Source organism: Megachile rotundata, chromosome 1 (genome assembly GCF_050947335.1).
Source record: "Megachile rotundata isolate GNS110a chromosome 1, iyMegRotu1, whole genome shotgun sequence".
Lineage (NCBI taxonomy): Eukaryota > Metazoa > Arthropoda > Insecta > Hymenoptera > Megachilidae > Megachile > Megachile rotundata.
In genome coordinates this window covers 22885121-22957209 of record NC_134983.1, presented here as the reverse complement: position 1 = coordinate 22957209, position 72089 = coordinate 22885121, and the positions used below count along the sequence as shown (strand labels likewise).

Here is a 72089-nt window from a genome sequence, read left to right as displayed (position 1 = left end):
TTTGACCAGGGAGCATACAGCGTGGACCGACAAGAAATACTGCGTCGGACGGTCCTCCAGCCCTTTTCCTTCGCTCTCCGTTTGTGTGGACGCGTGTGTGTCTGCGGCCCGTGGCTGCTTCCGTCCTTCACCCATGCACGCCGTACAAACAACCCTCTGCACCGTGGCCACTGTTCGTTGATGAATTGTTTGCTCGCGGGATTTGCGCGTGTCTTTGTTTTTCTGATACCTTTCTTCGTTATCGATAGCTTTTTAAGTGAATTTATTTTGGGGAGCTTTCTTTTCGCATCTTGACAAAGTTAATCATTAATAGAGGGAGTTTAACGTAGAGGGAGTTGAACATAGAGGGAGTTTAACATAGAGGGAGTTTAACATAGAGGGAGTTTCGCAAGAGGGCTGTTTGGTCAAAGTAGCCATGTGGAGGATTTTTAAATTGTACAATTTGATTAGTTTGCTTGGTAAATGTTTATAAGCCTCAGCTTGTAATATGTTTATCTTTAATAAGGTGGTAATACTTGGTCTTCGGTAAAATATAAAAGTACAGGTTTCTGTAAGTAAAGTTCCGAGGTGAAGCTTGAAGGGTTCCAGGCGGAGGAATGCGGTGTTTCTTATCGAGGCAGGCTATCATCAGAAACACGCAGGCATGCAAAGCACAGTTTTTTTCCGCGATTTTGGCGCACAGAGCGCTCACACGCGCGCATAATGCACGCTCAGAAGCGGAGGAAAAAAAGCAGATTACGCGGTACGGCCACGGAGGTTATTAATGACACGCGCGCCGGCCGCATAATATTCATTACCACAAATAGTTGATTATGTACGTTGGCTCATATTTTACGGGCAGCCGACAAAGGACGTTGCTACGCGGCGGAGGCCATGACGAATTAATCTACTGATTAAAGCAATCCCCCTGACACCACTGGCTGCTACCACACATTTAATACGTCACCGGGAATCAAATCTCGTCCGCCCTTGCGGACTTTTTGCCAGCATCATCTCGCATCGTTCGTTCGTCGAACCGCGAATTGCGACCCCGCTTCGATCGCGGTCTCTTAAGCTCGTTAGGCTTGTTGAGTATCTTTACATTTTTCTTACCGACCTTCATTTGCTAAATTTTTTAATCCCCACTCGAATTATGCTGGCTATTCCCTGTTGAACATATGTGAAATCAAATTTAAATAATATTACTGTACGTGTTTGTCCTATTTTCATTTATGCAGTGATGTCCAAAATTACTTGATGTTCGAAGTCTGCAAGTAAAACTAAGAGAGATATGTTATACGAGGTGTGACACAAAAGTAACGAGACTAGGTCTGTAACTTGAAAAAACAATGGAATTAGCAGCAATTATTTTTGTGGCATCATCCCACATACCTCCTCTATCCATGTTGCCAATTTCGATTGAAACGGTCATACCATTTGGAAATATTGCGTTATTTAGTGAACACGTGCAACTGCATTCTGCCGGAAAAATGTCTAACGTAAAAACCGAACAGCGAATAAACATCAAGTTTCTTGTAAAATTTGTTGAAATCTGTTGTAACATGTTATGAGACATGTATTTTTACCTATGACTCACAAAGTAAGCGCCAGTCGATGCAATGGAAGTCTTCAGGAACCCCAAAATCCAAAAAAGAACGCATGTCAAAATCAAAATTCGACAATAATGGAATTGTAATGATTGAGTGGTCTCCCAGTGGTCGGACTGTTAACTAACACTATTACATTGAAATACTAAAAAGACTTCGTGAAAAAATTAGGAAAAAAAGGCCACAGTTGTGAAGCGATGGATGGCTGTTGCTCCGGGACAAAGCACCCGCTCACACGGCACTATCTGTCAAGCAGTTTCTGACCAGCAAAATTATTATTGTGATAGGGAATCCTCCTTATTCGCCTGATTTGGCTTCATGCGACTTTTTTTTATTTCCTAAAGTTAAATTTTGCTTAAAGGGAACCCATTTCACCTCAGTTGAAGAGGTTCAGGCAAAAACGGAGAATCGTCCGAAAGGACTTCCAAAAACCTCGTTCTAGAATTGTTACCAGCAATAGCAGCGCCGAATGCATAAGTGTGTGAATGCTGAAGGGGACTACTTTGAAGGTGATAATGTCACGGAGAACTGATTCTGCAGGTACAATGATTTATTGGACTAGTCTCGTTACTTTTGTGTCACACCTCGTATATGAATACCAGAATTTTTTTATATAATATAAAGTTTTGTATATAGACACGTTTAGGTGTTAGCGTATCAAAAATCAGTACAGCACTAAAAAATTTCTATATTCAATTGTTTTAAACGATAAGCTGCGAGAAACTCTATAATCTAATAACAGTTTCATTCTACAAACTTGTTGCAAAAATTCTATAAGAATAATCAACGAGTAAAATGATTATTGCGATTCCCAATTTGTTCATGATTTTTGTCCACCCCGTATAAAGTAAAATAATGCGATACAATTTAAGATATGTATATGAAAATATCCTTGTATTGGATTATTTGAATATGTTTCGCATAGAAATAGAGTTCGATTCGGTAGGTTTACAAATCGGTTTTAAATGAATCGACCGATAGGCGAGACAGAATTTTCGCCAGGTCGATAGCTCGCGAAACGTCTGTTTTATTAAGACGCGCAGCGGGATAACTTATTACGATTCACCTAACAGATTCCGTCAATGTTTATAGCCGACGAGATTTCATCCATCACCATTTTTCACCATATCTGCGATCATCCATCACGAACGCTCCGGAATCCTGGGGTGGGCCTGACGCGCGAGGCTGCCCCTCCAACCTAACAACTTGTTCCTGTTGACACTATCGAAAGCGTAACCACTTATGGATGATCATGCACGATTTATCTCGCGATTGATCGCGATTGTCCGTTGCCCATCGAAAGAAAGCCATTCGAATCGATTGCTGCGTTCGGACAATAGTTTGTTCCATGGCCATGACAACGCGTACTTTTCACTCTTTCGGTTACAGACATTTGATACGATACTTCTTTTCTGCTGTTGTTATAGTATTTGATTATTTAGACAGACTTGAATTTTAATTTATATTCATATGTTGGAAAATAGACTCCATAGAGAATATGTTCATAGTGTTGCTGTTTGTAAAAATAATTTAGATGTTCAGCTTAGATGGAACGTATAAGGACCATATTATATGTTGAAATGAAACATATAAGGTTAAGTAACAAGTATACACTGCTACTGTATGGATACCCTACATAAACGATCTCATTTATGTAAGTATGTTAATCGTTCTCCATAAAGCATATTCCAAAAACATAAGAACAGTGAATATTCCTCAAAAACGTCATATTGCTCGCGACATTCACATGTGAACCAATATTAATTACCGTTGTTATCAGAAACATGCACATATACTAGAATTTACGTGGAACAGTGGATACGTAAAATTACACGGACGAAAAAAAACCAGCAGTGTGTTCGATAATCACCCCATCGATATCTCCCTAAACCTTCATAACCCAAATAGCCCCACGTTTCGAGAATAAAACACGAAATTTCGTGATACGAAATTATAGAAGTCTGCCTACGACGAAGACGATAACGGTCTAACATGGCTGACACCCGATCCGCTATCCGGCTCGAATCTACCCAAAAAATTGGCCGAGGCGATTAAGGAGAAAATCGTTAACGACTACCTGTACGACGGTTTTCAACGATCTACCGAGGGGGGTTGGAAAAGGGGTGTAAGTTGGAAGCGTTGTCCTTAAAACTCCACCACCGCCGCGAAACAGGACTTAGCACGCGATCGCGTACTTAGCGTGTCACGAATTGATATCGAGGCTGGTTCTTGGGTCACGTGACTGGGAACATCAAAGGTGCACCTTCATGTATCGCCTCTTGAAGCCGATTGGTCGCGTTGGGTACCACGTGGCACGCCTTCTGGTCACGCGAGCCGACTTTGTTTCAACTTTCGAAAAGAGGGTAAAAGTTTCACGCTGCTACGTGCTTTCTTTCAAAGGTCACTGTATCCTGCTATGGCGGTTCATGTCCCAATATATGACCGAATGCTTCCTCTGCAGTCTTAAATTACCTCCAGGTTTTCTTTCATCTTCAATGTATTACCGTATCAAACACAATATTACATTTCTGTATTTTTTTATCTTAACGAGATAATCGAGATGTACGAAGAGGAATAACCTACAAATATAGGTTCGTACAATGAAGATGATAAAAATATCCAAAATAACGTAGAAGACGATACTATCATATAGACATCGTCATCTATCTATGACGTAGTTAATGCAGAACTTCATAAATTCATTAATGTTCAACATCAACGTTAACTACCGAAATACAATGATTGCTTTTAACATCCAAAAATTGCAATTGGTGAATATCCAAAACTTGTACCAACTTTTTAATTATTTTAAGTAATTTTCATCGCGCTTAGAATGAACGCGAGCCCGTCAGAACTCGTCATTAGCCAGTAACGTTATCTGACGATCTTGTGTGCGCTTTTTGGTCCTTGACGGACTGAAATTACTCGACTAACAAGTAACTCCACTTGTTTCTACCGACCGAACAACCCCACGATGATATACTCGTAATTATATACCAACCCCGAGTCACACACGCGCGTATTGCACGCATGATGCCGAAAAGGAGATTATTAACTGACTCGTTCGCGATTTTAGATAACGTTGTCCACGGATAGTCATTGCACTAACGAGCAGACACGTTGACAACCGTCTACATCGTCTTCTCATGCTCGAGTTCCTGTGATTTCAAACATACTGTTCTCTGACTATCATACAGGACTCTTTGTGACTCTCGGAATTGAATTTCAATTTTTTCTTGATTTAGAGTAATTATTTTGTGGATAGATAATTATTTTTATATAGATAAGTTGTATGTTCAAGTGGAAAATTCTAATGTGTTATATGTTCACATACGTGGTTGCAATAGGTTCTATGCATCACATATGTATTATCACACATGCACATCATGTGGCTAGCGTTGAATTTTAATTAGTGTTGAATTTCTATTAAACTTTCTCAATTTTAATATCAATATCAATGCCAGATGCAATTGTTATTCATGTAGCTTTAATATTTTACGAACATTCAAAAGACCTAAACTCTTCACGAATACTCACATGTGTACCTTTAGTATACATGAACTATAAATACACAAACAAAAGTGATGTCCTAAGTACTTCTCAAGTGGAAGAGCAATGGTTGCAGCACAAACCGTCAAGAATTTGACGATTATACAAATGGGGTTTGTTAAGCCACGGCATCTGCTCGCGATTTTTTCTCGCAGAACCCAACGTTTAACCAGTCAATTTTTGCTCGGCCCTTCGCCGCGATTCTCATCAGGATCAGGGCAGATGTCTTTATTTTTCTGGCCGAGGGCTATCCCTGTATCGACGTTATAATCATGGATTTCGATGTTAAATGACTGCGAATTTTTAATGCACGCATCTGCCTTCTTCGTTGTATAATCACGCGGTTATAAAGCGATTTAAGCCCTCTTGTGTTCCTGGTATCGAGTCGGGCATCTTTCAACAACGGGACACGTTGAATGCATCTTCCTCGGTGATCGTATCGCGGTTGATGAGAAATTGTTTAAAATAACAATGCTAATTGACTACAATACAACCTTGAGTACAAGGAGAGAAAACTGAACTTCGCTCGGGGTTATCTTGCTTAATCAGACTTGTTCTGTTGAGAATTGTTCAGAATTGTATCTGTTTAAAAATCCTGCACTGTGTCTGCATAAAATACAGTATAAAATATAGAATATAATGTAATATGTTGTTTATAGGAATTTCTTCTGTGAACGTAGGTTAGCGAATATCTAATATAAAAATACTCCACTGTGTCTACATAGAGTACAATATAGAATGTAGGACACAATATTGAATATAATATAGTATATTGTTTACAAGAATTTCTTCTGTGAACGTAAGTTAGCGAATATCTAATATAAAAATATTCTACTGTGTCTACATAAAATACAACATAGAATGTAGGACACAAAATAGAATATAATATAGTATATTGTTTATAGGAATTTCTTCTGTAAACATAAGTTAGCGAATATCTAATATAAAAATACTCTACTGTGTCTACATAGAATACAATATAGAATATAGGACACAATATAGAATATAATATAGTATATTGTTTAAAAGAATTTCTTCTGTAAACGTAACTTAGTGAACATCTTAAATGAATTTCATCAGTAAAATTGTCCGAATAAATAGTTCGAGCTGTTTCACTAGCAATGTTCAATAACAAAATGCATAAGAAGAGAGGTATTATTAAATACTCAATTGAAAATTGCTTTCAACCCTCCAATTACGTCTCATTTCTTAACCAAACAGAGTATAATTGCACAACAGAGTATACATCGCACAACCCCAATCGCAAGAATATAAATCTGAAAAATCATGTTTAAATCTAACAATCGCTTCTCACGATAAAAAGACTCGAAAAAAAGAAAGCGCAGCACAGTCTGGTTGAACGTAGCAGGTCGCAAAGCGGAACTTATCTCTCCGGGCTAATAGAATAGCGAGCTCGAAAAGGCGAGTGCCTTCAGGGAGAACCTGAAGCTTCTTCGCGGTGGTTTCCCGTCCCCGTTTTGCGGCATTCGAATTGCAAATACCAGAATGTTTGCATGTTGTTGTCGTCGCATCGGTACCCGGAGGGGACACGAGAAGCGGCATAGTGAAGGAGGAGGAGGAGGACCACAGAGGGGGATGAGACGGAGGAAGAACTCCTCAAGAGGAAATGGAGAGGAACCGACTTGAGTCTCAGATAAAGACGAATAAAAATAGGCGAGCGAGCGAAGAGATAGAGGGTGCAGGATGGAGACGGCGTTTCCTGCCCGAGGAACATTAGCGCCCTCGATATTCGCCCCCAACCCATCTTCTGGAACGTCTAACCACCCCCACTGGCAAAGGGGCCACGTTCCTCTGCCCAACTGTTCACCTCTCTCTCTGTGTCCCTTTGCATTCCACCCCCTTCTTTCTTCGCCTTATTGGTTACTTGTGTAATCTTATGGCCTATCCTCTCAACTCTTGTTCAAAAATAAATGATTTTTACATCGATTGCAGATAGAAAAGATAGAAAAGAGAACATTTTTTTACGAGAACTTCACTTTGCAACTGCAATCATTTTTCCTACAAATATTCTTCTCTTTTTAAAAACAAATGAAGAAAATTTTCTTTATGAAGATAGTATGGTGACTCTTTGTTGTAGCATTAACCCTTTGCGCTCGAGAGGTGCCTCTCAGGCGCCATTCGATTTAATACAATAATTTGAAATAAGCATTATTTTATTAATTCTATAATAGTGCACATGTGATGTATAAATATTGTAAATAGACAATAGTAGAAATTATTAGTAGAGAAATAATAACCTTACAAGAACTCAAACAATAAAATTATCTTCGAGTGCAAAGGGTTAAAAAATATATTTTGTCAAGTCTATCCAAACTTCAAACTTAATTATTATACATGATAAAATTTATAGATATACGAGTGTCTACGAGACTATTAATAAATGTGGGTTGCTATCAAGGAGTATAGAGATCGCAATTAAGAGTGAGAGCAAATGGTAAAAGTATTTAAATTAATTGCCGCGAAATTTACACCGGCGTTTTTTCTTACCCCCGGTGTTTCGAGCGGTTAATCGTGTTTCGCTGGAAAGTATTTGTCAAATGTGCTCGACCGAGGCGGAATATCTTCCCTTATCTCGGTTGCAGTGAAATCGGGCGTCGTTACCGAGGAATCGATATAGGGAGGACCCAAGTTTTTACCGAATGCCTAGGTATTGCTAAGTAGAAAGGGAAGGTCTTTCGAGCATTGTGGTGAAACGTGTAATGCGCTCGGTGGCCTACATTTTCATTTCTTTCTTCCATTGTGTGACGAACCGATGAAAAAGAGAAATTTCAACCGAATAATATCGTCTGTTCCTTTTGCAAATAATCACGGTTCGGCTATGATAAATCATTTAGATTTATTTTTTCTATTGTATTCTTCTGTGAATTATGTGAAACAGGACTCTATTTGAATTTCGATAGAATATTCAAATAAAGAGTCTCTTTTACAAAATATTTAAATGATTTTATTTTGAAAGGATGAGTGGCAAAGTTTTTGTCAAATGAAAAAAATATTCATTTTAACAAGAGTTCAAATAAAAATGTTTTTAATGTTATAATTCTTTTTATCAATTACATAAAACGAAGTTTGTTATAAACTATCATTGTTCAGTCAGCTTTTTGAATGATCAATAATTTATCTACTCTGAACTTATTCGTCTATGAATTATGTTAAATGAAAATTGTTAAAAAATTGTTAGATACTGTATATTGTTAATAAACTATACTTAAACACCTACTGTATCTATCCATAACAAACTGTACATACATGAATAATAAAAATGTACTAAAACAATAATTAAAAAATTGAAATAATAGTCAAACACTATAAGAACATAACCTCACTTTTAAGGACCTCGAAAAGAGAAATTACAAATTGAACTGAAGTAAATGAATTCATGAAGAATAAAAATAAAATGAACAAACTATACTTATAAATCCACTACATCCACAGATAACAAATTATACATATAAATATTAAAAATGTAGTAGAACAATAAAGAACCAAAATAAAAATAAAATTAGGAAACTAAAATTGTGAGTGAATGTTAAAAAATATAAACGAGAGAATATTTGTTAGATAAACGAGCGAAAGGAAGAAAGAAAAATATAAAGAATGAAGAATATAAGATAATGGAAAGGCGTGTTCGTAGGTCTGTTGTTTGACGAACAGTAGAGAAGAACGATGAAGGGTGTCGACCAAGAAAACCGGATGTCTCGCGAGATCCAGTCACGCGATTTGTTTCGCTGTTGCTCGTAGCCAAGTTATAAAGTTCCCCCTATCTTCCAGAGAAGATACGTCTTTCGTCTTTGCTTTGGGGAGCGTTTATCGCGCGATTCCATATTGAAAACCGTGGATACCGTAGCAACAGTCTCGAGCGAAGTCTCTTTGAACCTCTTCCTAACCGTTTATTGGGATCTTCAGATATGAAACTTCTGATCGTTGCCAACTTTTATGGAATCCAATGTACGACTTTTCAACTTTCGATTCGTTTCGCTTGTATTGGATTTAATAATGAATTTATAGCGGGATTTAGGAAAATAGTTTGTGCAAGTGTATATATTTTTGTGGAGAAGTTTGATTTTTCAGTTGTATGTTTTGATTTTTGGATTTTATGTATATTTATCAGATTTCTCTAAATCATCAATTCTCAAATTCCCAAGTCCCCAAATTCCCAAGTTCCCAAATTCCCAAGTTCCCAAATTCCCAAGTCCCCGAATTCCCAAGTCCCCAAATTCCCAACTCCCCAAATTCCCACATCTCCGAATTCCCAAGTCCCCAAATTCCCACATCTCCAAATTCCCAAGTCCCCAAATTCCCAACTCCCCGAATTCCCAAGTCCCCAAATTCCCAAGTCCCCAAATTCCCAGGTCCCCAAATTCCCAAGTCCCCAAATTCCCAACTCTCCAAATTCCCAAGTCCCCAAATTCCCAGCTCCCCGAATTCCCAAGTCCCCAAATTCCCAAGTCCCCGAATTCCCAACTTCCCGAATTCCCAAGTCCCCAAATTCCCAAGTCCCCAAATTCCCAAGTCCCCAAATTCCCAAGTCCCCAAATTCCCAAGTCCCCAATTTCCCAAGTCCCCAAATTCCCAAGTCCCCAAATTCCCAAGTCCCCAAATTCCCAAGTCCCCAAATTCCCAAGTCCCCAAATTCCCAAGTCCCCAAATTCCCACATCTCCAAATTCTCAAGTCCCCAAATTCCCAAGTCCTCAAATTCCCAAGTCCTCAAATTCCCAACTCCCCAAATTCCCAAGTCCCGAAATTCCCAAGTTCCCAAATTTCCAAGCCCCCAAATTCCCAATTCCCCAAACTCCCAAGTCTCCAAATTCCCAAGTTCCCAAAATTCCTAGACCCCTAAATCCCCAAATCTCCAAATCTCTAGTTTTCCCAAATTCTTGAATTCCTAATTTCTCCATCTCCAAACACTCAAATATCCAATACGCAATTCCCACATTCTCCACTTCCCTTTTTCCAAACCCTCCAATCTGTCAACTGTCATAAATGAAAAAATCTCCTAGAAGCAACAGTGGGACCCGTTCCCCGTGAATTTTCCCTAGGGAAGCAAGCGAACTGGCTAGCTGTGCGATGATCGCGCAGGGGGATGCTGCAAGTTAAACGGCGGATATCTGGCGTCTGTCCCTATTATGGAAGCCATTTCGCTGGGCCCCGGACATGCTGGACGTCGCATTACGGTAATACAGCCTAATAATAGAGTGTTCCCTCGAAGAAGAGGGAAGGAGAGGAACGAAAGCAACGAAAGCGATGTCGTATAAAAGAAGAGAGGAGCCGATTGGACGCCCGAGGCCCATAATTGCGGCCGTACGATGATTATTGGTGGCGAAGGAGCTCGATCACGATCGAGACTGTGGATCTTGGGCCAGTCGATCGTTCCACCATTCCTCCACGGTCCCTTTCCAACGGACTAAACACACCCATTACACTGAAAATGCGACTTTGATGATTGGGTACGCGTTTCTCCTTCGCGTGTTTCCAACTCACGGGGCACCCATGCTGGATCGTCGATCAACGAGTGATCGCTGTCGTTCACCGTTGATGCTTGGATCTTTGCTTGATGGATGCCTGCTGGACGTGGGAGGGTTTCCACAGAAACGTTTCAACTTCTTGCCTCTTTTATACTTTTTTATTTTTCGGACTTTTTGTTTCTGTAATGTACCTTGGGAATGGAGCCTCGTTATGTAAGCTGCAACTTGCTTCGCTGTTATGTGGATGCTTTTATAAACGAAGCTGGTCGCCATTGATCCTTCATTGCTAGAAATTATTTTCTAGATTCTTCAAATTATTAGTCTCACTAAATTGTTTCAAGCGGGGGAGTTCAACATTGGGTCGAATAAGAAGGTTTATTTTTTTTTAAAACGGACATTCGATTATGTATTTAGCCTATGGCGTGCAATCTTATTAAATAACATATTTTTCAGATGTGACAACAACTGAAGATAATGTAAGCTTTCTTCGGAGAAAGACACATAAACTTCACAGTTTTTAATATTCAACATAATATTTAAATTTTTATATACAATTTAATATTCAAGTTTTTATATACAACTTAATATTTAAATTTTTATATACAACTTAATATTCAAGCTTTTATATACAACTTAATATTCAAGCTTTTATATACAACTTAATATTCCAGTTTTTATATACAACTTAATATTGCAGTTTTTATATACAACTAATTATTCCAATTTTTATATACAACTTAATATTCAAGTTTTTATAACCAACTTAATATTTCAATTTTTATATACAACTTAATATTCAAGCTTTTATATACAACTTAATATTCAAGCTTTTATATACAACTTAATATTCAAGCTTTTATATACAACTTAATATTCCAGTTTTTATATACAACTTAATATTGCAGTTTTTATATACAACTAATTATTCCAATTTTTATATACAACTTAATATTCAAGTTTTTATAACCAACTTAATATTTCAATTTTTATATACAACTTAATATTCAAGCTTTTATATACAACTTAATATTCAAGCTTTTATATACAACCTAATATTCAAGCTTTTATATACAACTTAATATTCCAGTTTTTATATACAACTTAATATTGCAGTTTTTATATACAACTAATTATTCCAATTTTTATATACAACTTAATATTCAAGTTTTTATATACAAGTTAATATTCAAGTTTTTATATACAAGTTAATATTGCAGTTTTTATATACAACTTAATATTCAAGCTTTTATAACCAACTTAATATTCAAATTTTTATATACCACTTAATATTCATGTTTTATATTTTTAAATTTTTAAAAATGTTAGATTGTCAAATTTTCAGATATTCAACTTAAAAACTCAAACTCAGAAATTTTTTAATTGAAAAGATTATAAAGGGAAGGTTCGGGAGATATTCTGCAATTTTCTTTTACTTCGTAGCTTCCCGCGTCTTTCCGTTTCTTGGCGTTTAATTTTTGTTTGCTCGTCTAGGCAGTTGCGCGGCTCCCCGCTTTTATTGCGGGTCGCGAGGGTGCGCGCGGTCAACTTGCAATTAATTTCAATTATAAAAATATCATTGCCCTTTATGGGTCTGGCAGGTGCTTCGCGGTCAGGGGTTAGCTTTTTGCCCGCGCTAACGCTCGTGTAACTTTTCTCAAAGCAGCCTCGACTTCTGTTCTCGTTACCGACATTAATACCGCGCGGTCTGCTTGCTCTTAGAAATGGCCGCCACTTTAACAACTGTATTCAACCTTTCTTTTTATTGTTTTTATTACTGGGGATCAATGAAACGCTTACCTGGCTGATATTTAAGTTGAAATACTTTGGAGATTTGTGGATTTTGAAATTAAAAATTAAAATTTGTGTATGCGGTATATACAATTGATTCTTTAATATAGATTAAAGGTTTTAGAATTTGAAGGTCAATATATTAAAAAATTGTTAGATTTGATCTGAAAATGTACAGACTTCTTTTCTAGATTTCTAGAACACCAGGTTTAGTCATTTACAAATTTACAAATTTAAAGTCCGAATACAAAAACTGTCCTCTAAATTTCTTAATAAATCTTTAATTTCTTCTCAACCAAGGAAAGTACAAAAATTTTAAATAAACTTGTTATAAAAACTCTCCTCTAAATTTCTTAATAAATCTTCGATTTCTTCTTATCCTATCTTCCACAAAAAAGTACAAAAATGTAAACTAAACTTGTTACAAAAACTCTCCTCTAAACTTCCTAATAAATCTTCAATATCTTAACCTCACACCAAAAAACAGTAAATTAGAAATAGTTGAAAGGTTGATCGACCTATGGAAGCAAAGATGAGAAAGTCGAAATCGGGATTCTTTCAGTAGAGCTTCGAGGTCGCTTATGATTATAAATCTACATCCGGCGGGGTCACCGTGGAGGTATTATTCAAAATTAGCGGGACCAGCGAAAGTCGGAAATGCCAATTTGGCCGGTGAAGTGAGGAAAGGCCACGCGGCGCTTTCTCGCCTCCATCTCCTAACGGGCACAAAAGAGCGGTTAATTATGATTCTTTTATGATTTGATTTAACCGATCCCCGAAGCCAGAGGAGCCACGAATATCGCGCACAATGTACGCCGGGAATTAACGGACTATTAGCCTCGGAACAATGGAGCCTTTTTCTTGCCCACCGAGAACCCGTCTTTTCGGACGACAATGGGATCGATGTTATTCCAGTTCGTTCGAAACCGATGCGAGATTGTTGCCAACAGAGTTCATTCGATAGGTGAATCTCGGAAATTGCAAAGGGGCTGTTAAGAATTTTTTTTTTGTTTAAGAATTTGAGGGAGGAAACGTATAAGGTTAACAAATGAAGCTTATTGAAAATTTTGGTAAAATTGATCATAGTTGAAGAACAAGTGTGTCACGTGCTAGCAAATGTATGGCAAGAGGTTAACAAATAAGATTTTTCATTCTTAAACAAGATTGAAGTATGTTGCTATTCAAACTAAAATAATTTGCTATTATTTTTAATCTTCAATAACAAAATTAAATTTGCTATGTTACCACTGTGACGAAGATCAAGGATTGGAAAACAAAAAATGAAATATCATATACTTTTCAGACTAATAAAAATTATATCTGTTACTGCAACGAAGATCAACAAATGAAACATCACATACCTTTCAAACTAATAAAAATTATATCTGTTACTGCAACGAAGATCAAGAATTGGAAAACAAAAAATGAAATATCATATACTTTTCAGACTAATAAAAATTATATCTGTTACTGCAACGAAGATCAACAAATGAAACATCACATACCTTTCAAGCTAATAAATATTATATCTGTTACTGCAACGAAGATCAACAAATGAAAAACAATGAAACATCACATACCTTTCAAACTAATAAAAATTATATCTGTTACTGCAACGAAGATCAACGAATGAAACACAAAAATAAAACATCACTTTTCAGACAAATAAAAATGATATCTTCTGTAATAAAAGTGCCTTAACCTCAGAGGATTTGTGCGATAGTAAGGAAAGGGATGGAAATAAATTCGAAACGCATATGAGTCCGTATTTTAAAACAAGTACGAAAAGAAGCGGGTCGCGAGGCCCATTTAAATCTGTTGAATGGCTCGAAGGAGCAGAGCAACCTTCTCTTTCGACGCGGGGATTTGGCAACAAAGGCGGAGGTTTTACTTTTAAATTTAGTACACGGCTGACTCCCACCCCCGTGCATCCCTTCTGCGCACCCCTCGCAAACCGCTCGGTCGGTAAGTAAAATAGGGATTTAAAGGCTGCTCGAGTTTATTGCTAGCTCGGTATCCGGCTGGATACGATAAATCAGCGTTCGGTAAATCACCTTCAATGATCCGAACGTGAATCAGGATCAGTTTCGTGGGTATTTCATGGTGGTAGATTAACGAATTATCGCTGGAACAACTAAATCTGTCCGGATAACGGCTTTCACGGTTCTTTTAGATATAAAAATATTTCCAGATGCGGAGTTGTTGAATCTTTGATTTAAAGGAGGAGTTAGAATTTAAATTCGGTTTGATTTTTCTTATGTTTCTTATTTTAAGTTCTTAGAATAAAATTTTAGATTGTTTATTTAGGAATTATGTCTCGAGTTTATAAACTCGTTATGTTGTTTATTGAAGTATGTAAAATTGACTTCATTTATTTTTCATCAGAGTTAACTATTGGATCTTTCAATAAATTTTTAACATTTAAGTTAGATTAGATCACAGATCTATCACCTCTATACAGATAGAAACTGTTAATTATGAGCATACTTATTTAATGACGATCTGTAACAATATCAGTCAGTCTCCACCTATAACGCTTAATTAGATGTAGGTTAAAATATATTTTATTAATCGCACACAAATTTGTCATACTAACTGAATTAAGAGGTTATAACAGAAGCATGAAAGGTAAAAGTTAATTTTCCTCAGCAAATATTGATTCACGGTCAAGTACATTATCTTAATGAGCCAGAAATTGGTTAAGACCTTTCGAAACACGATCGAACTTCAATTAACCTTAGGAATCAAGAGACACATTTAATTTCCTTGGAACGAGAGTGGTTTTGGGAAAGGTTAGGTGACAGAAACATCTTCGTTGTGTTATTAAACAAAAAGTAAAATTATATAAATAATATTAGATACGTCGTTTGAACGTAAAATCTATAAAATTAAATACTTAATGTTTCACGAATGTAATTTATAATAATTTAATTGGAACTCACGTGTTTAAGATCTGTTCATTTACACGAGTCACATATCAGAAAATCGCGACCTCTACCACTTTCTGATACTATTAAACGAACACCCTTTACACTGTGTAATCACCCAACAAACGTTGTCACCGGTTCCAAAGACGAATGACTAATGATCCGATTGATGTACGATACTGCGACAAGGCTGTGTTGCAAAACGTGTAGATGCAGAAGGGGAACATTTGTAAACATAACAGTAGGAATCTGGTAAGATGACTCTTTGTTTTCACGCTATCTAGCCACCTGCAAGTTCGATCAATCACTTGAAACCAATCCTCGTCAATTTTCAAAATATTCAACTCTCAATGCACCAAGAATTCTTTAGTTCATTAAGAATTTTCGCCTCAGCGACGCAACTGGAAAGTTAATTAGGTCTTCATTTCTGACAAATCTTGCCAAACACGTTCACAATATTGTTACATTTATTTATACTAAACAAATTCTCAATATTCGATCGATTTAAATGAAAACTTAAGCATCATACAAGCGAGACAGTGAAATATTAAAAAATAACCTAACCTATCCAAAGGATATTAGAATACAGCGGCCATTTTCCACGCAGTAACAAATCATATAACGAACGATTTCTACAAAATGAAATACGAACAGTTCGAGCCATTAAAGTAAGAAAAAAGAATCACTCGCAGTTGAAAGTCTCGTTCGTCAGAAATCCAACTTCGCCGAGCGAAAAGTCAGGACGCTTTTTATCCCCGTGAAAGTTCGAGTCGCAGGCGTTTTTGCGGGACGATTAGTCGCGGGAGAAGCAACACGGTCGGAAACGCCAGGATCCGCTGTCACAGCAGGATTTTGTCAGGAAGCTTTTATCCCTTGGCAAGGAGTAAATCGTGCGGTCGCCGCGTACATCTATTTGTCACTTGGACCGCCTCGTGGACGTCGTCTCGTAGAAGACGACGCAAGGTCTTCGTGACCAGATCTCGACCTATACCTTCTCCGCAAGGATACCACCCCCCTCCTCTTTCCCCTACCCCTTGGGGCCACTCCATCTTGCCTCCTGAGCTCCATCCGAGAGGAATAGCTAACCTTTCGTTAAAGAGGTAATTTGTGCAGGGATCGCGCGTGCGAAACTTTTCCACGCTTTTCCTTCTGTCACTCCATTTTATACCACGTTCTGCCGAACACCCATTTCCAACAATTTTACACTGACACATTTTTGTTTAACTCAAGCTTCACAATTTTAATATTTACTCTTATATAAATGCCTGTCATTTTGTAGTGAGATGCCAGACACTTCTTTATTTGTTTACTTTTCCAACTCTTCACCAACCAGTCAAAAAGATTTCAAACTTCATAATTTTAATATTTATTCTTATCGAAATATCTGTCATATTGTGAGATGGTAAGCACTTCGTTATTTGTTTACTTTTCCAACTGTTTAAAGGTAACATACTTTAAAAGTTTTAGTTAACACTAAAACTACTGAACCGGTCAAATAACAGCTCCACAAGTTTCTTATTATAAGGTACACATTTTGTTAAAATACATTCCTTGAAATCAGAATTGATTTTCATCAAAATAAAGAATAGATGTGTATACTAATTTATGTTTCCTTTGCTTATTTATTTTTTAACTTCATTTTCAATTTCAAATTAGTAAGTACATGTTCATATACGTTATATCATATACATTTCATATGTCATATTATACATCATTATAAGTCATATATATTTCAAATTAAGAATATTTCGGAACGTTTAATGTTAACATACATTTTGATTTTTTTTAGAGAGAGACTTTTCTTATTTTTCTTGTAGAGTCCTGTTACGAGCTTCTTGACCACACCAGTAAATATTAGTTAATTTTTTGTAAGTAGTCGTACAATTTCGTCTACCGAATTCACCGTGAATATAAATACAGCGTTCAAAGGCATCGCCTTGTTTCGATTCGTTACGAAGTCTCCGACATTCGCGCGAGCATGTATACTTTTTGAGTGCATTGGATTCGATACAGGCCATTGGCAAACCGCTTAGACCAATTTTAAGTTCTTAGAACTCGTTGCAGAAAAAGTTGAAGCCGTGCGAACCGACGAGAACGATCATAGCGTCGTAGAACTCGACACAAAGTTTCCCCTAATGACACCCAGTAGCCATTCATAGAATCGTCACCGAACCGACGAAACGGAAAGCAAGAACTTCTTGCTTAACCATCGACTCTTTCGAACTCTATGGAAACCATTCATACGTCTTGCGAAATTTTTAAGCACTCGAATTTTTTGAGATAAGATGCTGGCAAATGGTGTTCAATTTTATATTCTGCAAATTGGAATTAATTTTTAGTGTAATATTCAGCGATGACAAGTAAACTGCAATTTACAGATGTACAAAAAGTATATAAGTATTTTTATATATTTCTGTCGCAATGTATTTTTTGTCAAAATTACAAAAATACAAAAAAAATATATGTATTTTGTCAAGTAATTAAAGACTCGAATTTTCTGAAATAATAATAGGCTACAAAATGCTATTCAATTTTATATTCTGCAAATTAGAAGCAATTGTAACGTCTCACAATTTCCAGTACAGTATTTTCAGCAATGTCAACTAAACAGCATTTTACACCCATACAAAAAATATATAAATATTTTTCTTGCTTATAAGGAATTCTAAACAAGAATTACATTACATTAAATTAACGTCTGAAAGTGGGTTAATGTCATCATCAAGATTTTCTGAGGAACGAATAAATGAACCTGTGATGCGAACAAACGAGATCAGAAATGAAACTCACAGGGGACGCGAATAACCGGTGAAAACATATCGATGTTTTCCTAGACGCCGAATCACCGGTCTGCAAGTCACCAGGCTCTGAGGGATGAGACGACTAAAGTTGGGGTTGTACGTGGATAACACCACCCAGGATCGCGTGTATCTGTCTATCGATCTAGAAAGCGTTGCTTCATCTCGAGGGTAGCTGACCATGATAACGGAAAGAAATTAAACGATCTCGATACTCCCTACGTGACTCGTTATAATAAGAATATGATCGCTTTTCGAGGAAAGTTTTATCGTACGCTTTGGATCAGTCAATTTCGAATTATAATTCCCTTCTGTTTAAACGTTTTGTTCGTACAAATAAATTTACATTGACATCTTATTGAACTTTGAGGTTATGTGAGGACATAAGCTGAGGACCATTTCTGATACAGACTGTAAGATATTCGACATGGTTGAAATAGTTTTCATACACAGTTTTTATAAAAGATGTTCTACGTTAAATTTCCAGTCTATAGCAATCTTCGATATAAAGAGTTAATGCTAGTTTAAACCACTAGTCAGTAGAATCGTGCTATTTCATGAAAAATAAAAATGGTAGACATATTTGGATCTTGAGAATAAACTGCAGCAAAGTACCTAGGTCCTAGAATGCTTGTGTATCCTTAAAGTTCACTACGTTCGACATACACACATGAACTCAAGTTCATTGAATAGCTAATTTTCTATCAAATAAAATTGTAATTCCCCATTTCGTTTTACTTTTTCTATGAAATTTGTTTTGCGTTCACTCGTCATCACCTGCCCATAATTAAGTACCGAAGTAGAAAATGAAATTCCGCATGAAAGCGGTTAAAGATTGGAAGCATTAGCAGGATCGAAGTTCTCGAAAATCTTCAAGTATTCATGATAGCCAGTTGAATAGTACGGCGCCGGTCACGATCTCCATCAATCGCGTGGTCGCGAGCGTGCTCGAAACGTGGTTGCACGCGGCGGTATCGCAAAGTGCGGTCAGGCCTTGATATTAGGCGAAATCACTCCCCGGCATAGTCTATCCACGTTGGTGTTCCCAGATTGCAATATAATGACGTCGTAAGTCGACGAATAATTGCGGAAATTTGTATATCCAGCCCGCGGGACTCGCCGTGGCCTCGATAACGCGTTCCTCGAATCCGATGAATCCTTTATGCCCCGCGACCGACCCTGGCGTGTCATTCGTCCATAGAAACGCGTCCTGCGGTTTCAGGAATACACGCTCCACTCCGTCGTTCAGCTACTTAGAATTACAAATTTCCTTTGCTACGTTCTTTCTGACGACAAGTACTGCGATCAAGATTTTACCTTTTATAATTTGTAATTCTCTTATTATTTTACCTACTCCTACAAATTTTGTTATCAAACCTCTTCCTGTGCTTTTGAAGTTCTTCAGGAGTATTATTCATACATTTCATGCGTGTTATTACGTTTCATGCAACAAAGTGTTGTTTCATTTTACGTCTTTTATCAACATGTTCAGGGTGATTAACTGGTAACACTCGTATAAAGCTTCATTTTACTTCTTGTGTATACATATGAAGATGTACATCTACATCTGTATATCAAAATGTGTCATATTAGACTGCTCTACGAATATGAAGCTACACATACAGGAATACAGAGGCATCTTCTTCAAAATTTAAAAAGAGTAAAACATATGAAGATGTACATCTACATCTGTATATCAAAATGTATGTCATATTAGACTGCTCTACGAATATGAAGTTACACATACAGGAATACAGAGGCATCTTCTTCAAAATTTAAAAAGAGTAAAACATATGAAGATGTACATCTACATCTGTATATCAAAATGTATGTCATATTAGACGGCTCTACGAATATGAAGCTACACATACAGAAATACAGAGATATCTTCTTCAAAATTTAAAAAGAGTAGAACACATGAAATCTCAAGTAAATTTAATTTAATCTGACCTAACTTTTATACCAACATGTGAATCCAAAAAGAGCCTACTTACTCTAACTTCATATTTTAATAAAACATTAGAATTGTAACTGTGTACCTCTGTACAGAGATCCGTTTTAACGAGATCCACGTATTTGCAGGCACTCATTCATCCCTTCAGGATTGTTGAGCAGTGGTCAGCGACAGGACTCCCTAGAATCCCTTTTGTCCTGAACCGACCACCTTAACCGTAACGTTCTCGCGCTTGCTGGTCGAAGGAGCAAAGGCCGGAAGTGGTGTTGCGTAATGCGAATACCGTGTCGCATTCCAGGAAGTCGGGAACCCGTGGAAACCCTTCTTTATTCGATTAAATAAATTGGTAGCGATTACGTCGACCAGGCTCTGGCTAATGGAACTCGATAGCCACGGTGATGAGCTCGGGGGGTAATTAACGGCGTCGATCCGCCGCTGTTTTGTATTTATTCTTAACGATTATTCCCGTGTACCTTTTCTTTCTTTCGTCCTCGACATTACCCGCGATTTTCCTCCATTCGGAAACGGTAATTATTACGTGGCGAACGTGTGATTCGACAATTATGAGAATATACTACGACTTCTTTTCATTCTCAAAATATCATAATTTCCTTTCTTCGAGGCAGTAAAATTAGAAAGCACCAAAGCACGAAGACATCTCAGAAGGAACCCGAAGAAAACAGCAAGCTTCTGAAGTAGAAACTTGTTACCTTCACATGGTTTACATTCGAACAGAGAAACTTAAATATAATTAAAGTCGATGTTCAAAAGATCATCGATGTCTCTCAGGATTCGCAGGAATAGCAGTCAGGAAACGATAAGAGCCGGGCACACGACCACGGAAGCGGAATACCAAAAAGGTTTGGAGGATGTGCGGTGTGTCGAGGGTTTACGAGAAACGCGTCCACCGCAACACACGCGGTGGCCGAGAGAGCAAACCAAACCAAAGATTAATGCACTACACTTACTGGGGCAATTTGCGCCAAGTGTCGGCCCTAGACCTGCCCTGTATACCTCCGTGACTGAGGGTAGATTTGTTCCAGAGCAAGGGGCTGGTCCCTCTCTTTCCCTCTTTCGCAGCAGTCACTCCGAGGAGGATCCCAAAGAGAGAAGTCCCAGCCTCGAAACCTAAAAACGATAAGACTATAGGTGGAAAAAGCTCGATTAAGCGGTGGATAGGTCATCAGCTCGGGAGGTTAGCGAGGAAATCTTGTTTATTGTGTTTCGGTAGGATATGAGGTGAAAATTGATGAATAGAAGTTTAAGTACTCTTTACAGATCTTTGAGGTACATTCAGTGTCTCTTTTAGTGAAGTTATAACATTAAATATATTGTTTAAAATAGAAAAGAGAATGTTAAAGGAGATTAGAACTTGTTATTAGATTTTTTGAAGCCTCATAAATGGTTCCACCCCTCATATCTTTTAGAAGACTCTGATAATATTTCAGCGATGTTATAAAGATCTAAAAGAGATGTTACATAATTTTTTCTAGAGGCCCAGGAACTTAGAGTCATTCGAATACAGTCCCTAATCAAAGACCAACTAAGCTAAACCTTCAAATTCCAAACCTACATAAAAATCATGTTCCAAAGTAATTTAAAATTGACCCAAATCGCCGAAAAATATATAGGAACGATTATAAGGGAAATTTATAAGAGAAAGCGTAGCCGATTACATAGAAACGAGTGGCCGCGGGAGAAGCGTCTAGTCGAGGCGCGTATCAGCGACGCGCAGGATATAAGCAAATTAAACATGCATAATTAAAACGAAATAGCGACGTTCCTTCCGTTGAGCTGTGGCGTAGCTGGTAGGACCTAAGGAAGGTCCTCGTAGCAACATCTGGCTGCTATGAAGTATAAAGAGGCATGCGATATCATCCGCAGTGAATGCTTAATTAAAACCTCAGACTCCGACCATCCCCCTAGTCGCTCGCTAATCGCAAGAACTGCCACTCCCGTTCAACCAGCCTTCTCTGCCTTTCTGCTCTGGATCTTCGATTTTCATCTCTTTTCTATGTCTACCATCGATTCGGTGTATGATGAATTTTAGAGAAATGGTCATGCGATGACTTATCGAAGGAAAATTGGAGAAACAGTCATGAGGTGTCTATACAGATTGTGGGTATGTTAGAGGAATTTTAATAATCTTGTACAGAGAGTATTTAATCTTGATTTTCTTGAGAGTAGTTAATCTTGATAATCTTGAGTATTTACTTGGTATGACCCAAAGAAGTACAGTAGCACTTCGATATTTTCCTGCGTCAGGGGCTCTAATTCTTTTACTTACATTTGTAATTATAAACGAAATGAAAATTGTCTCATAGTAAGTATATTTAATAAACTTTTTACGATGAACTTCTTTCGATCTACTACGTTATCTTCATAAATTAATTGTTCATATTTTTAAAAAATAAACTTAATTATGATAGTTGCAATCTTATTAAATGATTGTTACTTGTATCATCTATTATAAGTCCAATACATCCTTCGCAAACAGAAATACTTATAAAACTAAATAAATATTTACAAGTTCCTTTGTAAACAAAATTATCATCGTTAATTAAACGATGCATTGATTGACGAAAACAGAAAAATCTGACCGAGAGCGGAAGAACCTTCACCGTGAAAAAAAGGAACAAGTTTCCAATAGACGTATCCGCCATTAAAAATAAACCATCTTTCGTCGCCATTTTAGCATGACAAGGTCTGCGAGCGGGGTTCGATCTGTCAATCACCGGATCACCGAAACGAGTCTCCGTAGTTCGCTTCCCACAAGGGAGGCTTTCGCCCTTCGTTCACGAAACACGATTCCCCGCCAGACCCTTCTCCGAACTTTTTCTTCTTCGACGTCCAAGCTGAAGGCGAACTCGTTAAAGACTCCGAATAAAATCGTCCCTTTCCCTCACTGTTGCCTACCGTTCGCAGGAAATATTCAAATCGCTTTCCGTGTCCAAACTTTGGGGTTTGTCATCCCTCTTCCTCCTCTCAACCTACCCCTGTTCATGTATTTTAATTGTTATACGGAAGATCCTTTTTATTTATAATTAGATATTTTTAACAATCTTTCTTTAGTTCCCGTTTCGTCAGTTTTTGCATATCTTTATGGTTTCTCATCTTATATTTCTGCAATCTACAAAATTGACGGTTTAAAATATATTTTTATGGAAGAGTGTTATTTATCAGGAAGACGAAACTTTCATTATATTAAGTTGATATTGTATTTGTAAGTTTGTATTTATAACTTGTTGACGCAAAGATCATACCAATATGATCTTCAAAATCAAATCATTGCTACTATCAGAATGATCAGAAATGAAGAATTTGAAAACAGGAAGAACGATTTCAAAAAACGAGAATAACAATGTTGACAGCGTAAAATGGTTCTTAAAGATCTGGGAAAGAGAGTACTCGAAGGTACACGAGTCTCTTTATGCCACTCGATAGCCTATATATTAGGCATCTTCGGAAGGAGCCAGGGGTGGCGATGTCAATATATATGCAAACGCCGACATAACGATCTATCGGTACGTAAATATGTAAGGGGTTGCACGGGGAGGGTGGTCGAGAGGATCGGAGGAGGGCGGTCGAAAAAACGATGAGGGGCTGCGAGGGGTGGAAGACGGAAGAGCCGAGCGCAGAGAAGGATAGCGGAGAGTCGAAGCTTAATATAAAACTTCATTTCGCAATCGGTGGCAGCCGGAGAAACCGGAGAGAACTGACAGACAGAAATTCCAGTATCGTCGAGGTAAAAAGGGACCTCGGTGGAATCCCATTTTTCTAGTATTAAGCTTGGCCGAGATAAGATAAGAGACGACGGCAGCGCTCGTAGATTCGAGCACGCGGTTCTGCAAAAAAAAGGAAATTTCTTTGGCTGGTATGATTTGAGGAAAAAACGAGGGGTATTTTTGAAGATTGGGAACAAAGACACTTGCATGTTCATTCCAAAACAGTTATTGTATCTGTAAGGTATCTGAAGGATTTACATATGGGTTTAGTCGAGTATTCCAAGAAGGACGTCATAAAATCACGAATGAGGGTACAAATTAAAATGGTCGAACTAAGTAATACGTCGGGGTAATATAAGAACCCTTAAATCATAAAATTTCTCGGAAAACCGTAGCGAATTCAAAAACGTTTACTATCGGTGGTATCCCGCCTCCGACCAACATATTCCTTCCAGGAAGAAGTTTTCGTTCGTATATTTCGAGCATCCTTCGTATATTCTTTCGGTAGAAAGAAGGGGTCGAAGCGGAACGGCACGGTGGCGTGCGCGCGATGAAACTTTTAATAAATGGCGGAGTCGATATGAAGTATAGGACTTTGACATATCGTGTGTCTGTAATGTATAGTTAAATCTGGCGGCAGATGTGGCGGCTGCTCTCCTCCCTCTTCGGGCATCTCTTTCTCTGCTCTGCGAACCATCCGCGCCCTCGTTCGCGTTGCGAGTCGGCTGCCGCCCTTCCACTGCCTCTTTCACCCTCTCTGTCCCTTTATTTCTTCCTTTCTTTCGCCGTCGAAAATTTTCGACTCTGACCCGCTGACGCGATTCGACCAAACGACACCGCGACGCCTACTTCGTCTAGGGAATTCTCAAGACATTTCTCGGGAAACCCTGAGAACCACTACGAAGACTAAAGAATGACTGTGTTAAGTTTAGGTTTGTTATTTTATTGAAGTTTATTATTAATAGTTGGTGACAGTGTGGTTTGAGATTAATTCAACTTTAAGGTTCGATAAACTTTGCAACTGAAATATAAAAAAATATGGCACAAATACAAGATACTTGATTCAGACAACTTTCACTCTGAATTAGAAATGTAATTGAACCTTTCTTCTAACACAGTATAGTGATCAATAACAATTTTTTTTACAAATCGAGTGTATGCTGTATCAGCGAGTCAAAGGAGGGAGGAGGGGTTCATCTGCATTCTGGGCTGCAACGAGGGTAGTAGCACGAATTTTTTTGGCCGGCCAAAGCGGTGCCGAACTTTTCGATCAAACCGGCTGTCTAAATGAGAGCTTCTCCACAAAGCGGATCGGGGTAATCTGTCATCAAAACTGCCCCGTGGCAAGTCGTCGTGACACCAGCCGGCACCCCCAGCATATCCGAAAACCGTTGCGAAAACGTCACGTCGATGCATCCATGCTCGAACTGCATCTCGCAATTTTTTCAAATATTTATTTTCCGTGCAAATCACTATTAAATCTATATTGCTCGGTTTATAGATTGTTACAAGTAAATTAATAGACAGATTAAATAAGTTTATGAGCTGAAAAAAATAAATTTTTAAGTACCTCTTGCATAAAGTGTACGAAGAGAAGTTTTTGTACAAGCATGAATCGAAAATGGAGAATGAAAATTTTTTATACGGAACTTCATATACGAGAGTCGATTTAGCGATTTTCACTGCGCATGACTATTCTGTTTACGTTTGTAAACAATATCGTGACTCGTGGCAATATCAAATAAAAGTGACAGTAGTTTGCCTGTGGCTAGCTATCTGTCCGAGCTATCGGTATCTATAAAACTATTGCGATGGCACGATACAGTAATCGTGAATATCTCTCCTAGTTCGCTTTTATTCTCCTGAGGTGTGACAAGGATGACATCTTTGTCGATCTGAAATTTTAACCCTAAAACAGTGACGTGCCAATGCGATTTCGAACTTCGCACCTCTACGCAAAAATTATTGTTATTTAGCATTGATGTGGTATGAAAAATAGATCAATTTTAATAAATAAAACAGAAGTATTCAGATACATATGTTATTTATCCAAATATTTTTTACAATGTCCATCTTTGCAAAATCTCAAATTCTTTCCTGTTAACGCTTTCTACGAACACCAACGTAAGTTTACCAGTTTCTCCGGTGACATTATCGGACAGAATGTTCCTGCAAATTGGAGTGGCCCTTCCGCTCTGACCAATTACACGCGAATGTTCCGCGAGACTTCTTTGGAGTCATGCACGATCCAAACTGCGGACATTATAAACAAGAATACACGAAACTAATCGACACAGAACCACCATCGTGCACAGCATATTCCATCGCGACGGCGAATCGACGCCACTGGGAAAAGGATCGTTGGTGACGGCAGATCGCGATTTACCTTTTAGCCGGCGGTTCGTTCCCCCGGCGAAAAGTGTAACCTCGTGGCCGAGCACGTGAGAAATTCCCCTCCACGTGTCGGTTGGTGGGAAGCGGCGCGCTCGCGCGTCCCGCCCACAGTTGCGCCGGAATCCATGACCGCCCAAGTCGGCCTCGTGTTCTGCCCGCAAACAGGAGAGTCGTCTGGCTGCAGTGTCGCGGCTCGCAGTCGCTCCGTACCCTGCTGGTTGCGTGCCCTCCGAAGCCCTCCGAGCAGATCCTGACGAGCCAGCCCGCCTACGACGCCGGAGGGCCGTGCCTCCTCGTTCGCGATACCGTCCTCCCATTGGTCGACCCGTTCTACTACCACGCCGTCACGTGACTCTCCCGCAAGCTGGTTCCACGGAGAGAGCAGCGCTTCGACTCGGACCCTACGCCGGGAACCCCCTACTCGCCCGGGAAAAGAGACAGCAGTAACAACAGAGACACGCCACGGAGAACACTGGAGAAGCGAAAAAGACCGCGTTGGAATTCGTCAGGGTGCCGACGGTCTAGTGGAAGTCGCCGTGTGCCGCGTACTCTCTCTCTCTCTCTTCCTTTCTCGCGTTCTCCACCTCTTCCCTTGCGCCTCTGGTTCCCCGTTTCCGCCACCGGCAGCTCGATCTTCGCTTCCTTCTTTTCCCCCTCTCTCTGTTCAACTTCTTCGCCGCTCCTCCATCATGCTCCTCCACCTCCACCTCCTTCTCCTCCTCCTCCTCCCAGTCACTCGGCAAGTGTACACCGCGATCGTTGGCTCGCCAGCCTAGCCTGCTCGGGTTCCGGCCGATCGGAACGCTTCTGGTGCCCGCCACTCTCGCGCGCGTCCCATCGATCCACGCACGGATCGCGTGAAAGTGCTTCCGCGTTGTGCTCGATATCTCGTTGTGCTGTACATACGAGTGTGCTGTGCGCTTCTCGTGGTCTGGGATGTCGCTGGGAATAGAGTGAACCAGATCTCGTCGCTGGCGCGCGACGAGTTACGGTGACTGGGATCCGTAGGAAATGTGACGGGGCAACAGTATGACTTGTGGTGTTCATGGTAACTAGAGTGCAATTGTTGGTGTGAACTAAACATCCTCTGAGACTGGAGTGGCGTGGGATCCTTGAGTCGCCCGCGATCGACCGACTTGGAAGAGCGAGCGATCGTCCCGAAGCGATCTCGTCGACAGGGAACGCTCGTTCCATGCGCGGCAAGCAACAAACCTTGTCGCTGCAGCAACGGAACCCCGAAGAATCGGCGCAGCTGGGCAGTTCAGGTAACGTGCAGCAACCAGGAGGACACCTGGAGACGTTGGTCCACGTCGGCAAGGAGGTCGCTGGCGCGAAGACGAGGCCGACGACACCCGTCCTGGCGAACGACGGAGGGGGTGGCTTCTGGCTGGCCACAGTGGCCGCGGGGGCAGGTGCCCCAGCCGGGCTGCCCCCGCACGGGACCCATCATCCAGCCATGGATCCAACATGCGGATCCGCGGAAACTGGCTTCATCAACAGCCAACCTTCCATGGCCGAATTCATGACCGCCTTGCCGCAGATCGCTGGCGACGGTAGTCTTCAACATTCCCCGGGAACCGGAGGATCCATCAGCCCTGGCTCCCATCATCCTGGCTACCACACGATGATGGATCCTCATGGAGTCGCCGATCCGTCCGTCAACGTGCCAGAGTACCCCTGGATGAAGGAGAAGAAGACCACGAGGAAGAGCAACCAGCAAGGTAAGGTTCTGTGATCGAATTTTCATCAACTTTTCCTAAGCACTTTCAGAGGTTTCGATTCGGAGGTTCAGATTTTTATCGTGGATCTTAGGCAATTTTGACTCGATGTTTTTAAAGGTACTTGAACTACTCATACAACAGGAAGATTAATGATGCAGAGTTTCTGATTCAACAGATTATTGTACTCTACATAACACTTCTTTATACTATGTGTCCACAAGATAAGCTCTGGAGATTCAGAGAAGCAAATCTGCTCTTCTCGTTTTTCAATCTATCATAGCTGTAACAAGTTGTTGACTTATGGGGAAAATATGTGTAAAGCAAGAAGCACATTGTCCATATTTTGTTAGTATCCGCTAGGACTCATCTTATTGTGGGCAAACTGTACCTTGTGTCGCAAAAATAAGTTTTACTACATATTCGTAAATTCGAAACAGAGTAAATGTCCTCCAACTAGCTTCTAATTATAATAATCATAACAAAGTTTTATAATTATAAGAATCACGTTGCATATTTCTAGAACCTTACCCTCCGAACATCAAAATTAAGACTGCATATGCGATCATTTTCTCGAATCATAAGTAGTACTTGAAAGCAGATAAGAAACTAGACTAGAAGAAAAATGGTGGAGAGTATGTTGTTTAGTCATTAAGTCATTAAGTTTGTCGTTCATTATGCGAGACTTATCCGTAAACACTTGTAAACCTTATCTAATACAATTCTCAAGATCTCAAAAGTAGAACGTATTCAATGTTAATTAGCGTGATAATTCGAAGGCTAGTTCAACCGTAATCAAAATATAGGTAATGTGCCTTTCTAATCTCCAATTTCTCTTATTTCTGAATAATGAATCCACTTAGAAGCGGTTTACAAAAGTCTCCATCTTCGTGGCCATTTTCTTTAGTGACGCTTTCAGACTCAACGGTGTACTACAGATTTTATAGGCGCGACGATTTCTGCTTTTATTATCCTGTGATGGAACGTGTTAATATTTTACAGCTAATATCATTTATTAAATATTACACGTTTCAATAAAATCTTTTTATACGAGATCACCCCTTTCAGATTAGTATGCCGTATATATAAAAAAGTAAATAACCTACTATGCAGATAGAGGTTTAAATTTGTATTAGACGCAGTTGAAAATTATTTGAAACAATCCAATGACCCAAATTTTAAAAAATAAATTTGCAAATAAAGACTGAACTATTCCAGCTTTTTATCTCGAAAAATAATTTAGTCGAATAATTCAGAACTCGAGTATTAAGAAATAACAGACATCAAATATTATTTGAAATAGAATCTCTATTTTCTAAATAATTGCCAACTCCGTTATTCGAAGACAACTGGAAGGTGTACAACTGCAAAAAAGGCATGCCTTAATCATTAATTACCTCACGGACCATTACACATCGTTCCATCTCCATTCGCAACCCCTTCAACGAAGCTCTCACCGGAAACCGATCGAGCCCCATTCGTAAAGCGACGAGCACACACAGCCATCATTCTTGAGCGAGCAAGTCGCATCACCGTTTACCGCAGACCCCACACGATAATTCTTCGGGGGCTGATTTCGGTCGAAACGCTCGTCGCGGGGGTGCGAGACGAGTATTCGAGTCAATTAACAACTCCGAGGATTCGGGGTGGCGTTAGTTAGGCCAACGGTAGCGTATCGGTTGTCCAGCGACACATTGTGGCTCGCCACAGGGTGTCCGATGCCGTCGGCTAATGACACTTTGCAGCCACTCCTTTTCCTCGAGGAACCGAAGCATCTGGAGCTCGTCACGTGCGAAAACCGCGCGTTTCCCAAACCTACTCGTAAACATTTGCTGGCAAATTATGATGTATCGTTGCTCGAAAGGCGAGGACAATCGATAGACCGATGGCCAACACATGCGGGCCGAAACCCTTTCAGCCACCATGAATTATTGTCTTCCGGGAATGAATCAAGAATCCATTCACTCTAGACGAATCCTGTGTCTTTCGTGACCAGAACTGCTTTCCAGAATTCGTTCTGGGTCCCTGTCTTGTACTGTGGTGGTCTCCGAATGTTTCTAACTTGTCTGTGCACACTTTTGTTCGATGATTAACGCAGCTTTGTGGCGATTACTATGGGTATAGGGTCTTTGGTGAAATATTGCAAAATCGCAATGAGTAGGTTATTTGTTAGACACTGTTATACATGATCATGTGATCAGGTTCAGCAATATACTTTGAGTCTCTAGATATTACACCTGAGTCAATTTAGATTCAATCTTCGTAGCTTGACCTGGGTATACTCATAATCCATGCATTTCACTTGCCACAGTCATCACATGAACATTTCTACGTATGTTCACATAAAACATTTCTACGTATGTTCATGTATAACACTTCTACACATATCATATGATGTTCGTATTAAGCAGAGTGCTTTTTCAAGTTGAGTTAAGTCAACATTGAATCCATAGTTTGAGCCAGATGCAATATCCAAATACTCCAAGAATTTTGTTTAACTAACATATGAACAACTCCACATATGCTCGTGTTAAGTAAAATTCTTGAAATATCTTCAAACATTTCAAACACTTTTACATGTGTCCATATGATGTTCATGTTGACTAGAATGCTTGAAATATCTTCAATCATTTCAAACACTATGATGTTCATGTGAGGTACACGTTGAGTAACATGCTTGAAATATCTTCAAACGTTTTACACGCTTCTACGTATGTTCATATGATGTTCATGTGATGTTGATGTTAAACAAAATTCATGAAGTATGTCATTATTCAACCTGGATCAATGTATGAGTTCTAAATTGACTTTCTAGAGTTCTAATGTTTAAAATAAGTATACAATGAAGGTTTTGAAGATAGCTTATGTAACGAGTATGTGTATGGTTCTTCGTTAACAGTGGGCATCTTCTAGAAATAGTTTAGGATAATATAAAAAATAATTGGCGTCTTCTGATGACCGATGCAACTTCCTGTTAAGACACGCGACTAGTATCGTGTAACCGGAAGTGTTGTAGGCAATAACTCGATTATCGTGTCTGAGTAGAAGCTTTGACAGCGTGGATTTTAATTGACTCAGTATTACAATATCATTCCGGTAATCAACAAAATTACAAAATATAGCTGTTTCTTTAGCGGTTTACACGGTAAAACGGCTGTAACGCTGCTAATTGAATTATTCGAAAGTAACTAATAATACATTCTTGCAGTACGCATCACATGTACAAGCAATTCTCCTTTTGGATTTACTGTTTGAAAGTTGGGGTATAAAAAAAGATCGCGCAAATTGATCAGATAAACTACTTACATAAGTTTAGTTTACCGTAATTTTAGCTTCAGTTTATGTTATCATAAGTTACCATCAAATTGTTTCATTTCGTAAGACTTTGTAAATGTTTCACCTAACCTAACTCGTAGAAACCGAACGAAATATGTTTATTATGTTTGTATTATATTCTTCTCTTAACTTGAAGACCCTGGATTTCGTCCAAAAATTTTAGTTGACAAACTTGAAGACAAACTCTAACTTGATAGACATCGAGATGCTCCTCGGCGAGTTAAATCAAAATTTCATACGAAACAAGTTGAAAGAGATTGCAAATTATAGTAGACAAACATTTATTTAGAAAGGTCATTAATTTATATTGGGTACCATCAGAAGTCACTGGTCAGGAGTTAGATCAGCAACATTAAATAGTTCAGCAACTAAGGTCATCTCAAAGTCGACAAAGGATAAATAATACGAGTGCCTCCATTTTGTTGCCTTCTAATTAACAATTCGACTTGAAACCTCATAAACCTCAAAATCTCTTAAAATTCATTAACCCCTTCCCATGCTTTGACGAGTCTGATTCGTGACGCTCTTACTTCTCAAATGTGACAAACCTTACTCAAATTTTGAATACTCTTTAACTTGACATTTAGGTGCAGCTATAAGTTGCATTATCAAGGATCCTTGAATATAAAATGCACACAACATTTTGATTTTCTTTGTTCGGTTTAATGTTATAGCCCTAATTAGTTAGTCTTGACTGACGCATCTGATAAATAAATGGCACGGGAAGGGGTTAATCTTACTTCAGCAAAACTGTGAAAGTTATCCATGCATTTAGGCCTCAACTCCTTAAATCCCTTCGATAAACAGCGACGATTTCTTGCAAAGAAAACAGAAGCGACAGGTAGCAAAGAGAAAGAGGAAGGCAGAGATCGTTTTCCAGCAACTTGTTGGCTATTGTCGGCCCATCGAGGACCAATAAATCTGCGGCAGAGGTCCGTGGCACGCTCGGCACGACGCAAGGTCGTGGCTGGCAATAGGATGGAGAAGGGTGGGCAAGTTTATGGGCCACTAGGGCCGACGATTGCCCACCCATACGCGTCTGTTTCCATTTATCTCGAAGCGTTTACAGGGTGTCGTCGCGACGCGTCGGATACGTTATCTGTGGAAAGTCGCGGACGGATTCGCGCTGGTCGGTCGCGGGACACGTCCGGAAGATTAAGTGTTTGGCACGAAGGTTAACCAGCCGTTGGCCAGGCGGTAACACGCGGAATCATCTGTAAATTGAGCCCAGGACCAACGGGAGAGAGCGTCGGGACGGCCATAACTCACCCGGTCCTCTCGCTACGCTGCTCTCTTTGGACTTCCCTGTCCACGTTTTGCCTTCGACCCCATCGCTACTGCTACATCATATCTATATTCCCCAATTTTTACTACTATAATTTTATTCTGTCGCTCTGTAATTTTCTACATCTCTTTCCTTTTTGTTATGTTGTCATTCAGACAAATTCAAAGTGTTATGTATAATACTACATAGGGGTTTTTTAAAACAGATTGTGCAGTTCAACTGCTGAAGAGTAAACTTACATCTCTTCTACACTGTCGATAAAACATTGTCTGAATGTTATAACTCCTTTGTTGATTCAAGTAGAAGTTATTATAGTAACTACTAGTGCAATTGTTAGGATAGTGAAACTCTTTATGTAGTTATGAGGGTGAAACATGAAATGCAGCTTCTATCGTACTTATTCATACGATGGAAACATGAAGAACTAAACTTTATTATCAAAAATCCGTAGCAGGTACATAACCTCAATCTTGAACATAACCTCACAAATCAGAGAAGTACAAGTTTACAGGACTATACACCAGAAATTAAAAATTAAGTCACCTAACCTTATCAACCTAATCTCAAGTACTATCAACCTTGCAACCTCAAGCACTGTCACCCCCAGAATTATTTAAACAGAGAGACTTGAAGTATTAAAAAAAAATAGAAATTAAATAGAAGAAGCATAGAATATTAGTCGATTTTCCTTCCATTAGAAACAATCGAGTAGCATCGATACCAGCGATATTAATTGCGAAGGGGACGAAACGCGTGCAGTCCTCCGAGGGTGGCAAAAGATAGCACGTTTCCGTGAGGAGGGGTGAAAACGGGCCAGCAAGAAGATAGCAAGGAGGATAATGATAATCCAGCTTCTAGGCTAGTCCTATCCCAAGGGATGCAGGGATTAATTGACACATCGGCGTTTCGCCGGAGTGTTCTGGGCTGGCGCCTCCGCTTTGCTAGCCGGCGACGTGACTGATGAGACGCCTCGAACAAGCCATCGTGAAAAACACTCGTGGATTCGTGGCTTTTTTTGCCGTATCCGGCAAGAATTACCCGACAAACCATCGGTTACCGTTCCTGGATCCCTCGCACCCTGTTCCGTGGCAAATTGTAACTCGCCTAATCAAACGTCGCCCTACCCTGATCCTAGCCTGCCGCTGGAAACACAACGGGTGCTGCGAGGACACGTCGATGTTACAGATTGGAATTTAATGCTCGAGATATCGCGAACAGAAGGGATTGCCTCCAAGAGACGTGTCACGTCTTCCACGGAAATTTTCCTGGGAGTTTCCAACACGCTTCTAATTGAAATTTTAGCTGAATCCTTCAAGGATGGATGGGTCGGGACGTTTTGTGCTGTGGAACTTAGAGCGTTCTGTACTTTGGGCAATGCAGGTTTTTCGTGTGGTGATCGTGCAAAATGTATGGCAATTAGATATAATGATATTGCAAGGTTTATACGGTTATACTTTAATATTAATCATACAAAAATTAGTCGAATGACTAAATCATACGTTTCTTATTTTAAGTAAAAAATAACCACTTAACATTTGATAAGATGTTCTCCTTGAAATTTTTTGATGGAGATGAAAAACTAATGTAAATCGTGTTAATAGTAACACGAGTTGTGTCGTCACGTGTGCAGGTCAGATCTACTTCTACGTAGAATCATCACACTGTATCGAAACGCGTTGTATTGCCACGATCAATCGCCACGTGTCTGAATCGTCACGTTATGTTACCACGTTGTATCATTACACGTCGTATCATGTATTATTATGCATGCGTATTTACGCATCATGCGTCAAATCACCGCATGTATTGCTACGCGTCGCGCTGACACGCGTTGTATCATCACGCTCTGAATCGTCACGCGTGAAATGACCTTGCGTTGTATTACTGTGCACTGCATCTTCATGTGTCGAATCACCACGCGTTGTATTCACAGTGTTTCCTATTGCAATGCGTTGAATCAGTAGGCGTTGTATCGTTATGTGCTCAATTGCCACGCGTTATATTGCCACATAACCAATTTCTATGCGTTATAACACCACGCAAACAATTTCCATGCGTTGCATCACCAATCATTCGATTTCCACGCGTTGCATCACTACGTTCTCAGTTTCCACGCGTTATATCACCACATACCCAATTTCCACGCGTTATATTGCCACATAACCAATTTCTATGCGTTATAACACCACGCAAACAATTTTCATGCGTTGCATAAACAATCATTCAATTTCCACGCGTTGCGTTACCACGTTTCCAGTTTCCACGCGTTATGTCACCACATACCCAATTTCCACGCGTTATATTGCCACATGACTAATTTTCATGCGTTATAACACGACGCAAACAATTTCCATGCGTTGCATCACCAATCATTCGATTTCCACGCGTTGCATCACTACGTTCTCAGTTTCCACGCGTTATATCACCACATACCCAATTTCCACGCGTTATATTGCCACATAACCAATTTCTATGCGTTATAACACCACGCAAACAATTTTCATGCGTTGCATAAACAATCATTCAATTTCCACGCGTTGCGTTACCACGTTTCCAGTTTCCACGCGTTATGTCACCACATACCCAATTTCCACGCGTTATATTGCCACATGACTAATTTTCATGCGTTATAACACGACGCAAACAATTTCCATGCGTTGCATCACCAATCATTCGATTTCCACGCGTTGCGTTACCACGTTTGCAGTTTCCACGCGTTATATCACCACATACTCAATTTCCACGCGTTATAACACCACGCAAACAATTTCCATGCGTTGCATCACCAATTACTCAATTTCCACGCGTTCTATCACCATGTTGCCAATTTCCACGCGTTGCATCACCACGTTTCCAATTTCCACGCGTTATATCACCGCATATCGAATTTCCACGCATTCTATCATCACATATCCAATTTCCACGCATTCTATCACCACATATTTAATTTTCACGCGTTGTATCACCACTCATCCAATTTCCACGCGTTGCATCACCACGTTTCCAATTTCCACGCGTTATATAACCACATACCCAATTTCCACGCGTTCTATCGCCACATATCTAATTTCTACGCGTTCTATCACCACATACCTAATTTCTACGCATTGTATCACCACGCTTCCAATTTCCACGCGTTATATCACCACGCGTCCCATCATCAAGCGTCAGATATCCTCCTAATTATCACAACGCAAAGTTTCATCCGCAACATTAGCCCAGAATGTAACATCTTTGTAACAGAACTACAAAGAACGTAGTTCTGTCTGTAATATCGTAGCGATACCAGTAACCGAAATCTAGCAATAACGTCTGACAGAAGTTAAACGAAATTGCCGATTGTACGATAAGGGTGATTGAACGATTAGGAGTGTAGTCTCGAAAGAGGAGCGCGGTCGGTAGCGAAAGGAGCATCTAATTTAAAGATTCATTGGCAAGTAAATCCACAGCGAATTAGAGATAACTCTCGTAGGAAATCCCAGCTACCGAGCTCCTTAGAAGCCGCTGCGTTTGCTCGTCGACAAGAAGAAAGAAAGAGGAAAGGAAGAAGGAGAAGCACTAGGGTGTCCTTAAGACTATGATATCGTCGGGGAACGTATTTAACTCAGGATAAAGTACACGTTCAAGGAAAGAACGTTTCGTTCAGAATTGCCTTGAAAAAATACGACTCTCTCTCAACATTTTATCGATTTTGTAAATTGGATTTTGTCTTCGATTTTCTTTTGAATTTCGAGAATAAACTTTTAAATTGCAAGGTTTCAGGAAACTTTTACATCGAGTTTCTGGGTTCAATTCTGTCGATTTTGATGGACGGATGGATGTTTTATGGACGGACAGATTGTATGAGTGTTTGTATGGTAAACAAATCGGTGAATACTGAATTTGTTATGGACGACATAATTTATTGCTGAGGACATTATAAGTTATTCTACGAAAATATTATTTTTTGGTTTTATAAGTGCAATGACATGTATATTATATACATAGTTAACTTTCCTCGAGGTGAACTTAAATTCAAGATATGTTTGCATGTGTTAAATGTGTCGTTCTTCATTTATTTATATTTTTTCTTATTTCTGAATCTTCATTCATAGCTTTATATTATCATACTATTCATAATTGAACTATCTAACTGAACTGTCTAATCAAACTACAAATAATCCAAAACACATTATATGTACTCATAAGTAAAGCAAAGCAAAAGCCACACAAACGCTATAAATAAAGAATAAGACAAAGAACATCAAACAGTATGGGCGAACATAACGAGATCGTAGAATCGAGAAAAGATAACGTTTCCCAGCGATTCTCACCCTCGTTTCTTGGCAAGCATCTGGAAGAAGAGAGTACAACATTACGCATTCCACATTATCTCCACCCCCAGCTCGACAAACGGGGTGAAACATGCGTTTTGCATCTGCACGAGCGTGTTCCGAAGCGGACGAAGCGGGTGGTGTTCACCGTGCTCAAATAATAAACACGGTATAACAAATTGATAATCCGGAACCCCATAATCGTACGCATATTTCGGTCGGGAATCTGTGGCCCGACACTAAAAGAACTTTCCACGCTCGTTGTTGCGCCAAATGGGCCGCTATAAAAGTTTGGGGTGTTTGCCACCCCTCTTCCGATCCACCCTCTCTTTGCCGGCGACTACTGTATCGAACGCTCGCCTTTTCTCGATTTCAGATTATTTTGGAAAGATGTTGACGAAGGTAGATGCTTCATTCTTTAAATTATTGTGAAATTTTCAAAATCACTTATATTTTATATTGCACTTTTTGTTGCTGTGTTTTGGTAGAAATTTTTGTCATACTTTGAGATGAAGGTCTGATGCTTTCAATTTCAAATTAAATGTACATTTAATAGTAAAAAATTAATTTAACTAGCTTAAATAATAGCAATCAAATAATTTTCAATAGGAACATATGACAGTTAAAGCAATTTACTGTTCAAAATTTTAAAGCGCCTAAAAAATATCACACTTGTCATTCTACAAAAATTTTTTCAATAAAAAATCCATCAATAAATGTGTCTACAAAATTTCAATACAATACTGCGTAGAATATATGTACATTTCTGAAGTGCTTTAGAGTTTAGAATCCGCACAATGAGTTAAAATAAGAGGCTACTTAATCCCAGTACCTCACAGTTAACCTTCTCTCCATTTTGCCATCTTCTCACGTAAAATCACAGCGCTTGTACTGCCGTGAATGATTCATACCGATCCTAGAAACCCCGGCCGGAGAAATTTAGCGAAAGCGTAGCCGCAGTTGCTCGCATTAACGCGATCAAAGAGACTGAACGAAAGCGAGCAACGTTCAAAATCGACCATCTCGAGAGAAAGATTCTGCTTCGAGAGAGTGGAACGCCGTTTGAGACAAAGGTTTCGTTTATTCGATGAAAAAGAAAACGCGTGTCCTCGTTTATACAGTATTCTCTTTTTACGAGTGATCTGATCGTCTGCGAACGAAAATATGGCCGATAGACGTCCCTTGGAACGCTTCCATGAAATTATTATTGAGAATGGTTTGTCTCACTTTGCGGTGGATGTCGCGGAAAATCCTGCATTATGCGAACCTTTCTCTGCTCAAATTTTTATGCTTATGTTCCTGTCTAATTCAAAATGAAAGATACATCTCTTATTTTTGTACAAATTCAAGGTAGACCTCTGTGATAAAGGTTTAATAAAAACTATTGATAAAAAGAATATACATAATATAACAATATAACAATAATATATAACATAACAATAACACATAACATAATAAATATTATATAACATAAATTTTTAAAGTCTGCAATGTAAATTTTATAACATTCATAATATAAAACTGAAACTTCACACATAATATTGAATTTTGTATACATACATAAAATATTTTAAAGTAGACAATAATTAAAAAAAATATCTATTCAATTACATACAATAAAATTTTTGTAGCTCATACAAATTACAGAGGAAGAATCAGAGACGCGAATCTGTTTGCGTCTAGCGATACAGTTTCGGGGTTGCAACCCTCCGTCGGCTAATAAATTGCCGAACTGGGACTGTTTATAAACCGTTTAACCGCTGGCAGGTTTTCGCGAAGTAGTACGGAAAAATACGAGTCGAAAAAGTGAGAGAAACTGCGTCGTGTGGTGGTAAAGGGCAAAGGGAACGAGAACTATGATGGATGAGCATGGACGACACGGATAACTCGCCTCGACGCGACAATGGAAACAAATTATTAATTGTTTGCTTAACAACACTATCGCTGCTTAATTACCTTGAACTTGCTTTAGTTTTTCACAGGGATATTGGATTTTTATTTTTCGGGACAATTATTTGCTATTAATCCTCTGGAAAGGTAATTTGATTTAAGGGTGATTAATCATTTATTAATAACTGGGGTTGTGGATCTAACGGGAATTAATCTAATGTTCACCATTGTTCTAGTGGGAGTAGTGAATCAATAATTGTCATTTTTTATTTATGCTTCGTAGTTAAATTAATTGTTGTTCGTGCAAGAATTTTTATTTTCGTTTACTCAGAAGGAAAATAATTTTTTATTATTTCAAATGACATCCGATCTTCACACGACATATTATCAGTTAATAATAAGTGCAAAGAAAACTTCAACGCCTATATAATTTACCTTTAATCCTAAAATATTAGCTCTAAATCCATTTTCTTTAAAAATGAAAATTTAAAAAAGCCATCAACCAACACAAATTCCGTCTTCAAAAACAGTAAATCTAAATTCTGACACAAGGGTTAGAAATCGTCGCGAAAGAAAGTTCAGCGAAACAGATCGAAAGAAAAACGGGAAAACAATTGTTTGCAACTGCATCGCGCAAAATGGCCTCCGAAGGAATCGCAATCTCTGCGGCGAATCGAGCTTTTTTCCGCTCGCGTTTCCGCAGACGAGGCAGCGTGGCAAACATCGACGGCGATATCAGCTCCGTTCTTTTTGTCGTTACGCCAAGATTCCTCTCTCCTTTGCCCCTCGAGCCCCCGGCCCTGCCCGCGAACCGTCGCTCCTGAGACTCTCGTTTTATATTAAAAATGAACTGTCGCTTCCACTGACGACACGGACGGGTATTTGACTGTACTGCCGCTTTTATTTGATAAATCGCAGGACGACCTTCTCTTTCGGTCATCTGAATTTCTAATGCATTATTTTCCCTCCGACGACGGACTACGAGGGTGAAACAGGATGGCGGGGATCGAGGGATCCTTCCACGGAAATTCACGACACTGTCCTATCACATAGATAGAAGTATTTCGTCGATCGAGAGCTTCGAATTTTATAATTGATGCTTAAATGCTTATTGCAGTAACTTTGGGTGAATTCAACATGGACGAAGGAGATGACAGTCGAAGAATATTAATATCATTCTTTATAATACATAAAGATGATTATAATTATGATGACTGTTATAATTGTTTGTGGAACAAATGTCATTATTGTACCTTATCGCGTTAATAATTTTAGGAACTTGCTAACCAAGATTAAAAATAAAAAAGTCAGGTATCCACGAACAGAAATAATGTTAAACACAGTCGTCCAAGGAGGTTTGTCTTGGCCTCGAACCAAATCGTGTCGCAGCGTTTACAAACAGAAACGATGCACATTAAAACGAGACAATAGAATACAACTTGCCTATTAAAATATAAAAATTCAACCTTTCAAGTAAACGTACCTATTTTACGTCTTCTGAAACTTCTAAGACTAATCAATTGCCCGATAAAATTCGAAAATCTTAGTTTTGCCCTCTTATTTTATCCCAATGCGCGGTTACGTTCATTTAGGGTATAACGGAGGGGTAATCGAGAAAATGGCGTGTCCCCCTAGGATCAACGAAAACCTGTTGCCCGTGACGGGCCTCACAACGCGATAAAAAGTTCCCGACTACACGGTAGCAGCAGCCGCGTTGCGTTTCTTCAACGGCTTCAACAGTTTAGCTTCATAATGCAAAGTCGCCAGTCATTCGGCGATCAAAGTGTTCGCGCCACCTCGGACCCCCTGTGTGTTGCGACGCTCTTTCAAAAGACGCTGGTGGCTTCTATGATGGCTGTTTGATTCGTCACCGGAGGCGGACGCAGGACGTCGACACGAGGAAACAGAAAACGGCTACCTGGATTGCTGGACTTTCTTTGCTGATTTCGAATCGGGGTTCGCGAGATAGTCAACAAATTATGATTGACCCTTTGGGGGTGGACTTTTTTATTAGGTCAAACTGTCGTTACTTCTGTAATATACAGGGTGTTATCTCTAATGTGACAGTAGTCTACGTTCATTTTCATCTTCTTTCGTTCACTTGCAGTCATCTGACAAAAGGATGTTCTGGGACAAAACCTCATAAGCTGGACAGGATTTCACACCTTCCAAAGGTCTCTTCCTTTCTTCAATTTTTAAATCGAAATTTCTGCAGGAATGATTTGTTAACCTGACCACCTATTAACCAGGTAGCTTGACTTCACAAGTTGCAATTTCTAACTTGCTACTTCTGAACACCTGAAGCTTGCTATAAAAATGAAGAACAAGGAGCCATAAAGTATGACCTTTCATTCACCAGTTGCAATTTCTAACTTGCCACTTCTGAACACCTGAAGGTTGCTACAAAACTAAAGAGCAAGAGGCCATGAAGTATATAATTCTTCATTCACCAGTAGCAATATCTAACTTGTCACTTCTGAACACCTGAACATTGCTACAAAAATAAAGAACAAGAAGCCACGAAGTATGACCTTCATTTCCCAATCCAAAGGCAGACCCTCGAAGAATCGAACGAGAATCATAATCAAAGAAGGGCTGAAGGGTAATTACGCGTTGTGATAATGAAATTACGAAACTTCTCGGTCCCCTTTTTATCCGTCACTCCGTGCGATGCTCGATGTTGCATGACTCTTCACCGGTGGCCTGACATTTTCTAAACAGACCGGTCCTCATCTTCTGGATTCGCCTGTCGCGAATGACAGACCCACAGCCGGGAAGATCTTTCGACGCCACCACTGTGGCCGTCTGCTAATTACCCCAGACGAAACCCTCGCACCTTCCATCTTCTTCTACCTTTTGGAGCGTGGTTTCTGTGAAAGAAAGGACTTTAAGATCGTGGCTCGCGAGGTTAATGTCCCTTAACCGAAGGAGGCTGTTCTGACCCATATCTTTGAAATGTACAATATCGCTTTGCGGTGATGGGTTTAATTGTTGGGTACTTTGTACTTGGAAGACATTAGTTGAGATTGTAAGTATTCAATATGTGGACATGTGGATGGTTTCAAGGTTACGTTCTATTTTTGAATTAAAATAATAAGTCATTCTCGGTATGTTTATTAATATTTACCGAAGTTTTTCCACCTAAAGTCTTTTTTCTGCCGCAAGTTTTTCTTCCTCGTTTGCCTTTGTACACGCGAGAGTGCGCGTGCTTCGTATTCATCTCGCAGTCCACGAAGGGTTCAACACAACCGCTTCCGTGTTTTTTCGTCACGCGTCGTTAAGAGACAGTTCGCAGGACAACTTTTAGGCGAACTACTCTTTGTTTGATCAAAAGTTTCGCGCCACTCTTTTGGACCACTTTTTCAACTCTCCTATTTATGTTACGTGTTAACCTTTTATTGCTGAGAACCACCATAGTTCTCAAATTTTTATATTCTTGCAATTTAAAATTGAAACTGAACGACTATGACAATGAAGAACTATATTTGAACTCTTACAGTTCATATGTTAGAAGATGCTGAAAAGTTCTGGATACTGAAAAGCAGTTGCAGTTGATTACGATCAAAAATATATTTATATGTAAATGTATACATGCATGTATTTTACACGTACTTACACATATGTACACGTATTTATACATATTTATACGTATTTCTATATAAGTGTATACATATCTAATAGTTAAATTTTCATACATACATGTGCATATTAAATACATATTAATATAAATACATACATATGTAATACACATACATACATATGCAAATATGTACATATGTGCTGTACGATTACAGCACTCACCCACTGCATTTACCTACAGTTCCAAAAAGTAAGAAATGTCTTGCATCTCACATAATTTTAAGTGTCAGGAGGTTACATCGAGACCAGTGCAATTTTTTATGTTCACCCAGCGAGACTATCTTGGCCCACAAGTATCAGTTTCGAGAATTGCAGGTTACATCGCTCGGATTTCTGTCCATCTGTTATTAGCAGGGAAGAAGAATCGTAAGAGGAGTCGTGTAACGGTCGGATCGATTGTCAGGGTCCGGTAGTCGAAGCATGACTGGTGAATTGGTAGGTGGATGCCTTACCGAGCGCGAAACTCCGTACACGTTGGATGTGGCTGACCAGCCGGCCGACCGACGGACGGACGGCTGACTGCCTTTCTGATTGATGATCGCTACTGGACTCTCCGCCGCCATGCATACCCTATCCTCGACCTCCACCTACGTGTTTCCATCCCACGGAGTAAACTCGAGCAACCCTTCGCTCGAACGATTCGTTCCTGGAATCGTGCCTCCACCCGTCGAATCTCTTTCGAAACACCCCACTACCGATAATTCAACACGAGTTTCGCGTTTACTTCGGGCACCTGTCGCATTTTGACCTTAGTATTATGCGAATTCGAAACGTTAGTGTCCTTGAAATATTGGACGCCATTTTTGACTTTACACGTGTAATTACTGGGCTATCTATTCGAAGAAATTTGTATGAATATTTTAAATCATTTCTTAGAAATGTGCTTCGATGACCTTGGAATGTGAGGACACTTTTAACTTTCCTTTTTATGTATAATTATTGTTTGACTAATTTTGAAGATACTCGTAAATATATTTCAAATAATAGTGTTCGAAATATTAAGGCTTTCCTGTGAATTTTAGAGGGTTATCTCAGGGTAACAGCATATTCTACAACGAATTGATTCTTTCTATAAATTTATGTATTTTAAAATTTGTTTATTATAGAATATGTATATTTTGTGACAGTACATGCATTCTCAGTAGGAAAAATTTAAAATGAAAATGTATGAATATACTGTATATTCAATATATAAAATATTAAATATACTATAAATTCAATTTGTATACATTTATTATACATGGTACACTTATTATACATTGCATACTTGTAAATATATAAAAAAAGTTATAAAATAGAAGAAACAGAGTTATCGATTTTATTGTTACCTTGTCGCAGATTGACCTCCATATTCATTTTAAAAATTTATATTCAATGAGACCAAAATATTAAAATAAATTAATTAAGACAAATAGTAATACTATTAAACTAGTAATACTAAAATATATGAAACCGAATGAAAACAAAATAACGTTATACGTTAGAAGGAAGAATGTTTACATGAAAGATTGAACGCGCAAACTCTCGCTCCATCCATTTTACGATCGAAGGAAGTTTAAATGGCGAACGGTGACATAAACAGCTTCACAACGTTGTTACGTAATTGCGTAAGCGTGGAAGACACATCCGTGCAGTCCATTATCGATTATCGCTGCGAATGCTGCGATATCATCGCGTCGATGTTAAAATAATGAATTGGAATAAGCAGCAGAAGACGGGACAAGGTATCAAAGTGATGAAACATGACTGGACGAAAATCGAACTTCCATCGTGTTTTCCTGGCTAACACCCCTGTGTGCAAGCCGCGGATAACGATTTCCACTTTCCTGCTTTCGCCGTCCCTCGAATATCGCTTTGTATCAAAAATTAGATTGTTACTATCTCGAACTGTTATTGCACTTTTATGCGTTATTGTACTTTTAAGTCTTGTTGTGCTTTTAAGTGTTATTGTACTTTTTAAGTAATTGTACTTTCGAACCAAATGCTTCACTGTTTATTTTGTGAATCGGTGGAAGTTGGTTGCAGCAAGTTTTGAAATTTAAGGTTTTATCCCTTCGAAAATTTTCATTTAATTTTTTTCTAAATTAAGGGTTAGAATGCTAGTTCTTTAATTTTTATTTGTGGCAGCAATATTTTTCGGAGGCTTCCGAAGCTTCTACTGAAAGTAGAAGGGTGGAAATTGAGAAATTTCAAATTTACAAACTTCCAAATGTCCCAATCTTCCAACCCAAAAACTGAACCCTCCAAAAATACAAAATTTCATGTACATAATTTTTTTAACCACCCCTCTCCTTGCAACCCAAACATCAAAACTTACAGTCCACCCAAAAAGCGAGAAAAAAAATCAGTAGAAGAAGAAAATCAGAAAGCAGAAGTTTTCGTAGCTGGTGTCCGAGGATGAATAGAGTTTGGACGTTCTCCAAAAAGTACAGCTCGAGAAACGAGGCGATAAAGAAGAGTGGTAGAAGAGGAACGGTTGAAACGAGACAGGTTCGCGAGCGAGCAAAATGAGCGGGAAAGAGGAAGCCTGGAGGAATAAGAGCGCGATAGCGAGCAAATAATAGGGAAATGATTTGCTCCTTGTTAGATAAAGGACACTGCGAGGGGACTCGCGAAAAGAAATATTGCTGGGAATGAAAGGAAGCGGGCGAATGGTACAGGATCGAGGAGAGTTGGCTCGCCCGAGGGAGGAAGTGGATCCCTTTTCGTTGTAACTGCTCCTTCGGTTAGGTCGTGCCAGGTCATCCGTACGAGTATTCTGCTCGATTACGAGTTAAATACCGCTCTGTTTCTCTTACTGGTTCCTCTACTTTTTCATTCACTTTATCGAGTATTTATGTTGCTTCCTGTCGATTTTATTTCATGGGTTAAATGAGCCTCTTTAACACTCGAGACTCTTCATTTTTAACATGTAGGACTCATATTTTTAATGGATATAAGATGTTCGTTTAAATCTCTATTTTTATGTAGATTGATGTGTCAATTTAATTTTGTTATATTTATTGTTTATTTTTTATTTTACATTTTGTGTTTATTTTGGATGGTCGTACTTAATGTTGAAGCACTTTGTGGACTGTGTTTTTATGCTTCACATCTTACCTGGTAATTTTTGATTCGTGATACGTAATAAATTATAAATCTTTATGGTTCGTGTAGAACAATAAAAGCAAAAGATGACATTTCAGAAACATATGAAAAATATTATAGTCAATAAAAATTATAGGTTTAGTATCCTAACTTATAATAAATTCTAACCTACACATATACCTATGCATACGTACATGTATACCTATGAATAACCGCCATCATACCCCTCGTCCATAAAACAATCCAACGCATATCAAACACCTCCATCACCACCTCCACCTTTCAACAAATTATTTCGCACTCCAAAAACTCACCCTTAAACACATTAAGCACCACTTGTTCTCCAAAATTACGACACAGATCCTAAGTCTTAAAACGTGCCTGGCCTCCCAACAGGCGACGAAAAAAAAGAGATCCACGTATAAGAAAGAGGGAAAAGGGTTCGCAGGTTGCAGTTAAATAAAACCGACAAAAATCATCCCCAGAGGGCTGGAAGGGTCGTTTTTGGCACGAAGACGCACTGGGGCGAAAACGCTCAGACGGCCGCCATGTGTATAATAATGTTAAAGAATGTTAAATGCGCGGAGGGTCTCGAGGACCCAAGCCGCATACATTAGTTGTTAACAATGCTATAAAGGACACTCGGCCCTTGTCTCACCCTGTAGCCACCCCTATGGCACCCAACGACCAGATTTACGACCGCTCCTTTCCGCGCGATTCTTATGTAATACTCCTACGCGACATCGTGAGGGTAAACAGTATGAATGAAAATATTGTTTTGAGGGACTTTCTACAGCTTGTTTTGTTATTGGTTTTTAATCAGTGGAGGAAATTTAGGGAAAAGGGGTAATTGGTTGTTGTTGTGATTTATCAATTTTCCCAAATTCCAATTTTTCCAAATTCCAACTCTCTCAAATTTCAACTCTCTCAAATTCCAACTCTCTCAAATTCCAACTATCACAAATTCCAACTCTTCCAAATTCCAACTCTCCCAAATTCCAACTCTCTCAAATTCCAACTCTCTCAAATTCCAACTCTCACAAATTCCAAATCTCTCAAATTCCAACTCTTCCAAATTCCAACTCTCTCAAATTCCAACTCTTCCAAATTCCACTCTCTCAAATTCCAACTCTCCCAAATTCCAACTCTCCCAAATTCCAACTCTCTCAAATTCCAACTCTCCCAAATTCCAACTCTTCCAAATTCCAAATCACCCAAATTCCAACTCTCTCAAATCCCAACTCCCCAAAATCCCAAATCACCCAAATCCCAACTCTCTGAAATACCAAATCTCCCAAATTCCAAATCTCTCAAATCCCCACTCTCCCAAATCCCAAATCTCCCAAATCCCCACTCTCCCAAATCCCCACTCTCCCAAATCCCAACTCCCCCAAATCCCAACTCTCCCAAATCCCAACTCTCCCAAATCCCAAATCACCCCAATCCCAAATCTCCCAACTTCCCAAATTCCCAAACCCCCAAATAGCAAGCTAAAAGTCGACCCAAAAGCGAACACCCCCTAACTAAACCACGGAACAAATAAAAAGATGAATACAAGTAAAAACAAACGAGCTGAGAAGGTCCCTCGAAAGAATACCTCTCCAAAAGAGGAAACCGCGTGCACCTTTCAGCGATTTATTATCAGGACAGTCTCTGCCTTCGAAGTTCGCCAACGGGGTTTTAAGGGGAGTAATTTAATCGTAATTAAGTACCTACACGCTTGCCTCTAAGTACATAAAGTTTACACGAACGAGCCGCCACTCTCGGTGCGACGGTCAGACTGGAGTAAAGGGGTGGCCAGTGGTCGGTTTAAACAATTATCACAAGGGTTGCAGCTTGCACGAGTTGACAAGGGTGATAAGTTATAGCGAGTAAGGGGTTGCTTAGGAAATGCTGCGTGGTCAAGAGGCGCCACCTCGCCACGATGAATTACATCTATTACGGTAATGCAGCTCTTCTTCGACTCAACTTTTTTCATTTCATTCAACGAAACGACGCCTCCGCGTCGTAATTTGCGTTGTTCGCCGAACAGAGGCTAATTAGCCCCGGGAAATGTAATTACGAATAGGCGAGGTTGCGTTCAATTTTATTCGCTAAACCGCGCCTACCCTTTCGCCGGATATCCGTTCTTTGGATAACATATTTTTTAAATTCATTAACCGTGCCAGAGATCATTTCATATTTTAGTTTTAAATTAACTTACACGCCACTTGCTGCATTTTTTTGAATTCATTAGACATTTCTTCCTTTCGCTGCCTCGAGGGATCGTTTCATATTTTATTTTTAAATTAACTTACCAGTTACTTTTAAGCATTTCATGTCTTCTTTTTGCTGCCTCGAGGGATCATAGCATTTCGTATTTTATTTTTAAATTAACTTGCAAGCTACTCATAGTATTTTCTTAAATTCTTTAAGCATTTCTTGACTTCTTTTCGCTGCCTCAAGGGATTATAACATTTCGTATTTTATTTTTAAATTAACTTGCAAGCTACTCATAGTATTTTCTTAAATTCTTTAAGCATTTCTTGACTTCTTTTCGCTGCCTCAAGGGATTATAACATTTCAAATTTTCTTTTTAAATTAACTTACGAGGTACTCATAGCATTTTCTTAAATTCTTTAACCATTTCTTGTCTTCTTTTCACTGCCTCAAGGGATCATAACATTTCAAATTTTATTTTTAAATTAACTTGCAAGCTACTCATTCAACGTTTAGATTTTCTTGAATTCATTAACTACTTCATGTCTTCATGTCGTTGCCTCAAGAGATCAAATAATTTCATATCCCATTTTGAAGTAAACTTATGAAATCCAAAAGGTAAATTTTTGAAGACATACTAATCATTTCAAAAATTGAATCACCTGTATTACTTGTATTATTGGACCTATAAATAATAAATATTACGAAGATATTCGATAAGACTAACCATAGAATTATTAAGGTGCTTTGCCTAACAAAGCAGAAGTAAAAAATTCTACATTGACCTCGAAACGAAGTTAATAAAAGAAATAACCCTTCCAGTATTCTTACCCACGCGTCAGATCAATTAACCGTTACCAATATCTCAATATCCCGAGTTAATTCAGGAACGATCGAAGAGCCGCTTAATCGCCGCTAATTGGTCGAACGTTTCCCATCGCGTCGATGAGCGATCGTCGAAGCTGCGTAATCATCGCATCACGGATACAAGCTTTCTTCATTTTTTATTCTTCCTATAGGGCGAGGAAAATATACACGTGCATCAAACTTATTACCTGAACGATTCTCACGTGTGTGTCGTCGGAGAAAGTGAGGTCTCGTGCACGGCACGTCACGATCGATCGATACCCTTCGTAATTAGGTGTTCGTCAGCTGACTAGCCTGCCAGCGCCACGGGAACCAAAGATCAGAATCATCCTCGATACTTCCACAACTAGTTTTGCATTCATCATTTCTACTAATCGTTTCATCGTTAAATATTGATTTTAAGAGGTTGCTTTTTATTTTCCTGCTGCTCAATCTGGTTTGTTCAATTTTTTGTTCTGAGAGAAAGAGACAAGAAACTTTACAAGTGTATGAATTAAAGAATCTTCATTTACATATGTTTTATAGGTGATTAATTTAACGACTTTATTTTAATCGATCACTTTATTTTATGTCATGGTGCTCTTGTTATTATGAATAAATAAACTAAATTTTTAAAATAGTTATTCTTTTTCTTGTAGCAGAATATTAATTTTATTATACAAATATCATGTTGTAAAATTCATATTATGAATTCATACTACAATTCGTATTTTTATGAACATACATGTTTTTGTAAATAAATACTGTCGTTTTTTTTCAAACAATTTTGCTATTGAAATATTATATTAAAAAATTACTTCGTTCCATGAAATTATTTTTATGAACATATTGTATATTGAATTTTGAAAATAAATTAAATTTTTGTTTCTCATACGATAATATACAAATATGACCATATATGCCTTTCTTAACCATGTACTAAAATTATGAATGTACTAATTATACAAAATGAATGTACACAAAAAATACATTCATTATATAAAATATCGTTTAAAATTCAGTAAGTGGAGGAATGCAAAGAGGCATAAATAATTTCTAAGCAAAAAGTTAAGTCCGTGGTTGAAGAGAAGTTCCCGTTAGGTTCAGTAGAGCGTTGCACAGAGGGATTCACAAAACAAGGTCCAAAGCATGGTTCATTAATCGCGTTACGTTGAATTATTGCGTTCCCCATAATAAATCGACAGGACTCCTTCCGATTATATTCGCGTGGCAAAGAAACGCTACGCCGCGTTGTTGACTCTAAATATGAATCAACCGAACGAGAAGTGACGTTTACGTGCCGCGACGATAAATTAACCAATATCACGAGCTACCTTTAATTAGGACCGATCCACACGCGTTTCTACCGTTATTGATTGCCTCGAATTCCTTCGCTAATATTTCGGACACGATATGTATCTCGGTTGACGAACAAATCGTATGTTCCATTGAAACCACTCGTCAAATTCTTTCTTCAGAAGCAAATGAATTTGGAAGAAAATAAAAATTCGATCACGTTTATGTTTTTGTTAAATGATTATAGAAATCATTGACGCAGATGGATTTAAAGTTTGAGAGAAGGAAAATAATTTATACGAAGAGTGATTAAATATTTGTAACAAATAAATAATTGTAACAAAGACACTTCTGTCGAAAAATTGTTCTTAGAGCTACAAAAATTTACATAAATAAAATTGTTCTTAAAGCTACAAAAATCTACAGAAATAAAATTGTAAATCTTATAGAAAATTGAATTATTTATTTAAAATTTATTTCGCACACACACACACACATTTATATTTTATAAATACAAAATTGTGTTGCAGAAATAATATGTATAAAATTATACTTAAAATACACCTTAATATAAATAAAATATTTGCGTTCAAAAAATTGTTCATAATATTTAAACTTGCACCACTTCAAACTCTATGTATTTTGTACTTTTTCAAGCATAGCTGCAGCGAGGTATATTTATCATATCTACAATATCGAGAAAAAAGTTTGAAGGGAATATCGAAGCGGAAAGCGTCAGGAAGACGCGAGATCTGCAAGAACGAAGGAAAACTGAATCGAGGGGGTGGCGGATCTTATACTCCGTCGCGACACTTTACACCAGCGTGGAAGAGGGGTGACCGGTCGCGAAGGATTTAAAATTTGTATAGATTAAAATAAACTTTTTATCCGCCTACGAGTTTCCGATCCCCGAGGTGAAACGAGGGGCGAAACAGCCGCGTCACGAGACAAGAACAACTTTCGGGGGTTGATCGCGAGACCAGAATGCAATACTAATCGTCTCTTGTTAGAAAAATAGTAAAAATTCTCTCATCATTTAAAAATACTAAAAACAATTATCTTATACCATTAAAATAATAAAATATTAATATCAACACTTGCACAACCCTTGAACCCCAATCCAAAAAATTAACAATTATTTGTTTAAGCTTCTCCTTAAATCCAACGAAGAATCAAAACCTAAAAACCTAGAATTTTCGCCCAAATTCCCCTGAATTTCACAAGAAAGCAAAAAAGCGCCCAAAGTCAGAAAAAAGGAATCGAACGTAACACAGCAACCCTAATTAATAATCGTTCGAGAACGCGCGATTATCCGGTCGGGATAAAGGAAGACTTATTTTTTTCCCCGGATGCCGTGGCGAGTCTTAATGGTATTACCAGGGGGTTAGAAATTGGGCGGCCCTTTGTATTTTGATTATCGTCGGATTATTTTAATCACATTAGCGCTCGAGCATCAAGCTTCAGTGTCGGCCTGTTACGGAAAGGAGCTCTCGCAAAATCAATCTCGCGTCTAATGGAAAGATGGCGCTTTTCATCCCCCTGAGACCACTCCCGTTTTGCGTACCACCCTTCGTCTCGGCCATCCTTTCCACCCTTCTACTTTCCGATACAGCGATACCGAACCTTCGAAATGGGACTAAACGCCGGCAATTACAGGGATGGTTCCATTTTTATCGGTGACTTTTGTGATGAGGGAAGGGCATGGTGTTTGGTATAATAGTTTTGGACAAGGTTGGATTTGAGGAATTGGAGGTTTGGGGGTTTTTGGAATTTGAGGACTTGGAGGTTTGGAGAGTTGAGGATTTGGGGTTTGAGAATTTAGGGGTTGAGAATTTAGGCATTTGGAAATTTAAGGGTTGAGAATTTGGAGTTTGAGAATTTAAGGGTTGAGAATTTGGGCATTTGGAAATTTAGGGGTTGAGAATTTGGAGTTTGAGAATTTAAGGGTTGAGAATTTGGGCATTTGGAAATTTAGGGGTTGAGAATTTGGGCATTTGGGAATTTAGAGGTTGAGAATTTGGACATTTGGAAATTTAGGGGCTGAGAATTTGGGCATTTGGGAATTTAGGGGTTGCGAAATTGGGCATTTGGGAATTTAGGGGTTGAGAATTTGGAGTTTGAGAATTTAGGGGTTGAGAATTTGGGCATTTGGGAATTTAGGGGTTGAGAATGTGGGCATTTGGGAATTTAGGGGTTGAGAATTTGGGCATTTGGGAATTTAGAGGTTGAGAATTTGGGCATTTGGGAATTTAGGGGTTGAGAATTTTGGGTTTGAGAATTTGGAGTTTGTAGATTTGGGGTTTGAGAATTTGGGCATTTGGGATTTTGGGGTTTGAGAATTTGGGGACATGAGAATTCGAGAATTTAAGAAGATGGAAAATTAGAAATTTTAGAATTTGAGAATTTGGGGGTTTAGGAATTCGGAAATTTTGGAATTTGGAGATTCGAGGATTTGAAGATATAGAAATTTGGGGGTATAGATATTCGGAGATGTGGAGATTCGAGGATGTAGGGATTTGGAGATGTGGAGTTTGGGGGATGTATTGAGTTTGGAGTTACAGACATTTGAGGATGTAGAAATTTAGAAATATAGAAATGTGATGATGTAGAGATTTTAAAATATAGAAACTTGAGAATATAAGAACATAAGAATCCACAAACTTGAGGATCTAAAGACCTATTGACTTAGTAATTCTTAAACTAAAAAATCCAGAAACCTACTAATTTTGAAACTAAAAAATAATGAACCACCCAAGTAGCTTCCATCAGAACTTCATCCAAGCACTCATAGTGAAAGAATTTCGCTAACAATCACGTAAGAAACATCCTGCGACTATAGTTCTTATAAAAATGCATGAACGTCGCGAGGGGCCTTGTACCTCAGCCACGTTAATTACATCTAAAGGATTTATCGCGAGTTTCAGCCTGGGATCGGAAAAATGTACGCGTCAAGAAGGATCTGTACGCCGCTGTTTTGATTCATTGCCAGCCGCGAGGTGAATTGCTGGTTACACCGTGGGTTCATTTTTCGATCGTATCTCCGTCGTCACGATAACAAATCTGTGCTCGTGGTCGCTTATGTTATGCACAGAGATTCAACGATCACGCAATAACAACGTAACAACGTTGTACAACTACGCCAATAGCTGTAAATGTCACCGTTGCTACCGTTCCTAATTTTTACTTTCTTCGATGGAAATTGGACTTGGGTTCAAAATGTAGTGATGGATTGAAACAATCTTCGATCTTGATCAAGGTTATAATAAATTATTTATAAGAAATTTATAAGGTTCCTCTGTATATCTCTTAGTTATCTCGATGACATCTTTACTGAATAGCTTGCTGCCTGTTTAGCAACTTTTGTCTGAAACGTCAAGTTCAATTTTCAATTCTTTCAAAGATAGAAATGAGTTGATCTGAATGAAACACCCTGTATGATTATACTGTGTAACACCCTGTATATAACACCTTGTATAATTACTGCTGTCTACAAGTAATAATACTTTTAATTTACAGTACTGATGAATTTCACATCAAGAAAAGTGACTAAACTAGACTAACCTTATTTTTCACAATAACCAGTTAACGGCACAAGTTCCTTAATTCGCCCGCGAAATTTGAACCACGGTATTAGTCCCACTCCTCCAGAAGTAAAAATAAAAGAAAGGAGCAAAGGTAAAATTGATCGCGGAACGTTCCGCTGTCCCTTCTGGCAGCCACGATTAGAATAACCGCGTACCTGTAATTAGATACCGGCTCGAGGACGACTCGTACAAATCGCTTGGATTACGGGCAAGTGATGTTTCTAGCAGTGTATCCACGGCTGTCAGATATTACCGTCGCCTCTGTCTGCTTTCGCGAACGATAATAAAAATTCTGACGAATGGGCGCGATCGATCATGCGTCCGCATCCGTGGCCAGGTGAACGTTCGAATCGGTAGCTCGGTCTCTTGGTCACTTTACCACTGTCGCGAACGAGTTCTTACGATTTTCACGTTTTTTTTTTTCTCTCGGTTAGAGAACGTTTGACACATTGATTACGTCGTTAAAATTCGCTGAAAGTCTTGCCAAGCAATCATTTCGTTTTTAATAAATCGACTTGGTTATTTTAGAAATATTTCTCTGCTTCGTCTATTATGCGTGTGTGCACTTTCAAGCACCTACGGCGATTATTTATAACCGAGATTGCTACACCGAGGACATTCGTGGGTCACCCAGATACGGGTGACAGGGCAGTGAAAGTTTAGTTAATGTTATGAAATTATTACGTACCGGAAATTCACGGTTCAACTGCTTTTACGAATGTGAGGAAATCTGGAGGGATGCTGAACGACTTTCAAAATCGTGGAGTCACGTTGTTACTTATTGACTGATCGCAATTATTGAGTTAATCAATTGTCGGCATTTAGAAGTTTCAGGTTTGAAGATTTATACGAACCACAAATTTCAAATGCACACTCTATTAAATATAAATTTTCATTCTTAAATCCTGATGTCCTCAAATTAGAACTGGAAACATTAAAATTCTTAATTCTCCATATCTTCAAATTATTGTATGAACAAATTCTCAAATGATTATATAACTGAATCTCCAACTTCTCAAATCCCATCATCTTTGAACTCTATGTCTCAAAATCACAACATCCCCAAATCTTCAGATCCTCACATGTTCATATCCTTCCATAGGCTCCAAATCTCCACACTCGAAAATTTTCAAAATTCCAAACTTCTATATTCCCAAACCTCTAAATACTCATATCCTCACATCTCCTAATCCTCAAATCCCCGAATCCCTAAATCTCCGAATCCCAAAATCACCAAATCTCTAAAATCCTCGTATCTCCTCGAAATCCTAAGTCCCACATCTCCATATTCCGAAATCCCAGGTCCCCACATTTCCACATCTCCGAATTCCCAGATACCCGAATGCCTAACTCACCATAATCCTCAAAAGCCCAAATCCTCGAGTCCCCATACCCAAACCCCAAATATCCAAACGATTAAATTCGCAAATGTCCAAAGTTCACCTCCACACGGTAAAAACTTGTGTATTTTCTCCAGCTTTCGTCACCAGCAACACAACACAATCGTCAGAAAATCGTTGGTGTTGAGCAGCGCACACCAAGTAAGGTAAAAAAGTGCGGTGCATAGAGAAAGAGCAGGAAGAAAATAAGCAACGCGCACGCCTGGAAAGAGAGAAGAAAGAGGAAAAGAAGGTGGTGGTTGGGAGGCGAGAAGGTAGCTGGAAGGTCTGTAGCTCGACTCGGAGGTAGCCCGAGGATGCACGCACGGGTCGAAGGTGGTCGCTCCACCCCGATGATTGCAGGTTGCATCGGCACGCCTTCGGACTCGGCTTTGGCCAGCGTGGTGCGCGCGCGCGCGCGCTGACGCACACACGTCCTTCCATCGCTTTCTTCTCTTTTCTTCTTCTTCCTCTTCTTCTTCTGCTTCTCGTTCGGTGCATCCAATTTTCTTGCAAGGAAGGGCCTCGGCCACCATAATTACACGTTGCATGTGGCCAACATGGCCGCCATAGGCAGCTGCAGCGCCACGGTTCCTCGCGAGTTCACCGTCGTCGCGATCTCTTCTCTCCCCACCATTTTTTTCATTCGTTTCTACCCTTTCATTAATTTTTCGTCGCGGTTTTCCTTTCTTCTCGATCCGCCACGAAAAAGGGCACCACCCTTCTCGCGTTCTCTACTCCCGACATCGGTCGCCCGTTGTTTTTCCCTTTTCGGAGAGCCAGCCTTTTTCAGAGGTTAGGAACGAAACGAAGCCACGGGAAGTTATGCTAATGCGACCGACAGCATGAATTCTCGGAAGAAACCTGTTCGCGAAAAATGCGACCGGCTGCGGAGGGGGTGGGATACACCGCAGGAAGTTGGTAATAACTAGGTACGCCCTGTCGTTACGGGCTTCTTGCATACGGTTTATAGACAGGATTATGGCTCGGAGACATCACGCGTGTGGTATGCTGAACTCCCGGTTTAATGAACGGAAGGGGTACCCTAATGAAAGCGACTCGAAAGGAAACACGTTGATCCTGATACAGGCTTGGATTTCTTGATAATTCCGACTGGCTAGGGGCGTTACCGACTTTGCTGCTCTGATGAAGATAGCGCTGGGAGAAAAAGAACCTTCAACCACTGTCTACCTTTAAAATAAGGCTAAGCCGTGTAATTTCATGTGTGCTTATGTTGGGTTAGGTTACGTCGCGCCATCATGAATCAGACGATTCTGATTACTCCTGTACCTCGCTCCTTATCAAAATGCTATTTTTGAGGTAACTTCATACTGAAAGTTAGAGCTCGAGAAGACGTTGTTACATTACATAAACTTCTTCTCAATTTTATACTGTCATTGCGTTCCCTAGGGGTGACTTTTTAAGGCTGAGGAAAAATTATCTCATCTTTTATGTAATTATAATTTATGTCATTCCTCTCTTGAAAGTCTTCTGTTAATACATGTGATTGCAACACAGAAGCTAGATCACAAAACAAGACTCACATTCAATTTGCAAAATTCTAATACATTTTTAATTCACTCTACAATTGCCAGCTCATGAATACCTTCATGTTTTTCATGTTTTTCATGTTATTCAAAACTTGGAGCAAAATATTTGAAATAATGTGCAGGTACAATTAACCCCAACCCATTTGAGGATCAAAGTGCAGGTGTTATGGTAGATCTAATTGTTCGTCAATTTGAAGGAATAAAGGTTTAGGTTTATCTCGAAACGAGGTTTCTTAATTTCCCCGCAAGAACAAAATTACTTCGGCAGCAAGGTCGAACGATCCTTGATGACGAGCACGGTTCCTGGAAATCCACCTAACGATCGAAGAATTATTCATCGCCTGATGACGGGGTACGCGTCGATCGGGTAATTTGTGGCGGATAAATCGTCGAAAGAAACGCACGAGGCCCAAGGGTGAATCGTAGTAAACCGTTCTTCATTACAGATTTATACGAAGGCGTATCTCGGAAACTGGCAAGGGTACAAAACTGAACGCGAAGGGTGCTAAGGCTCTTCATGTTTTCATGGCTGGCGGCCCGTAGCAACCATAATCAATTAACGACGCGATACAAGAACGTTGCTCGACCACTGACCGCCACAAAATATTTTCCACCTTCTTGGTCCGGTTAACAATGTGCTCCGATGTTTTGATGCACTCTAACGATCTCGATGAATATTCAGCCACGTTTTGGCAGTCCAAAATTCCGGATCGAGAACTTGATAAACCTTTTACCAATGATTCAACAGAGAATGATTTAGTGAATCGTTTAGGTGGTCAAAATTGTCAGGGTACCTCTTTAACTATAAGCAGTTTAGAATCTTCAAAATTGTACTCAAGAGGTGACTCTCAGTCACCATTTTATTTAATACAATAACTTGAAATGTACCTTTTTAACTGATTCTATAATATGACACGTGTGATGTATAAATATAGTGAAACAAATAGTGGAAATTATTAGTAGAGGAATAATAACCTCAAAAGAATTCATTTAACTTTTTAATTAAATTTTAAAGTTGCTGGTCAAACTTGGGGTGCAAAGGTTTAAATCTCCAACCTCGTTAATGACCAACTGACATTTATATAAATAGACCTAGTGATCACAGTGTGCAAGATACTCCAATCTTGAAAATTGTTAGAGACTTAACAAGTAATAGCAAAATGAAGCTGTCACCAAAAGAATGAACCTAAAGAAAAAACCTAAGACACCAAAAGAACACCATCGAACGATCAAACTAAGATTGCAGTATAATTCGAAAATCCCCAAAATGGCGTAAATGCGCCATATGTAACTTTCACAGACTATTAAACAATCGTATCAACACGATGGGCCATTTAACGTGTTACCAAGATTCGCAATGTATCATTCTAATCTGGACCATTTGAGAATCCGAAGAGCAGGTCGGAATGATTGAAAGCTTATCGATTAGCCTGGACGAGCCACGTTCTACCTGTTCGAAACGAAACACGAACACGGAACCGGCTGTCTCTCGTTTGTTTCGAAGTCTCGTCACTCATTTTTCATACGTTTACGTCGAATAAGCGGGAGAGAAACAGATAGACGGAGAGAAGCTAGCAGAGAGGCGAAGGAAACGATTCTGTTGTTCGCGTCAGTCGATAGAGCGGCTCTTTCCGTCCTTTGTTCTACCCTGCAAGTTTTCTTCCTACGGGCCAGGGGGAAACAAAAGACAAATTACAAAGACGGCCATCATGTGACCCTTCCCACCTGTCTATAGGGAACTGGCCGAACATCTCCGGAAAGAAACGTGGACCATTTTCGTTATTTCTCTCTTTAATTTTATTCATCTATAGCTCTAGGAAACAAAGGTGGCGAATTTATATTCGAAGAGAGTAAGCAAATTCTGAAGCAAGTTGCTAGGTTCAGTTATGCAAGTAAAGGCATATTTGTAATAAATCAATTTTGATAATTTTAGCCTTCGTACAATTTCCTGTTCAGATGATTCAAAAATAGCGTTGCTAGGACAAAATCGTGAATATAGAGTTCGAGGCCAACATTATTAAAATAACAGTGGACTTGTTAGTCGCTGCGACCGCTCGTCATTCGTCGAGCGAGTGAGCCGTCGGCCGTCGCTTCGCTGGTCTTCGAAATAACAGGATGCGTTTCGAGAACGATTCACAAAGTCATTTTTCTCTCTTTTTGCTGGGAGTGTTTAGAACCATAGATGAATTCATACGGTTTTTCATTTTGAATAATAATAATTCAACTTTTTCTCTTCTTTGGATTTGCTTTACTATTTCATCCCCTTTTTACGGTTTTATTCCTTTAACATTGGATAATAATTTTACTTTACTTTTACTTTGCTTAGTGTATTATTATTATAGGAATATTGTATGATAACCAATGTGAGTTCCAACTGATTTAAAAATTTTTTAAACTCACATCCAAAGACGTGAATTATTTAAATTTTACTCTGCAATCAAAAATGCGAATTAACCTAAATTATTCAGATTTTGACTGACATATTAATACAACCTACATGTAATATACATGTGTTACATGCATATGTAATAGTCAAATAACAATAACATTTAGAAAATCATGTTAATTTTCTGCTCCTATTAATTGTAATAATTTTAGCACTGTTCTTCCACATCCAATCTTTCATTTTTAACCGTTCAAACTTGAATATTCATAAAGTCTGAGATTTTGGTTAGGAAACAATTTGAAAATTCATATTTAGGTTAGGATAAACAGTCTGGTTCTAGACAGTAAATAAAGCGATTAGTGTCAAAGTCCTGGGTGAAGGAGACACGACACTCTCTGTAACCATTCGTCGACGGACTAAAATAGTAGCAGGTATTGCTGCTTTGTAATGGCCGTTCTTTTACTCGACGCAAAAATATCATGGTCGATAGTCGCGAGTCTCTCGTACTTGCCTCGAGTGGCCAAGGGATGACAAACTGTCAGCTTTTGAAGTCTTGGAATGAAGAGCGTCGACTGACAGGTCGATGCTCGCGTCGAGGAACACGCGTCACCGAAATAGATTTTGTATTTTCGAATATTTCAATCTCTTCAAGGGTCTCTTAGCTCCAACATCTTCGATCAAGTCTTCTTTTTAATTTAACGACTCTTGAAAATGCCTGAATTGTCAAAATTAAATTTTTATGTATCACACTGTCAATTTTTGGAAATATTTTTATTTTATGGTGGAACACATTCTCATCATTTTGTGCTTAAATTATGAGTAACTGTGAAAATAGAAAAACATGTAACTTGAATTTTGGTCCTAGTACGAATGTGGTGAAAAATTGCATTCATGTAGCACTCGTTTAAATTTACGAAACAGATTACTAAAGTTATTTAATAAGAATGGAACAGCAAAAAAGCCTCGTTGCTTTGTGCACCGCTAATCAATTAGACAATGTACCAAAAAATTTCGAATCGCCGAATCCTTTCTATCAATTTAAACGTTTCCTGAATCCTAGACAACGGTTGAACGACACTAACTACCGCTTGCACCATCGTCGCTTCATAAAATCGCATTGTTCGCGGTTTTTTTCAGAAAAGAAGAAACGGTTAAATAAGAACGGAAGACGTTAATTCCAAGGTATTCCAAAAATAAGATATAAAAATGTTGACAAGCGATAAATCATTCCTTTTGTACGAATCGTACGTGGAGCTTCGAACATTGTCTTATTTTAATTTTCTGCGAAGATTACGTCATCGATGACTAATATATTCCTTGGGTGGCAAGAAGGACAAGAAAGGAATCACCTGAGGAGACTTATTTGTTTTCACGATTTAGGACGACGTTTAACAAAACTCGTAACACTTGTCCAAAGCCCGATACATCTTACGAACACACACGTGTACGCATTGTGTACAGCATCATTTATTTCTGGTGTCTGAAAAACCATTCGCGGTGCAAAAGGTTAATAGCTTTCGCCTCGGTAGTTTATATCAGTAATTTCTTGTCCATCGTTTCGTCATTATCATCCTTCTTTTTTTTCCTTGCCTCTCTTCTTTTCTATAATACTTTCGACATTCTCCTCTTCCCGTGAACTTTTGCCGTCTTGACGCAACAATGAAGATTTGCAAGTATTCAATTCTAAATTATAGTATGGAACTCCAAACGTTTATCGCTTGAGGAGTCATCGAGTATCATTTGCGCGGAGCCATTTGAAGATTGGGAACAGTGCATCACACCGAGATCGTTATTACTGTGTTTATTTTATTACGTCGTTATGTTTGCTTGCAATCATTTGTTGAGTACACTATTTCATTTGCAACTTATCGTTCAGTTACTGTTTACAAATATTTTTATGAGGTACCAAAAAGTATTTCATTGTAGGGGTTCTACTAAACTAAATGAGAAACGAGTCAGCTATATCTATATTATTTAAAGTAACATATTATACAGACTGTTCTATGAGCCACATATGTTTGTATTATTTAAAGTAACACATTATACAGACTGTCCTATGAGCCAACTATGTCTATATTATTTAAAGTAACATATTATACAGACTGTTCTATGAGCCACCTATGTCTATATTATTTAAAGTAACACATTATACAGACTGTTCTATGAGCCACATATGTGTACATTATTTAAAGTAACACATTATACAGACTGTCCCATGAGCTAGCTATGTCTACATTATTTAAAGAAACACATTATATAGACTGTCCTATGAGCCACCTATGTCTACATTATTTAAAGTAACATATTATATAGACTGTCCTATGAGCCACATATGTCTACATTATTTAAAGTAACATATTATATAGACTGTCCTATGAGCCACATATGTCTACATTATTTAAAGTAACATATTATATAGACTGTCCTATGAGCCACATATGTCTACATTATTTAAAGTAACATATTATATAGACTGTCCTATGAGCCACATATGTCTACATTATTTAAAGTAACATATTATATAGACTGTCCTATGAGCCACATATGTCTATATTATTTAAAGTAACACATTATACAGACTGTCCTATGAGCCACATATATCTACATTATTTAAAGAAATACATTATACAGACTGTCCTATGAGCCACATATGTCTATATTATTTAAAGTAACGTATTATACAGACTGTTCTATGAGCCACCTATGTCTGCATTATTTAAAGTAACACATTATACAGATTGTCATATGAGCCACCTATGTCTATATTATTTAAAGTAACACATTATACAGACTGTCCTATGAGCCACATATGTCTATATTATTTAAAGTAACACATTATACAGACTGTCCTATGAGCCACCTATGTCTATATTATTTAAAGAAATACATTATACAGACTGTCCTATGAGCCACCTATGTCTACATCATTTAAAGTAACACATTATACAATCTCTCTTATAAATCAACTAATGTCTGTATTGTTTTAAAGTAATACATTATACAGCCAGTTTAAGGAGTCTCAATAAATATTTCCATAGAGAATATAAAAGTTCTGTATACTATGTACTAATACGTTTGCGTACAGCTCCTGTCTAACGCAATAATCCGTGAACTAAACCTTGCTAACGCCAATAATAATTTCACGATTATCGTTTGTGCGTATGATGGACATTTTCATGGAAACGGCCGGTGAAATCCTTGCCTGTCTTCGCAACGGCCCACACCATAATTATTGAAACCGAATGGCTGTCGAGAGGGTCGGTGGAAGGGGATGACGCGAAAGAGAGGGATGAAGCGTGCAGAAAAGAGAGGGTGGCGTGCTCGAAACTCGGCAAATCCAGCGCGTGGGCTTTTCAGAGGATAAGGGTAGCTAGAGGGGCGAGAGATGGAAGTTTCGCGTGATTGACGTGGGCCTCATCAGCATTTCGGTCTCGCGATTGGCTGGACGGACCTGTCAATCAACCGATATTCCACGCCTATTGGTTGTGTCCCGTATCGGTGTAGTCTGTCGTCCCTTTTCGAAAGGGATGATTCTCGACCAACCCTGCTGAACCATTCATGCTCTTCCTGTGACAATGTACAAATCCTACAGGCTATACTATTCTCTGCATTTTGATTTTAATTTGTGGCTACAATGAATTGTTACTGACTATAATGTTACTACAGTGGATTTTATTTAGAAACTATTTTAGAATGCATGTACATTCGTACATTAAAAATTATTTAAAGATGACAGCATTGAGGCAACTAGTTTTCAGTAACATAGCCACTTGATTAAACAATTAGAAAGCTACAAAAATTGTCGTAAAGTCTACCTTCTTAAACTTGGAATATTACTCGAACTCTGGAATATCTATTATGAAAACTGAATTTTTTAAGTCAATGTCCCAAATTTTTCAAGGCACTACGAGCAATAAAATATCGAAAGAACTCGGTTCGTCTTTCGGGCTATTTTATCCCTTAATTAATATTCTAACTATTCAAAGACGATTTGGAACCAGAAGCTTCTCAATTTCAGCTCTAATATTTACGGAGTTAAAGTTGAGCAATGAGATGGCGCTCGATGCAACGTACCCCGTATCATGTTTCGCTTGAAAAACACGTAACATAAAATAGCTTCAAAATAACACAGAAGCTCCGATCAATTTGTTTCCCGATTAACAAAAGGCAATCAGTCTTCCTCGAATGTCGCTCGTAACAGCGATTCAATCGCTCAACATCGAATCTGCCAGACAATCGGTTTCCAACCCATAGCGATCTGCCACCTGGAAATCCTAACGCGGTTGTTGCCGAAGAATCGCAACCGTTGCCTGTTTTTCAACGAGTCTCTCGCGTATCAGGTGATGGTACCATAAGAGAGGGGTTAAAAAGAGAAGGAAAAAAGCTGTTGCCGTAGGGGCAAAGAGGGTGCCGTTTCGGGAGGGCTGAGATGCTAAACTACCCCATGGCGTGCGAGTGGATCCAAGGGTGGACGAGGGGTGGTTCCTGGGATGAGTCGTCAGGGGTCGAAGAAGTGGAACGAGGACGATGCGCGTCCAAAGATAGATAAAAAAGGGAGGAATGGGGTGTAGGAAGGTAAAGGGGCGAAGATAGCGACGAGAGGAAGACGACAGACAAGGGGTGCAGCCAGACTAAGTCTGCACGTGGAGTTTTCATAGAGTAAAGAAGCGGATGGGGGTGCAGAATCGCGTGAGTGACACAGCCCTTATCGATATTTCTATCTTGGGATTTGCCACGGGTTACTTTCCATCGTATCTGATCACTCTGTTTGCATTTTGTCCACTCGATACCTTCAATTTTAAATTCTATTAAGCTGTTAATTACTTCGGAGTAATTAAATGGTCTGCATATCAAGCGTGAATAGACTTGTTTCATCGAACAGTTCACTGATTTTTTGCTGTGTAGTTACAATTAATAAGTAATTAGGATTAGTAATTAACGATTGAATAATTGGATGGTCATTTTTAAAACAATCACTCAAGTCGGAGATCTACTTGTCTTAATATGGGCAGTCTAGATGATGTCTTAAAGTCTTTCAAGCCTCGATGGAATACAAAATGCAGATGTAATTAAGCTATTTCTGCTAACCGCGATTTCTATTCCACATTGTTACGTCCATTTTATTTATCAAACACTTTAGGAAATCATTCTAGACTTGTGAGTTAAGAGAGTCGTACATGTCCACATATTTATTAATTTAGATAGACTCAGATTTTAATTCATGAAAATAGTGGAAGATGAATATTTGTGTTTGAGCAACTAAAGAGGGCTATTTGTCAAGCCATCATGTGATCCAGAGATTGATCCTCTAATTTTTGACATTAGAGACAATGAACAAAATTGAAACTTATGTTACTGTTAGTGTCAGTATAGTGAATGACTGAACAACATATCTCAATGTAACAATATAATTAAAATCTTAATATAACATGAAGCAAGTCTAATAACGTAGTGTGTGTACAAGAATAGTATTACTATCCAGTAACGGTTTCCGTTATTGAGGAAACAAATAAGCACGTAGAAGCATCATCTCAAATGAAGCAAATTGACCTAGATTAAGCAGGAACTGAAATTTTTGAATGATCTCCCTAGTGACGGTGGAAGTAGTGCCGTAATATAAACCGCAACAATACCACCTGTCTTCTCGATGAAGAATCGAGCTCACCGCTCGATTCGTTAATTATAACGCTTAAAAGTCAAGGTCGGCTTGCCTATTAACGCGTCAGCTCTCGACGTTTACCTTCTGCACCCAAGACGTATCCTTGTTCCATCGGCCGTTGCAATAACGGAACGCTGCAGTCGACCATAAATCATCGGCTCCTATGAAATTAGCGGCACTGTTTTCCTGCGAATTCGCCTCTCCCCGGCGAATTTATAGAACTTCGATGAAACGAGTTTAGGCGAAGTCTGACTTAACACGGCACGCTTCACTGACTTCTCGTTCCCTCTTTTTCTACGCGATTCTCTTATGATCGATTCTCTAGGTTGAAACTTTTCCAAAAAGTACAAATACATTCTGAGTTGAGTGTAGCTTCCGATCCCACTTCGTTTGACGTTTTTTAAACTGAGGATTTTTCGAAACTTTTAGTGCACTGGGTTCGATACAAAGATTAAGATTATAAGATACAAGATTAAAGTTTATGTCGATGTACTAATAAATCTATTAGTATGAACACTGAATTTCTCCTTACTGTAGAATAACAGTAATATCGATTAGGTAGTGATCTACTTCATCTAGGTTAATAAGCTATTGTATGTATGAAAATATCTACTGCAGTCTGCATTTTTTTGGAACCCGACGCACACGAGTGACTTCCATGCAATGTGTCTTTGTTTTCTCAGTCAAACGAAGATAATCACATAATCGCAAAGAGCATGAAAAGTCGCTCGTGTGCATCGGTTTTAATAATCTGTAATCTATAATCGAATAGGAAGTCGTACACACGCCATGTTAGTAAAACCAGTCTACTATACTTTACCTTTTCTCCTAAAATTTAATAAAATAACACAATGTTTAACTACCCTGTCGTCAACGTGTTTACCCTGTGTAGTGTACATGAACTAATGTACACACGAAATAACCGACAAAGTTTCAATAACCAACACATGGTTCACATTACTGGTTCTAAGAATCTCCATTCTTCCAATCCAGTTCATGGCAATACCTTGAAAAAACGATCATACCGCATTCCTAGATAGCACCATTACAATCCTGTCAAGAAACAATCGCAAGGTGCGCGCTCAAAATGGCGTCCAAGGCGAACCAGTCGATTTTCATAAGCAGCATTGAAAACGCAGCGGTCGCTATTACTTGAGTTTCGTAATCGAGAAAAATGCGAGGGTAAAAAAAGTAACGCGAGTCGAATCACGCGAAGAAAAATATCGTCGAATCGAAGGCGTCAAGTTAATTACCGTGGCTTCACGGTTTTTCCCGTCTGAATTTTGCATTTAGCCATCGAAGTTATTCCCAGGTACGCGTGCAACAACCAGCGACTTTGATTGAAATATTACCCGCGTCATGGCGGCCTGGTAAAATCCTGTAATTACGATACGCGGCTATTAATGATTGTTTACATCGTTCCAGGGAAAATTACCGGTACGCCTTGACGAGATCTATAATGTCTCGAGGGCACTAGCTCCGAGCCACGAGACCCATCCGCGCACCGCAACGTCTTCCTTCATCCTCTTTACCCTGTCGACCGTCTTCCTCGTTATCTAGCGACAAGTTTCTTACCAGATAATAATTAGGAGATGTTTCGCATCGACACGGAATACCCTGGTCCTGGGAACATGGCCAGAAGTTTCGAAGGAGACCGCCAACTTGACGGTACAACGATGAAACAGGCTACGTGGGGGGTTGAAACTGCTGCATTGTTCGGAGTACCGCTTCCTTTACCCACCCCTAAACCTCTGTTCGCCTAAATGATCATTAATTAAGCGACTATTTGAGCGGCTCAATAGCGCAAAAAGGCTTGATCGCGGGACCCTTTTACTGGAGAGTAACCGTGTCGTTTCGCTACCTCCTGCTTATCCTTTGCTTTTGTTTCCCTTTTTTCATTTAACATGCTCTCGTTGGTCAACTTCAAATGCTCTTTAGAACTGGAGATTAATATTCGAGCCTTAGTTAAAACATATAATAAACATATGCACTTCAAACGAATAATATCGGTACAATCAGAATAAATATTTCCCATTCGTTGAAAAGTTTCAAGAACTCGTAAAAATTAGTTCCCTTTGTTACCGAAAGCTCCATTGTTACATCACGATTCCGAGAGGAAGATTCCGTGCGTGCAAGTTTGACCGCTGCGATCGCGTGAACGAAACTAAATCGAAAATTGAAGAGCAACTTTTTCTGTTTCGCAGAGAATGGCCTGCCGAGAAGGTTGCGAACGGCGTACACGAACACGCAGCTCCTGGAGCTGGAAAAGGAATTCCACTTCAACAAGTACCTATGCAGGCCCCGAAGAATAGAGATCGCCGCGTCGCTGGACCTCACGGAAAGGCAGGTGAGAAGAAATTCCAAGCTCGTTGCCGAAGGATCACGATACCCTTACATCAAGACCGACAAATCCGTTTTCCGTCGTATTTCCAGGTGAAAGTCTGGTTCCAGAACCGACGGATGAAGCACAAGCGGCAGACGTTGAGCAAGGAGGACGGCGACGAGAAGGACGGTTCGACGTCCGACGGGATGGAGAAGTCGAAGAGCGAGAAGCTGCTGGCGATGGACAGCGAGGAGAAGAAGAGCTGCCACAACTGTGATATCTCGACCGTGAGCGACGTGGGCAGCACGCTGTCCGGCGACGTGACGGAGTTAAATCCGTCCGGTCGCCGCAGCAGCAACAGCAACAACAACAACACACCTAGCGCGACGAACAACAACAGCAATCCCGGCTTCAACGCGAACAGCAACGGAGCTAGCAGCGTTGGAAGCACCAACAGCGTGTCCAGTTCCTTCGAGAAAATGATAGCGGACGACGACTCGAGGTCCCAAGACGGCAGCGAGGTGACATCGCCGAGTATGACTTCGAAGAAACCGTCCACCGACGTCAGAGTGAAGGTGGAGAGCGGACACAAGAGTCCCAATCCGGGAAAACAGCAGATCTCCGTCAGCAAGAAGTCACCGTCAGCCAACTCCAAGGAACTCTGCTCGGTGACCAGCAACGGAGTCCTTCTAGCTATGCCAGACTCTACAGTCAGCACGCCAGTCTTGCCCGGGCAGAATTCCACGAGAAGTCTGACTCCTTCGTCCACGCCTGGAACACCGGTGTCCGTTCAGCTGCAGCAAGGTAGTCCTTTAGGAATCCAAGCTACCCACGCGGCCTACATGCAGAGACCCAGAAGCTCCCCGTCGTCCAGTAGCTCCGTGGCGGCGCCCATGATGCACGGCTCCACGAACGCGGGCACCATGTCTCCCCATGCCAGCAGGAATATCAGCAGCAATCAGCAGACCCATTTCCAGCAGCAACCGGTCTACCAGTCGACGTCCGCGATCGACTACAGGAACGGAGTACCCAACAGGCAGGCGGTCCCGGCGGTCACGCAGCAGACGCCATCGCAAAATAGCTACTGTTCCCGAGATACCTATCAGCAGCCCAGAATTTCGTATCCCGGCGAGGTGCATCCGCTGTACGCCCGACAGAACCAGGTGCTGGGCTCCAGGGTAGGCCATCACGTCCGCGCGACGACGGGCACCTCGTCCAGGACAATGTACAACGCCAGCATGCAGTTCCATCAGCAACAGAACCAGTACGCCAACACCAGCGGAGAGTACAACGGGTACCCGCAAGCGGGTCCGCCTTATCACGCCTCGTATCATAGGGGCATGCAGGGCAATAACGCGTACGGTGCCGGGCAAGGCTACTCCGCTCAGCACGAACAGTCCACCGAGAGCTACATGGCTCCAGGAGCCTACGGCTACCCCAGCACCGGCAACTATCACGGGACTAACGAGAATCTGGCCTCCCACGGCCACGCAGCCGTTTCCGTGCAAACGGGTCAGCACTACTACAACGATATACAACAGCAACAACAACACCCGCAACAGCACACCGCCGAGGGCTACGTGACGCACCAGCCCCCCATGCACCCCAGCTCCACCGACTATCGGGCCGGAAACAAGTGTCACCCGAACGCCTACTACGAGCAGACCAGCCAACTGCACGTCCACCAGGGTGGAGAGGCGTCCAACATTCCAAACAGCTACGTCTCGTCGCCCGACCCGTTCCCGGCCCCGGGCATGACCACCACGGCGACCGCCATCGCGGCTGCCACCGCGGCCGTCATCACTCCGCCAGGCAGCGCCGCTCAGGCGGACGGCAACAACGACACTTACGGGAATTACGGGAATTTTTACGGGGAGCCTGTCCACACCGCGGCACCACCGCCGTCCGCCGACAACAGCAACAGCTCCTCCGACTTCAACTTCCTGACCAACCTGGCGAACGACTTCGCCCCGGAGTACTATCAGCTCAGCTGAGTTCACGAGACGGAGAATCCTTGTCAGTTGGACTGGAGCGACGAGCAGTGTCTGCTGAACGCGTTGTACTGATAGTTTCTTAGGTCCAGGTTTGCAGAGCGCTCATTTGTGATGTGTACATAGTTGATGGGGAGACGCTGAAATTGTTCTTGAAGACTGGCATGTAGGTATCTTGTGGACTTTGCGGACGATATCGGCTCGTTGAGTGCATCGGATACAGTGATCGGAACACTCTGTTCAGGACCACAATGGTGTACATCCCTTTCGCGAGACCGGCGGGCTGACTGCATTTTTCCTGACAAGTGATTTTAAGACTGAAGCTACGACTACGCGTGTGGTTTGATCGACGCGAAACGGCGGGAACGTCGATTAACGCGTTCGGGCACAAGGTAACATGCAGATAAGACCAAGTCGATTAACCCATTCGCGCAGTTATTTTGCATTCACTATAGATAACTATTGAAACACCACAGTCTCTGAATATTTGCAATTCATAAACTCATGAAATACATGGTTTCTGTACCTGAAAGTCAGTCTAACCCAAGTCCATTTTTGTTACTTTGTGAAAACCACGACACTTACACATTTCTTGTATAAAATTCAATTAAATAGCAAGATACATACGTGGTCTTGAATTAGTCCAGTTAAATCCAAGTTGGGTTACTTGACTATAAATTTATACATTTGTTAGACGAACCAACTGTAACTCACACAAACTTCATTCGCCATTTTGTCTTCAGACTCTGACTGATTCTGCGCAAATGGGTTAACCACGATAAAACACCGATTAATGTAACATCGTTGCTATTCGAGTTCTTTCATCTCGTTTCATCTCACCACTTCTCTGGCGTGTAAATATACACGAACGAGGGTGAACATGTATATGCACATACGAACGTGTAAATATACACGAACGAACTCGAACGTGTAAATATACACGAATGAGCATGAACGCGTAAATCCACGAATTCTCAGTTTCGCGTAGATCAATTGGAGGAGAGTCTGAGGAAGCGGAACGCTCTCGATGATCCTCGTCCCGGTCGTCGTAATCATCTCCGTCCGTAAACAATGATCATTCGAGTGCGATCAACGAGGGAACTCGTTGTGACCCGGCCGGGAAGTGAACTTTATTAGTGCACGATTTGTGATGGACGTAGCTGAACGAGTGTAAATAATTTCGAGGCGAATCGATTCTCGTGGCTGAACTCACGAGGTGCGAGTGCACTCTTTCGATATACGGTGGGAACTCGATACTTCCCTGTTAGATAAATTCATCGGTACATACTCCCGGTTGCTCTTCTTAGTTTAGGCTCACATCTTAGTTACAAGTTTATTTGAAGGGCTATTTAAGAATACACAAATGGAAAATTTGAGAAATTGGGTAACTAAGAATTTAAGAAATTCGGAAATGTTTGATGCATGTAGTAGAAGTTTGGGGAGGTGGAAATTAGAGAATATGAGAATTTAGAAAAATTAAAAAAATTGAAAATGTAGGAAATTAAAATGTATTGAAATTTGGGGAGGTGGGTGTCTGGAAGCTTGTGGTTTCAAAAGTGCAGGAACTTGCAAAATTCTTCTTCATCTAACACTTGGATAAGTCCTATTGATCTACCATAGCGTTCAACAGATTTGTGATTGCATTCGTCGCGTGACGTCAATCCTTCAATTCGCTCCGCCCCTAAGCTCCCGGCGCAGGGAAATATCGAGTTCCTCCGCGCCTGCTCCTTGATTCCGCAGAGGATTCGCGTGGTTTTTCTCGCGAAAAATCGCGAGCAGGAGAAGAATGTTGAGAATTGCTATAGATTCACGAGCAATAATTCCTAGTGAGAGATTGTACATAAATAGAGGCAGTGCGAGGAGAAAGATTAATTTAACCGAAGAATTTTCACGCGAAGGCGAGTGAAGCACAAGTGCAATGCGTTAGTAGTTAACTAAAGACAGAAGATAGTCGTGTAACCGTGTACTGTAAGCAGTCGGACTCGCTTGGACCCGCTTCAAAGAGGGGACAGGTTGAAAAATGCACTCGTAACGGCACCTCTCGGCGAGAACGTTTCGCGAAAAAAATGACGGAACTTGTCGGCCGTTTATTTCGCTGTTTCGACGTTGTTCAGGCATTTTTAATGCACCAGCCAGGCGTTTACGAACGTCGACCAACCATCGACGCGCTTTTTTAGTTGATACTATGCAGTGGTAATTTTTAACGTTTATTTTTTACCGTACAGCAAAAGACGCGATTCCCCGTGTTGAATCATTTTTGTCGTCGTTCTTTTATAATAAACCCGATCGTAACAGCCTCGAAGATTTCCCCCCGGAGACGCGAACGTCGTCTTCGAACAATAGGCGAAGTACGAGGATAAGCCTCGATAGATAGGGACATTTCATTTTCACCGCAGACGGAAATATTTAATACGCGCGATCGTCTGATTTGTATTATATAAAAACGTTTTAGGAAGCCACGTTTACACGAGGACACTTCTTTGTACATAATGCGGCGCTTATCGACACGTGTATAGCATCGTGACCTCAAGGAAAATGGCGATGTAGCGAACGGAAACTTCACCACGATTATTCTCGCAAATATTCGCGTCAAACGGTACCAAACGTACATGCATGGAGTGGTGGAATCTTCTACATCCCCATTTTCCCTAGAAACGTCTACCATGCTCGTACAAACACGCAGTGACGTATACATACACAAACACAGAGACACAGCGCATCTCGTAATGTTATAATTACCAGACCGGCTATAAAAGGAAGAAGGCGGAGAAAAGAGATGGCGAGCAGTGTATACATTCGATCAACAGCGCAAAATACAGGTCGTATCAAACTTATCAGTGGATTGTTTCTGTCCTTTCTGACCCGCTCGCAGTTTCGTTCCCCTCGTTCACACGGATTTAACAGTAAAACCGATGATAAATGGAAATGGAAATGGAAGATAATAAAAGATATCATTATAAAATTAATTTTGGGAGTACCTTTCTTCCTTCAACTCCTTACAAACTTCTGCATAAATTCTTTCATTCAATATTATGATATTCTTGCTATTAACTTTTACAATATTCAAGGCGTGTTAAACATAGTAGAGCCTTTGAAATATTTTTTAGTCTTAAAGGAACATGTTCTTTACTCAAAAAAAGGGAAAAGCGAGTGTATTGATTTGTTGTAAAATTCATTTGAATATAACTTGTAATTATAAAATAGCTCCGATACTTAAATTATTCGACAACAGAGAATTGTTGCAGTGGTTGTGCTTCTATTAAAAACACAATATGCATACTAAAGGGTTTTGCCCTTCCATAATTTATTCATCGAAACCTGTTCCCTGCATCCCATTTAACTGGGTCAGGTTGCACGTTAATTTATCAAAATTTACACTTTCTAATTTTTGTATTATTTTCTG

General features: G+C 39.6%; 1 protein-coding gene across 1 annotated transcript; it reads left to right on the top strand.

Moving 5' to 3' along the window:
- The first annotated feature begins 26225 nt into the window (after nucleotides 1–26225).
- Nucleotides 26226–71520, top strand: LOC100876004 (uncharacterized). Its single transcript, XM_076528993.1, has 3 exons — nucleotides 26226–27926; nucleotides 66577–66719; nucleotides 66806–71520. Exons 1-3 carry the CDS (start codon nucleotides 27398–27400, stop codon nucleotides 68687–68689), a joined length of 2556 nt encoding a protein of 851 aa, XP_076385108.1. The 5' UTR covers nucleotides 26226–27397; the 3' UTR covers nucleotides 68690–71520.
- Nucleotides 71521–72089: the final 569 nt, after the last annotated feature.

Excerpts from the sequence above, each read along its gene's own strand:
- LOC100876004 (XM_076528993.1), top strand. The coding sequence starts at position 27,398 with ATGCGCGGCAAGCAACAAACCTTGTCGCTGCAGCAACGGAACCCCGAA. Across the intron at positions 27,927-66,576 it reads GAGGAAGAGCAACCAGCAAG|AGAATGGCCTGCCGAGAAGG; the intron begins GTAAGGTTCTGT and ends TCTGTTTCGCAG. Across the intron at positions 66,720-66,805 it reads TGGACCTCACGGAAAGGCAG|GTGAAAGTCTGGTTCCAGAA; the intron begins GTGAGAAGAAAT and ends TCGTATTTCCAG.